General features: G+C 38.6%; 3 protein-coding genes across 3 annotated transcripts; 2 read left to right on the top strand and 1 right to left on the bottom strand.

Moving 5' to 3' along the window:
• The first annotated feature begins 2021 nt into the window (after nucleotides 1-2021).
• Nucleotides 2022-2831, top strand: or13c2 (olfactory receptor family 13 subfamily C member 2). The gene has a single exon (XM_002932759.2). The coding sequence runs from the start codon at nucleotides 2022-2024 to the stop codon at nucleotides 2829-2831; it is 810 nt and encodes a 269-aa protein (XP_002932805.2).
• A 174-nt stretch (nucleotides 2832-3005) lies between these two features.
• LOC733763 (uncharacterized) lies at nucleotides 3006-4487 on the top strand. The gene is given in 1 exon segment (NM_001044513.1): nucleotides 3006-4487. A coding segment is annotated over 1 exon segment (513 nt). The 5' UTR covers nucleotides 3006-3364; the 3' UTR covers nucleotides 3878-4487.
• Nucleotides 4488-54657: 50170 nt separating this feature from the next.
• Nucleotides 54658-67818, bottom strand: LOC101730880 (tubulin monoglycylase TTLL3). The gene is made up of 13 exons (XM_031898153.1): nucleotides 67750-67818; nucleotides 65467-65539; nucleotides 64922-65022; nucleotides 63775-63868; nucleotides 63131-63186; nucleotides 62130-62252; nucleotides 61025-61139; nucleotides 60404-60466; nucleotides 60015-60192; nucleotides 59031-59179; nucleotides 57998-58223; nucleotides 56489-56924; nucleotides 54658-55235 (listed from the first exon to the last, which is right to left on the bottom strand). The coding sequence occupies exons 1-13, from the start codon at nucleotides 67807-67809 to the stop codon at nucleotides 55200-55202; spliced, it is 1710 nt and encodes a 569-aa protein (XP_031754013.1). The 5' UTR covers nucleotides 67810-67818; the 3' UTR covers nucleotides 54658-55199.
• Between the last annotated feature and the right edge of the window lie 4271 nt (nucleotides 67819-72089).

Here is a 72089-nt window from a genome sequence, read left to right as displayed (position 1 = left end):
TGCAGTCAATAATTGGGTATCTAGATCTTAGAGTCTGGTAGCAGTTCCTGACAACATGCAACGGCCATTCCTGATATCAATCCTCATTCCTAGATAACAAATAGCTGCAATTATATACTGGTTCAACTACCTCAACTTGTTTTGAGGGCTTCTTTGAGGGATACTGGGGAATGGAGACATGGCATGAAGAATGGAGACAAGCAGGACTGACCAGAAACCTAGTATTGCTTGAATTCCCATCAATAGTAGTAGCAGTAAAGGTATGGGGTGATAGACAAGCAAATTAAACAATTACTTTTAATTGTGATAAAGGTTATCAAAAGCAAAGTGTAAATTCTCCACCTATTATTAGGCATGACTGGTATTGACAACAGACTAGTTGGTTCATTATCTTGCTTCCAGTTAAATAGTTTCAAAAGCTTGTAGGAGCCACTTGCAGCAGAGAAAGCGCCATGCCCACACCTGCTTGGCAAACAGACAACTACAGGATTATCAGAATTAACCAGAACCATCAATGTGACAACTTACTGCCATGTCAACCTGAAAACAGAAGACTCTTCTGCAGTGACAAGATGGGTTTACAATATTCCATAAAAAAGCTTTTACCATTTGGGGGAGAGCCAAGACATAACGCAAAGATCTTGGTGTGGAGAAACAAATATAAACCCTGAGGCTAGTGGTTAAGGAGCAGAGCCCAAGAGAAGTGGCTGAGGGTGCAACATCGGTGGCCTGGATTGTTTATGGTTCATTGTAAGTTCATTTTAACGATTGTATTACAAGGTTTTTCTTTACATTTGTAATTCAGTGGTTTAAGGTTAATAAGTTGCAGCAGCCAGCTGAAATACTATTGAGACACCCCATAAATCGTGCATAACAATTCATTAGCCCTCTTCATATCCCAGCAGATACAGTAGTACCACAGGGAACATGACATGGTGATTGTTAAGGTATAAAACCTTCCTGTTCAGCAAATACTTTTGTCTTCACTTCTACCTCCTACGTACACGGTCACTGTCAGGTAAGTTTAATTTAAAAAGCATATAACAGTTTTTGGGGTTTGTTTTTTTCTTACATTTTTTCAACATTAACACCTAGAATACTTGTGCAAGGTCCTATATTTAATTTTTCTACAATTATATATGTTGCCTTTTGTCAAATAAACCTTGCTGCACTGAACTCTGCATTTTAGGCTTCTAATGTATATGAAGCTCTGAGCCGAAAGCACAACCAAAACATATAGTGACAAATACCAACATAGTATGTGGGACCATATGCGGGTATCTGCTTTACCAAGCTGGATTATTAATACCATTATGTTTTAACAGTAAAGAATAAAGATTTTACACAAAATGGATAATAAAATTCAGATTGTAATTTGCTTCCTTAGATGTCCTTTTTTTTTTTTACTTTGCCTCCATTTTATAATTATCTCAGGGAATGATGTAGAATAAAGAAGCTGCAGATCATAGCCGAATGCCTACTGTTGCTTGAAACCCTTTATCAAAGTAAAGCTGATCACAGGTCACCCAAGGCATATTTCATTGCTCTCTTGTTCAGTATATTTATCATCAGGGCTCATATACTTGCTCTAAACACAGCTGCAAGCAATTCTGCACCCTTACTGGCCATGCACAAAGCACTTTAACCCAAGGCAATGGTTGTACTTTGCACCGTCCAGCAGATTAAAAATCCAGTGCAAAGGACAAAGCCCCATTTTGTTGGGCCCAAGGCAACCCTAATGTTGAACATAGACAGGTGGTTGGTATAGGGCTTGCAGCCACTGATGCTCCTTAGTTTTTTTAATAAATGAGTTCTATCTCACAGTAACTAGTATATAATTGCTCAATCTTTACCTTTTTCCATTGTTCCAGGTTTAGAAACATTCTTCAATTGCTAATATGTTTATAAGAAACAACACACAGTCTGAATTCCACATATTGGCTTTTAAAACATATGGAACTGCGAAAATCATGCTGTTTATTGGCGTCCTACTGATGTATCTCCTGGCTGTATTAGGAAATATGATAATTACTGGACTGGTATGTCTCGTGTCCCACCTTCACTCTCCCATGTACTTCTTCCTTTGCAACCTGGCAGTTCAGGACATTATCTATGTCTCCTCAATCCTCCCTAAACTGATGGCCATTACTATTACAGATGACACCAGTATTTCATTCAGTGGCTGCATCAGACAAATGTTTATGTTTATCATTTGTGTTACAACAGAATTTTTCTTGCTGACCTTCATGGCTTATGATCGCTATGTGGCCATTTGCATCCCGTTGCGCTATTTAATAATCATGAACAAAAGGAAATGCATTCAGTTTGCCTTCTTATCTTGGTTTTTTGGTTTAGTTAATTCCGCGTTTTATTCCATTGTAATGTGTACTTTGCCTTTTTGTACAATGAGAGAAATCAATCATTTCTACTGTGATCTGAAGGCTATGGCCAAGCTTTCCTGCAGTGATATTACACTCTTAGAGACCTTAATGTCTTTAGAAAGTGTATTTCTGGGATTATTTCCATTTGCTCTGATACTTGTTTCCTATGTGTGTATTATATGCACCATTGTAAAGATGCGCACTTCTACTGGCAGAGCCAAGACTTTCTCTAGCTGCTCTTCCCATCTAACGGTTGTGATCATATTCTGTGGAACCGTTACTAGCACATACATGAAGCAAGAGTCTGAGAATTCCCAAGAACTGGAGAAGCTGATGTCCTTGTTGTATTCTACTATCGTACCGGTGTTAAATCCACTCATTTATAGCTTGAGAAATAAGGATGTGTTAAAAGCAGTGATGAACATTATAAAATTAAAAAGCAATGTATAACAAAAGCACAAACGTGTAAAACAAAGTATTTCAGTTGACAACTCCCTGTACCCTTTGAACTGTATTCTGAAACAAAGTCCAGTTCATCTGCTGTGAGTAAAAATAAAAAGAAAAGGGGAGCACTCACCAGGATAGCCGACCACAAGAAGCTTTTCCGTGCTACCACGCTTGATGCCGCCCCCGATAAGGCCAAAAATTTCCAAAAAGAGTTTGTAAAAAAGTGTAGCACAGGATAGCTTGTAAAATCATACTTTTATTTCCATCAGTTAAAAATAGACCAGAGCATATTCACCCCTTGGCTTAACGCGTTTCGTGGTTGAAACACCACTTCCTCAGAAGCCCAAAATGTGACCCGCCCTTTTGGTTGTTTAAATAGGCATAACACACCGCCATTATCACTTAACAATCCACCATTAACCCCTAAGGTGCAAAAGAGTGTGTACAAAAAGGAAACTCTTGTACAAAATTTGTCAAAAAACAAATTTAGATCTAAAGAGACAACACAGTTAATATGTTTAAAAAAAAACAGAGAGATGGAATTGTCTCTGTTACATGAAAATCTAAGAACTTCATCTAAAAAACAAAGAGATAATCTCACTATTAAAGAAAAAAGAGCATTAGAAAAATTAAAAAACGATCATGATATTGTCATTCGAAGAGCAGATAAAGGTGGTCAAATAGTTGTACTAAATAGAACTGATTATGTCACAGAAGCCTATAGACAACTCTCAGATACAGAAACATTTATACCTTTAGAAAAAAACCCAGTCATTTCTTACACATCAGAACTTGATACCCTGCTACAAGAAGCCTTGAGTTTCAATATTATAGATGAAGCACTTATCTCCTTCATTAAAAATGATACTCCTAAATCAGCTATTTTTCATTACTTACCAAAAACCCACAAAAAAGAGAGACCACCAGTAGGAAGGCCAATCATAGGTATTGGCTCTCTTGGTGAAAATTTCTGTGAATACATCGATTACTTTTTGCAACCTTTAGTCTTAAGTATCTTAACTTTTAGTCCTCAACAAAAAAATGATTGAAAACATCATTAATAACAATTTGACTATTTTGAAAACTGATCCCATCCTGAGACAAATTTGGAATAATGGGTATCAATTTGTTACCAGGAAGACTGAAACATTAAGTAACCAACCTTCACCCAGCTTAACTCAAACTAATACAGCTACCAACACATGGCTCTCCATTAAAAAGGCTGTTTTAAATGTGGATCAAAGCAATGCATTACTTGCAACTTCATTGATAAAACCACTTCTTTCATTTCATCTACAACATCAAAGAAATACCATATAAAACACTTTATTACTACCCTGGAAAGAATATATTAACAAAAAGGTACAAATAGAGAATAGGTAAAATAAAAGGGATAATGGAACCATAAATAAAACAAATACCAAGACACAACCGAGATAGCACAAAAGAATAAAGATTTAAACAAAGGATTATTAAACAACTACTGAATTTATAAGTTCTTGTTGATATGTAAAAAACTGTGATGTTTAACTGAAACGATATAAACAACAAATGTATAGGTATAAACAGAAAGTACATGAAAACGATGGAAAAATCAATGTACAGAATGTATCTTTCTATGATGTTATTACCTAAATAAAGCTTTGAATAGAAAAAAAACATGTCATTTATCTTCTTACCTGTACAAAATGTATGAAATAGAACATGTACTAAATATTACAAATGTTAACTGTTATACAACAGTTGCCAAACACTTCTACGAATGTTCAAGCAGATCTTTATCATACCTTAAGGTTACAGGAATTGATAAAGTAATTCCTAATCCTAGAGGAGCCAACATTTCATCCATTTTAATAAGAAAATAAACTAAATGGATTTTTTCCATGAAAACTAGACAACCAAATGGTTTGAATTTTGATTATGATGTAACTTGCTATGTCTAATAATATATTTAGCCTATTTACCACACAGATATTTACTTTGTACTGTTTTCTCCAACTTATTCCTTTGTAAATCATTGACTTTTTTAACAACCCTTTCTTGGTAATTTGATCCCCATGTCTGTGATTGGCCAACTGTATAAACTTCCCCATTGGCCATTTTGCCTTTAAATAACTTGTCTTTTGCAAATTGCATTTAGCCTATGATTAAGTACCCTTTGGTACGAAACGCGTAAGGCTTGCCATGTTTTTACATATGGATTAAATAAAATTTATACGTTTTTATATTAACTTTCCTTTTTGGCTGCTCTTTTCTACATTTTTGGATATCCGGAGTGCCTGCCTGCTATTTTTGTTCTTATTTGGAATACCCTTGGTCACAAGTTGGGACAAGTAGCAATAAGAGGCTGGAAAAAGTTAATTTGAGCATAACCAAGAGCTGGAAGACCAAATAACACTAATTAGGTCAATTGGCAACACGTTTGGGTATTAAAAGAGCTTCTCAGAGTGGCAGTGTCTCTCAGAAGCCAAGATGGGTAGAGGATCACCAATTCCCACAATGTTGCGCAGAAAGATAGTGGAGCAATATCAGAAAGGTGTTACCCAGCGAAAAATTGCAAAGATTTTGCATCTATCATCATCAACATCATCCGAAGATTCAGAGAATCTGGAACAATCTCTGTGCGTAAGGGTCAAGGCCGTAAAACCATACTGGATGCCCGTGATCTCCGGGCCCTTAAACGACACTGCACCACAAACAGGAATGCTACTGTAAAGGAAATCACAGAATGGGCTCAGGAATACTTCCAGAAACCATTGTCAGTGAACACAATCCACCGTGCCATCCGCCGTTGCCAGCTGAAACTCTACAGTGCAAAGAAGCAGCCATTTCTAAGCAAGATCCACAAGCTCAGGCATTTTCACTGGGCCAGGAATCATTTAAAATGGAGTGTGGCAAAATGGAAGACTGTTCTGTGGTCAGATGAGTCACGATTCAAAGTTCTTTTTGGAAATCTGGGGGTTATCATATTCTGTGGTACCCTTATTAGCACATACATGAAGCAAGAGTCTGAGAATTCCATAGAATTGGAGCAGCTGATGTCCTTGTTGTATTCTACTATCGTACCGGTGTTAAATCCACTCATTTATAGCTTGAGAAATAAAGATGTGTTAAAAGCAGTGAAGAACATTATAAAAAATAAAAAGCAATGGCAGACCAAACAATAAATATTAAGGGACATTGTACTACAAGTGCATTGGGTAATAAATGGGTTTATTGCAACTTTAAAAACACAGACAAACAACAATGTAAAACATCAATCTTAAATAACACAAAATGAATAAATCAAAATAGTTACCGACAATCATAATAAAAATAATTTTATAAAGTGCAAAGCAGCTATTCGGGTAAGTTGCATATAACCATTAATCAGCCAAAGTAGATCTTATGATTTTAACCTGCCATGTTCTACATAATTTCTTATGTTATACTTATGGAACCATTTTTATGCCAAAAAACATAAAGGACAGAGAAGACTTACGATCAGAGCCACATGCAATGATATAACTATGATGTGAATAGAGCTCCTAGTATTTGTTTTCCCAACACTTCTATCAAGACCATTGCTGTGTTCTGCACCTTAAACAGGAGGATAATTTGGTGTGAGATGTAGGGGCACAATTACTTAGCAATTTAGAGATAAAGTCAGATTTTTTTTACTTCTACATAATTTTGAGATTTATGAATGGGTTTTCACCAGAACTCGATCTTTTTCGTTATTGTTCCCTGAAAAAAAAACGCCCATAATTCGTGATTTATTAATGTTTAGTTAACTTTTTTTTGTAAAAAAAAAAAAATTTGACAGGTTTGATCTGTCTAGCAACATTGAGTCCTATGGAGGCTTTAGTCAGTGACATTCTGTCTTTGAACTTTCAATGAGAACTTAATCCCCTCATTGTTTTCAGTTTTACCCAGCTTCAAGGGGAACTTAATCCCCACATTGTTTTCTATTTCACACATTTTCAAGGGAAAATTAATCCCGTCATTGTTTTCAGTTTCACCCACTTTGAAGTGAAACTTAAAACACATTATTGTTTTCCAAGAATGGGAGATATTCCTGTTTGAGAAAAATAAAGTGGATTCATGGAAACAAACTTGAATTTTTATACTTTCAACTCAAAAATTTTGGAAGATCAGCTTATGCTTGAACTACAACATACGCTTGGTGATAGTGTAAGTGACCCTTATTTCCAATATGAATCAGAATGAAGTGAGGAGGCTTTAGCAGCTAGACATTATACGCCTCCAGCTGAGGGAAATAGGTAATGGTGTAAATGTGGAAAATGTATTCCAATGACAATCAGGGATGGGTCCTGCTACTGTACTGAAATTCAGGATATAGTTCATTACTTTGATGGAAATATTGTTTGCATAACGGTGTTGCTCAGGGGGTTAATAGGTGCATTGAAGAAAATCGTCAGGATAAGATGGAGTCGCCGTTACTAAAGAGCAGCATACAGGTGGGAAGAAACCAGGTATTTAAATTAAATTTTGAAAAGGCTTCATTTGTACGGTATGCCTACATATATAACATCAATATCTAAAATGAAATTACACCCCTCAGTGTGTAAAATTACTAATAGTGTCTGTACTCCTGGCCCATGTATATATTCTTATTAAAACCATCTGGATCTTTAATTTGTTCCTGAGCACGGTGGCACAATTTGCCCTTGACTCCAAAGTGTCAGTGGAGTGATGTGTTGGCCTATACATGTAGGATACTACTGCCCTGCACCCCCCTATACATACCCAATGGCACTGCCCAGCTCCCAAGTAAAGTATCAAAGACAATTTATATTTTTATAAGAAGTGTCAGAGTAGCTGAAGTAGAAGTGTAGCAAACTGGACACTGATGGGTTTATCTTGGCTGCCCCTGGTTTTCCTTTTAAAAATGACCTTGCTTGTTTGTTGTTTTATTTATATTAATTTTTGAAAAATATTTTAAGATATATATCTAGGTGGTAGGGGAATATGGCGGGAGCCGGATTACTACCCTGGGTATTGTTTATAGAATAGAAGCACAGGCCCAAGGTCAGAGGTGAGCCATTAGAGTCCCTAAGGGTTTCTAACAAATTTAAAAAATCACAATTTAAAAAATTGGCAGTGTGAAACACAAATAACTTTTATTAGTTGCTTGAAAATAGTTTGAATTGTGCATAAACCTGTGAGCTGATAGGATGCAAAGGCAGGGGAAGGTGGCCCTGGGAAATCTGCTGCACAATTCTGCAGTTTTATAGCACCTCGGCACACATGGAACTTTCTGAATAGGGATGTAGCGAACCTCACAAAAAAAGTTCGAGAACCCGTTCGCGAACTTCTGCCAAAAAGTGCGAACTTTTGCGAACTTTGCGAACCCCATAGACTTCAATGGGAAGGCGAACTTTAAAAACTAGAAAAGCCATTTCTGGCCAGAAAACTGATTTTAAAGTTGTTTAAAGGGTGCCACGACCTGGACAGTGGCATGCAGGAGGGGGATCAAGCAAAAATTTCTCTGAAAAATACTTTGTTGACACAGCGTTGCGTTTTGTGCTGTAAAGGGCAGAAATCACACTACATGTCTAAACTTGTGTAATAAACTGCTTTAAAACGTCTGGCGTCTACATGCCAATCAAGTCGTGTAAAGGTTACAGCCGGTTCACACACAATTACAAAACGCCGCAGTAGTGGATACGGAATATATTATTGCTGGTGGAAAAACATCGCTCAGGTGATTTTATTGCAATGCAATGTCACTACTATGTGTAACGTGTTGGGTGCACTACTATGTGTAACGTGTTGGGTGCACTACTATGAATAACAGCAAACAGCACTGGACACGTTAAAGAACAGTAAGTTAAATAAAAAAAATTAAAAAAATTAATAAAAAAAAAAGTGATCTCTGGTTGGTGCTGGGGGTGAACTACTAGGAGCAGCACACCAGTCCCCCACAGCTAGACTAATAGCACTCGGCTCTATAAATTACAGTAAAAAAGTAAAAAAACACAAATAAAAAAAAATGATGTGAATGTGTGGTTGCTGCTTAGTGCACTACTATGAGCAGCACACCTGTCTCCAACACACACAGACGGAGCTGCAGTACACAATGAAAAGAAGAGTAACAGTAATCAGAAAATAAAAGCAGTCCTTACAAGGACTATTGGGTTACAGCAGATGAGATCAGCAGGACAGCTGCCCACAGCAGTTACATACAGAGCAGTAGAAAGTAGATTACTAGTCAGCAAAGCTACCTAAACTGTCCCTCAAACCCCTGCACAGCTCTCTCCCTATGCTAACTCTTCAAGCACACACAGGCAGAATGTAAAATGGCTGCTGGGCTTCGGTTTATATATGGAAGGGAGTGGTCCGGGGATGGTCCAGGAGGGAGAGCTGCCTGATTGGCTGCCATGTATCTGCTGGCTCTGGGGTGAGAGGTCAAAATTTGGCTCCAGCTAAGGCGAACCCAAAATTGCGAACATCGCTAAAAGTTCGCGAACTTGCGAACTTGCGAACACCCGATTTTCGTGCGAACTAGTTCTCCGGCGAACAGTTCGCTACATCTCTATTTCTGAATGGAAAAGATGTTGCGGGAAGGGAGGAGGCTGTAGATGTCTTATATATATGTTTGGTAAAGGAAGGGTATAGCTGAATAATATAACATACATAACATGATGGAATATTTTTTAGGCTCCTCAGAAAGGCAGCTTACCAGGCCTTTTCAACATGGGCACATGGTTATCTTGGACCAGGGAATAAAATCCCAAGGCCATCTTGTGCTGGGTTTAATAAGAAACCCTTGATAGTCAACAAAGGTACATCAGATTCTACTGAGCCAATGACTATCCTGCATTTATATGACTTTTGATTTCTAAATATTTGAAACATACAAAATATTAGTTTTACAGAGGGGTTAAATGAAACACAAAGCGGATTATCCACTTTCACATGTCTAGTAGCTCCATTGACAGGCCCTGCATCGGCCTCATGCGGAGATGCACTGAGCACGTTTTAGCAGGTAAACGCAAATGTATGGATGAAGAGGCATGTAAAAACTAGGAATTATGGACTTACAGTAACCTAGGTTTTTCAGTTAAGGATGTTAAAATTCAGTGGCTGGGCTTAAGGGGAGCTCTACGGATAAACATAATACCCATAATGTCACAATTGATATCTCAATTTGGTCACCCTAAACTATATCTGTAAGTCAGTATATTAGCCCTTTTAGAAAACTTGACAATGATGACTATGGGGCAGATTTATAAAAACATGAGTTCGAATCCCGAATGGGAAAAATTCGGATTGGAAACGAAAATTTCTGAAGTTGGCAAATATCACGAAAATGCTTTCAAAAAAATCGTATTAGTCACAATAATATCATATTGGCAATCCGAAAGTCACAAAATTTTCGTACCAAATGATTGTAAACATCGGCAAAACCAATCCGATTTTTTTGCGCGAAAAAAACTAATAAGTCACGCAAGCAAACGAAAATTTCTGAAGTTGGCAAATATCCCGAAAATGCTTACGAAAAAAACGTTTTAGTCACGATAATATCATATTGGCGATCCGAAAGTCACAACATTTTCGTACCAAACGATTGTAAACAGTGGCAAAACTGATCCGAATTTTTTGTACTAAAAATACGAAAAAGTAACGCAAGCATCGAAAAAGTCACTGAAAATACGACTGGACCGATCGAACGAAGGCTCAGAGCATTCATGGATAAGTAAATGTTCCCCTAAGTGTCAAGGGCACAAATCTGAGGATGATATAGCTAGTTGTGGAGGTGCAACTGGTAAGCCACGGGTAAAGGTTAATTAAAGTAGCTGTTACGTTTCTGGCCAAGGATAGAGGAATGCATGGTTCTACAGGCGGCCTGGAAAAAAGGTCACTGGGCCGGGCAGTGTAATAAGATGACTGACAGAGTGCCTGGTTACATGCTGAATGCAGTTTTATCTGTCTCAGGTTTCTGAAAGAATGGTTCTGGGCCATGTAGTCAAGCAAGATTTGTCTTTTGGCACAGGCTAATTAAACAGCCTCTCCCAGTCTGTATGCAAACTCGTTATTTGCTCCTCTATGAGCTGTAGAATAGAGACACTACCTTGTGTGACTACACAGAGAAAGGTCTTTGCTAAGGAACTGGCTTCAACAAAGCTGTATCAGAGATTATCAGAGGGCTATAGGATTTTGTCTCTATTCATTGACGCAGGACTACTATTCCCTTTGTTGAAGACCATTTGCTGAACCTCTCATGTTATGCATTACTAAAAGCCAGCAAAGTTGTATTCAACTTTAAAATGTTGCTATAGGACTTGTGTGTGCTCACATTGTACCCAGTTAACTTGAACCATACATAGGGTTAAAAATCCATTGTTATTTATGGTAATAAAATCAAACTGCTGCCCTTCTCCAAATACTTCTGGGTCAGAGGGTTTTGTTGAGTAAGTGGAGTGACAAAACAATAGGGCAACAAACCTTCCGTGCAATCATAGAACATAAGCTTAGTAAAGATAAAATAATGCTGAAAAAATGATATTATGTGAAATGGCACAGCCATATTTCAGAGCTACATGGGCAATGGGCTTGCAGATTATAATTCCCATACATATATTTTGAGGTCAGTGTTTAAGGGCACCAACAATGAAGACACTATTCAGAGACAAACTTTTAACTTTGGAAAGCTTTGTTTCTTTCAAACTTTTACTTATAAATACAGTCCTAAAATAAAATTTTTAACTTGTATGGGCCTCCCATTCTTTCCGTTGGCTTAATTTTCAAGGTAGAATATATTTTCCTTTGGGTTTTTTTTCTATTTGTGCTAATTAGTTCTCCAAAGAGTTCCTTCTGTGGGTTTTAGAAGTGATTAATAAGCAGTGAATCTCTGACAAGCCCATAAAAGAAGGAGTCTATGGTGGAAGAAGTCTAAAATCCATTACGAAATATATGTGTGAACTGTCCACTTTACTTGAACATCTGAAAAATGAAATTTACATTTTTGAAAAAAGAATTCAGATTATAAGACAATGGATCATTTGGAAGACTGCACATTTTAGCAGATGTTTTTTTTAAAAATAACCGTAGAAGACATTTTCTTCCCTCTACCCTTCAAGGTTTTTGGACAAATATACTTTCTCCGTTGACAAGAGAGATGCAGAATAAAAGGAAGCATACAAAACTTTTGGAAAACTATGGGGATATATCTATACTCAAAGGTCTCTGATCTGACAATGTTACTGAATGTGTTACTAGAAATAATGCTCTTCTGAGATACTTACTAGCACTTGGTGTGCCACAGTCTGTTTTCCATTAAGAGCTACCAGTCAGAGGTAAAAGTGAGCCCCTAAGTACTCCCTGAAATATTGACTGTGTCACTGGCTGCAAATAGTTGGATACTTAGGGGCACATTGGAAAAATTCCGATTGGAAAACGAACATTTTGCGACTTTTTCGTATTTTTTGCGATTTTTTCGGAAATTGTCGCGACTTTTTCGTTACCAATACAATTTGCGCGGAAAAACGCGAGTTTTTCGTAGCCATTACGATGCGCTCGTATCTTGTCACGACTTTTTCGTATTGAGCGCTCGTAAGCGGCGGGCGAAACTTTCAGACTTAGCATGATTTTGGAAGCCTCCCATAGGACTCAATGGCACCCTGCAGCTCCAACCTGGCCAAAGAAAAGTCACCATACTGAAGCTTGAATGAATCCGAATCTTTCATACTCGGCGCGAAGGCTACGAAAAAGTCGCAACTTTTCGCGCAAGTAGTAACGCTACGAAAAAAAAACCGCCAAATTTTGCGCAACATTCAGAATGGCAACGAAAAAGTCGCGACAATTTTCCGAAAAATCGCCAAATACCGATCATTGCGAAAAAAACGCAATCGGACGCATTCGGCCCGTTCGTGGGTAAGTAAATGTGCCCCTTAGACAGTGTGCAGACCTGTATAGGTGGGTGAGACCACTGGCATTTTCCCTCTCTCATTAGCTGCCTTTATTAATAGCTACAACAAAATGCCACAAGATATATTTCCCAGAGCTATGCAAAGATCCTTTCACTGCAGGTCTTAATGCATTTAAACATTTTGGGGCAGAAAGAATGTTACAACTCTGAATATTGTTTGGGAGTCACTGCAAAAGTGTTAATGATCAATATTCTGCTTTGGTAAAGAACAATTATAGTACCCAGAACAGATTGTTTCCATTCTGGTCATCATATTTCTTTCTCTATTCAAATATACTTGCCCTTTGGCTATGTGTCTGGCTGAGTGTTTGAGTTTAATGAGTACGATGCTAATCAGAAATTTGTACTCCTATGTTTTTAACCCAAAATTACAGATTTTTTCCACAAGTTTAGATTTAAAGACTTTTCTGCACCAACTAAATGTGTAGTTTAGACTGCAAAGGTTTCTCGATCTGAGCCAAAAGAGATACTAACTTTCTTAGTATGCAGAGTTTGGCCCCAACAGAAATAATTGTTTTCCTATTTGCAGGCTTTGAAATAAACACAGTTTACCGAAAATGAGCATATTAGTAAATAACAACACACTTTTTGAATTTTACATCTTGGCCTTTAGAATATATGGACCTTTCCAAACGCTGCTGTTTATGGGCATTTTAGTGATGTACCTCCTGGCAATATTAGGGAATATGATGATTATTGTGCTTGTATGCCTGGTGTCCCACCTACAGACACCAATGTATTTCTTCTTATGCAACCTGGCAGCCCAGGACATTGTCTTTGTCTCCTCCACTCTCCCTAAGCTCATGGCTATTACGGCTACCGGTGACACCAGCATTTCCTTTGGAGGTTGCATTACACAAATGTGTATTTTTACGTTTTGCGTTACAACTGAATTTTTCCTGCTGACCTCCATGGCTTACGATCGCTATGTGGCCATTTGTATTCCTTTGCGCTATTTTATAATCATGAGCAAAAGGGCATGCACTCTCTTTTCTACCTTGTCCTGGCTACTTGGAGGCTTCAATTCTATATTTTATTTCTGTATAATGTATAATTTATGTTATAGCCAAGAAATCAATCACTTCTACTGTGACCTCAAAGCAATGATAAAGATCTCCTGCGGGGACATCACCCACTTACAGACTTTAATGTCCTTTGAAAGCGTCTTTCTCGGATTGCTTCCATTTGCACTAATACTTGTTTCCTACACATACATTATATACAATATCCTAAATATACGTACCTCTGCGGGGAGGGCCAAGACCTTCTCTAGGTGCTCATCCCACCTTACCATTGTTATCATATTCTGTGGGACACTTATTAGCACCTACCTAAAGCCAGAGTCGGAGACATCTGAAGAACTGGAGAAGCTGATGTCATTGTTGTACACTGCCGTTGTACCGATGCTAAATCCACTGATATACAGTTTGAGAAATAAGGACGTTTTAAAAGCCATGAAAAACATTCTTCAATCGTTAAATACTTTCTCTATTAATATACCCACCAGGAATTTATGCTCAAAAAATCTTAAGAAGAAATAATATTATAACCAGCTGCCTAAGGGCTCAAAAGTATAACATGGTATCATTATTCTAATATTAGATGTTCAATAAATAACCTGTCCTGGTGTAAGGACCACTGGCATCCAATCTCTTCCTTATCATACTACTGCTGCATATGGGAATTACAGAACAGCTACGAAACCCTTTCTCTACCACTTTAGCAAGGGCAAGGGTCACATGAAGCTCTAAAAGGTGGCACCACCCCTTCACTTATCAAGTTACCGATTGGCTTCGTTTTGACAGGTTCCCCAACTAAGCCCATCCATTGGCAATGTTTATAAGGAGCAATTTGATTTACAATAGTTTTTTTTTATTTTTGTTCCTTTTCTCCCAGAAAACTGGGAAAATAAATATATATAACGTTGGTAAAGACTTCTCTACAACCTTGGCAGCTGTTACTTGCTGAGTTTTTTTTGGTGAATTTTTGTTTTTTTTCTTTAATAAATGTGCCCCTTAGTCTTTAATGAAAACAGCAGTTTCCCACAATCCAGCTGAATCCAGGAAAGAATCTACAATTGCATTATAGGGGTTGTCTTTTTGTCTAATCAAGACATGAAATGTAACGTAATCATGTACCACCAAATGGCATCTCTTTATTCCTCTAAAATGATCAGAGAGATTTTTCAGTTTAACATATAAAAAGATATCCTGCTCCACTAAGGGTTTAACATGTAGTTGCGGAATGCAGTATTGGTCAAACCAAAATGAGACTCAAAACTAGATTTAGGGAACACAGACTGAAGGTTCTCAAAAATAATGGTTCCTTTGGCTGCTTTAAACATATGAGGGATACTCATAATGGGGATTTTAGGAGGGTGATGGTCATAGGGATTCAATAAGTTATTATTCTCCTTCCTACCAACATGGGTTGGTTAAACTTATTACGGATAACATTTTTGGACTTATAAGTTACAATATTGTCTTCATTTGGTCTTAATGAAATGTCTGATTTTATGATCGTCTGAACTTGATCGTGATTTTTCCGATAAACAGGTAATGGAACTCTAAGGTGACTTCTAATCCTTTACAATTTTTAACATGGGTACTTTATTTATTTTAATATAAAATTTCCAGAAATAATGTGACAAAAATGATGTCACTAAGCACCAATTATAACTTCACTAAACACCATTTTATAAGTGCAGCTTGATAAACGGTAACATTTGGCCTGAAACGTTGCTACAATGCCCTACAAAATCCAATAAAGGCATTTTATTTGAACCATGATGTATCTGTAGTCAATTTAACTGGACTTGCTGTGTTTTTCTTAAACACAGCAAGAATTCAGAATTTAAAAACACAGCAAATTGAGTTTAATTGAGTAATTACGCACATATACCATGATCTGGATGAATGAGAATATTGACATACATTCAACATGATGCTCTTTCAGTTTGCAGCAGTAGCTGAGTGTCAGTGTAAACAGTGATCCCCAACCAGTAGCTCAGGGGCAACATGTTGCTCTCAGTGCCCCCAAACCAGGTAGTTATTTTTGAATTCCTGACTTGGGGGCAAGTTTTGGTTGAATAAAAACAAGATTTCCTACCAAATAAAGCCCCTGTAAGCTGATAGTATGCATAGAGGCCCCTGTAAGCTGATAGTATGCATAGAGGCCCCTGTAAGCTGATAGTATGCATAGAGGCCCCTAATAGCCAATCTTAGCCCTTATTTGTCTCCTCCATTAACTTTTATGATGCTTGTGTTGCTCCCCAAGTCTTTTTATATTTGACTGTGGCTCACTTGTTAGAAAGGTTGAGGATCCCTGGTGGAAAATGTGTCCTTTATAGAACATTCACTACTTGTAAAAAGTAAACAAACATTGTGCTGGCTACTTGAACCCAAACCTAGAATAGTCACTATTCAATTAGGGGGCAATGGTTTGATATCAAATTAGATCTGACCCACATGATCTGCAGTGACCTAGCTCAATTGCAATATTATTTTCCAAAGACTTTGTGTGGTTAAAGGGAACCTGTCACGCAAGACATTTACAAATCCCAGCTGTCAATCATATATTGCATTTCCTACTCCAATACCTCAGGAATAGAGGCAGGGCAGACATTTACCTTCACTTTTCATTCAGCACTCACTTTCCCCTCTTCCTCTTCACCATCTAAATATGTAGCCAGTGGGAATGGGCATCATTCTGGCACATAAACAAGATTTTGGGGTTGTCAATGCTTGTCTTACAGTTCCCACAAAATGGCGCCTGCCTGCTTGCTGTGAAGTACAAATTATTTTGCTTGGTAAACACAATAGAAAAGAATTTGGAATTATTTTTTAGGGTGATGGTTCCCTTTAAAATGGAAGTATCAGTTCTGGTCAGAAAACACTAAAACGTTAGATAGAAACTGGTAAAAGGTGAACTTTGCCACTGTAAAATTTGCAAAATGGCAAATATACTGACTTACAGAGGGGAGGGGAGGGACTGTGCTCACATGTGTGAAATAGGAATAGATATTATTTAACCTCAGGATGTAAAATGCTTTAGATAGGGCAATAACATATTGGTCAATATAAGGGTCAAAAGCTGATTAAGCATAATACAACTTTGGTGTGGAGGTGCAGTTGATAAGCCAAGGGTAATTAAATCAGCTGTTACATTCCTGGCCAATAAGGTGAAATACAGATTCAATTGGAGCTGGAGACCAAAGACACTACCTGGTCTGACTGCACAAAATAAGTGCTGGTCTGTAAGCCAAAGCAGGAGTGCTGCTCCTTTAGCTGAAGCACATTTGCTGAACCTCTTATTACTTATGTCGCTCTAGGCCTTTGTGTGCTCACATTGTGCCGAAGCTATGCTCCCCGGTAACCTAAACCTTACACAAAGTAGCACTAAATGTTCCATTGTTCAAATGTACTTTGAATGCAGGAGATTTCTAGTATTTTCTTCCCACTAAAAGATGACAAAAACCGATGCAGCAACAAATCTTTTGTAAGAATAATGAACCTCACTGGCACACCCTTGCCTTTCCACCTATATTCAGTCTGCTGGGCAGTGTCGGATGAGGGATCGGCACCCTCCAAACCAGACTAGAACAAACTCAACACTGGCAAAACAAGGCAATTACAAGCAAAATAGAAGAGGGATAAACGCTGTGTTTCACTGCCTTGTTGTGTCAGTGTTTACGTTTGCTCCAACAAATCTTTTGTGCCATTACTCTTAGGCATTGATCATGGAGAAGATGGTACTTTCTCCTTTCCCACAGCTGATATAGCACCCAATAATGTCCATTCAAGCTCGTTTAAATTGGCAAATGTAAAACTTTTCATGTGGTAATCCTGTATAATTGCACAAAACTCCATTTTTCCATGGCGATAAAGTGCCCTGTCTGCAAGGACCCTCAGTTTAGTTTAGGAAAACGATACCCCCACAATGAATACTTAACCAACAGTTTATATTATGTTAAGTGACCAATTAAAGAATCTTGCCAAACTGGAATACATATATATCAGTAAATATTGCCCTACTACATCCTTTCCCTGGAGCCGCCATTTAGTGATGGGCTGTGTGCTCCCTCAGAGATCAGCTGACAGGAAATAATGCAGCTCTAACTGTAACAGGAAGTAGTGTGGGAGTAAAAGGCAGAACTCTATCCATTCATTGGCTGATGGGGCCTAGCATGTATGTGTGCACCGTGAATCCTATGATCCCAAGGGGCGGCCCTAAATTCTTAAAATGGCAATTCTTTATTTAGGACTTCCCAATAGTACATACAGTACTAATAAAAAAGTATATTTTTATGAAAATGGTTTATTTAGATGAAGCAGGGTTTTATATATGAGCTGTTTATGCAATATATTGTTATAGAGACCTACATTGTTTGAGGGTATAGAAATTACCTGGTTAAAAAAAAGCATATTATGACAATGGCACAACCATATTTAAGAGCTTTTTGAATACCAGGTTTCCAGATAACAATTCCCATACATATACTTGTTAACGTGGACTCAATGTGCAACTTTAAATGAAGGAATGTGATAAGGATACACAAGCCAGAGCCTCCATTTCAGAGGCAAACTTCTGACTTGTAAGCTTTGCCATTGCATGCCATTTTTAAATTGGATTTTTGAAGGGATAGGAGTTTGTATGAGCCCCCTAACCTTTATTTTGGCTTAATTTTCTGGTTTAAATTAAACTTAGTTTTCAAGTAATAATTTATTTCCCTTATGGTTGTTTTCTATTTGTGCTAATTAGTTCTCCGCAGATTTCATTCCATGGGAGTGATTAATAAGCAGCTCCTCTCTGAGAAGCCCATAAAAGAAGAAGAGCAATATGGAGGAAGTCTAAAATACAGTATAAAATAGATGTGTAACCTTTCCACTTTGTTAGTACTGCCGGAATAGGAGAAAATGAAATTCTTTTAAAAAATTATTTCACATAATGTAACAACGGATCGTTTTGAAGACTGCACATTTTAGCAGATGTTTTGTTTAAAGGTAATCGCTGGATGATATCTGCATTATCGCCATAGGGTTCTTGGCTTTTTGTTCAATATATTTCAATACTGGAAGGGAGATATATATAAATATTCTGAGTACAAACACTATAGTTGCTGAATGTATAACTGTAACATGGAAAGCAATGCTACTGATGGATAACATTTCTCCATAAAATGGTTGTGTGATATTTTAACAAGTAATCATTTTACTAAGAACTTTCCTACAGAACTGATCATCAAACAGCTTCTTCCTCCGGTCTTGGCCCTTCTCATTGTTCATGATCCTAAACCTTGAACCTCTATCAACTGTATTTGTCTATGTCAAAATCCATAAATATATCTGCAGGTAAATAGAAAATCCTATACGTTATTATACATACACACACTGACATACTGAGTGGGATATGTTTAAATGAAACAATGACACAGGTCTATGTTTTATATATTATCTGAATAACCATTTTGCTCACAAGGTAATAACATTCATATTAGGTGCAACCATTTTCTTCCCTCAGGCCATTGAGGGTGTTGGCCAATTATACATGCTCTGTTTACATTTATGTGGGGATATATGTTATTTCTATGGTCACTCTACCATAACCTAAGTAGAAATGTGAGTTTTCTCGTTACATTCTTCTTAGTGGGGGATGTAAGCTTCATGGGAGATGTTACAAAACAGAGAATGCTTTCTCTGTTTAATGGACCAAACCAAAAAATAAATCCCCCCCCCAAAAAAGCCAAAACTAATAAGTTAGTTAATAAATAATGAGGCAGCGCTAAAATCTATTGAATCAAGTATAAAGGTTCGTCGTACCCAAGTGATCAAATGGCCCAGGTGTACAAACCCCGGGCCTGCCACCAATGAATACACAATCTCAATAAAGATAAGTACATCAATCAATTCTCACCAAAGCCGATGTATGGTCCGGGTGCTTAGGCCCCGAACCCGTAGCCCAAGGGAGCAATCCAATTCAAACGAAAACACAGCCTTCTAGTTAGCACGCCGGACAGCCACAGTCTCTAAAACTTTAGTCTTTATTCATTTCCTTAAAAGCATTTTGCCTGACGCGTTTCGTGCGCATGGGCACTTAGTCATAGGCATGCCTGTTTTCGTTTGAATCTGTTTAATGGACTTTGAGGTCTGGTCTGAGAACCCAGGAATCCCCAACCTTTTATACGTGTGAGTCACATTCAAATGGAAAAAGTGTTGGGGAGAAACACAAGCATGGAAAATGTTCATGGGGTGCAAATAAGGGCTATAATTGGCTATTCAGTAGCCCCTATGTGGACTGGTAGCCCATAGAAGGCTCTGTTTGGCTTTACATTGAGTATTATGCAACCAAAACTTACTTTGAGGCCACTGGGAGCAAAATCCAAGGGGTTGGAGAGCAGCATGTTGCTCACAAACCACTGGTTGGGGATCACTGACCTAGAGTGTTCTGGAAGGAACAGGCAAACCAGATGATCCATTCCACTGACCAGCTCACATACTGGAGCTTACTTTGTACAGGAAGGCTGTCCTGTGAAACGGTATGTAATTGTATGGAAAATGTGTGGAAGGTCTTTCAGAGCAGGAAGGCTACCGGTCTGTGTTTAGAACTCCCAGAGGGGCTGGGGGTGCTGCCGCCACTGTAAGGAGCAAAGGGAGCCATGGTAAAGCAACTGAGAGTCACTGAGGCTAAGAAATTCCCCCAAAGAAGTATTGTGAGTACAGGGGTGACCCCCAACCATTGGTGTGTTTTTAATGCTAGTCCATAAGGGGCCCAGTTTAGTGAGGGAACTCATCAAATGTGTGAAGGTAGCGCCAAGAGGGCAGGATTTATTTTTTTTTTATTTATGTTTTCTATACTGAATTGGTCACCCCAGTGTTAAAGCTAAGAAGTGTCTGTCGTGGATCCCGCTAGTTTATATTGTGTACTCAAAGGTCTCTGATCTGAAGATGTAGGAGAATGTTTTAACTCATACGAAAGATGCTAATAATAATAATAATATTCTTAGGAGATGACTGGCACTTGTCATAAGGCACTCTGCTTTTTAACTCATGCCTGGCAGCCTTGTCTTTTCTGCTGGATGGAAACAATCACTTAGGTACCCCCTGAAATCCTGACCATTAAAGCTACCAACTCCCATTTGTTGACGGCTTCAAATTGCTGCATACTTGCACAGCGGGCAAGGCGTTTTGTCACGGTGAGAGCAATGGCTTTGTTCCTCTCTCATTACCTGACTTCATTAATAACTACAAAAAATATCACATATATATATATTTCCCAGTGTTGGGCAGTGTTTATTGTTCTTTATTTTTTGGGAGTCCCTGGGCCATTGTGTGACATTCACTTTTTGGTTCTTGAGCAGCTCCAAAGTGTTCATCAATCAATATTTCACTTTAGCAGCTAGGAACAATTATGATACCCGTAACAGATTGTTTTCATACTGGTCACCATATTTGTAATTCAAACATACCTGTCTGGTATATTTAATGAATACAAATGAGTACTTATGAGATATCCAGCATGAAAGTATAGAAATTCCCTATTTGTTTCACAAGTTTAGATTAGATTTAAGAGTATGGAACCTTTACATAATATTCTGCACCACATTAATTATTAAATATAATTAAGCTTTTGTGATAAATCTGAGCCAAAAGAAATACTTATTTTTTAGGATGCACAGTTTGGACCTTAATAAACCCTGCGCTACACTGATGAGCCCCAAGAAAGGCGAAACCGGTCTGTAGTTGGGAATCTGATCAGCTATTACCCTAGCTGCTGCTTTACACCCAGTGGGTAAGCTTTAGCCCATAAGAGCCTTGAGGAATTTGTTCCCAGAATCCCTTTGACTTATTTGCATACGTATGAGGCAGTCTCCTCAACCATTTTGACTTGACCTTAACAAAAAAATTCTTTCCTACTTGCTCTGAAAGATAAATCTACTTAAAATGAACATATTAGTAAATAACACAGTGTCTGATTTTTACATCTCGGCCTTTAGAATATCTGGAAGTTTAAAAATTTTGCTGTTTATTAGCATTTTAGTGATGTACCTCCTGGCAATATTAGGGAATATGATGATTATTGTGCTTGTATGCCTGGTGTCCCACCTACAGACGCCAATGTATTTCTTCTTATGCAACCTGGCAGCCCAGGACATTGTCTTTGTCTCCTCCACTCTCCCTAAGCTCATGGCTATTACGGCTACCGGTGACACCAGCATTTCCTTTGGAGGCTGCTTTACACAAATGTGTAGTTTTACATTTTGTGTTATAATTGAATTTTCGCTGCTGACCTTCATGGCTTACGATCGCTATGTGGCCATTTGTATTCCTTTGCGCTATTTTATAATCATGAGCAAAAGGGCATGCACTCTCTTTGCCGCCTTGTCCTGGCTACTTGGAGTCTTCAATTCTGTTTTTTATTTCTGTATAATGTATAATTTGCCATTCTGTTACACCCAAGAAATCAATCACTTCTACTGTGACCTCAAAGCAATGATAAAGATCTCCTGCGGGGACATCACACACTTATACACTTTAATGTCCTTTGAAAGTGTCTTTCTCGGATTGCTTCCATTTGCACTAATACTTGTTTCCTACACATACATTATATACAATATCCTAAATATACGTACCTCTGCGGGGAGGGCCAAGACCTTCTCTAGGTGCTCATCCCACCTTACTATTGTTATCATATTCTATGGGACACTTATTAGCACCTACCTAAAGCCACAGTCGGAGACATCTGAAGAACTGGAGAAGCTGATGTCATTGTTGTACACTGCCGTTGTACCGATGCTAAATCCACTGATATACAGTTTGAGAAATAAGGACGTTTTAAAAGCCATGAAAAACATTCTTCAATCGTTAAATACTTTCTCTATTAATATACCCACCAAGCATTTATGCTCAAAAAATCTTAAGAAGAAATAATATTATAACCAGCTGCCTAAGGGCTCAAAAGTATAACATGGTATCATTATTTTATGATTAGACGTTCAATAAATAACCTGTCCTGATGTAAGGACCACTGGCATCCAATCTCTTCCTTATCATACTACTGCTGCATATGAGAATATCAGAACAGCTAAAAAACCCTTCCTCTACCACTTTGCAAAGGGCTAAGGGTCACAAGAATCTCTAAAAGGTGGCACCACCCCTTCACTTATCAAGTTACCGATTGGCTTAGGTTTGACAGGTGCCCCAACTAAGCCTATCCATTGGCCACGTTTATAAAGAGCAGATTGATTTAAAGTCGTTTTTTTTTTTATTTTCGTTCATTTTCTCCCAAAAAATTGGGAAAATAAATATATGAAGTTGGGTAAAGACTTCTCTACACCCTTGGCAGCTGTTACTTGCTGAGTTTTTTTTCCTGGTGAATTTTTTTTTTTCTTTAATAAATCCTGACTATTTGAGGTTTCAGAAAATACTTTTTTTTCAGTGTTTTATGGCTGCATTTTTCTCAAATTGAGAACAAACCACCAACTCAATTGTTGATAAATGTGCCCCTTAGTCTTAAATGAAAACAGCAGTTTTCCACAATCCAGCTGAATCCAGGAAAGAATCTACAATTGCATTATAGGGGTTAACAAGACATGAACTACACCTTTTGCACAGGAGGACCCAAAAAAGAACTGAGCAAAGCTACTTTTGCAATTGGATTCACCTTTAGGGGGTGCAAGCCCAAAGAACTACCCTACCTGGGGCTCCATTTAGTCTTAATCCAGCCCAGAGGGGTGCCGGCAATGTCTAATTATACAGGGGAAGTTGCACACTGTGCACATTCCGTTCAAAATCAACCTGAGAAGATCTCTTACCTGTAATCATGTACCACCGAATGGCATCTCTTTATTCCTCTAAAATGATCAGAGAGATTTTTCAGTTTAACATATAAAAAGATATCCTGCTCCACTAAGGGTTTAACATGCAATTGCGGAATGCAGTATTGGCCAAACCAAAATGAGACTCAAAACTAGATTAATGGAACACAGACTGGTAACATATGGCCTACAATAAAGGCATTTTATTTGAAACATGATGTATCTGTAGTCAATTTAACTGGATTTGCTGTGTTTAAACACAGCAAGAATTCAGAATTTAAAAACACAGCAAATTGAGTTTAATTGAGTAATTACGCACATATACCATAATCTGGATGAATGAGAATATTGACATACATTCAACATGATGCTATTTCAGTTTGCAGCAGTAGCTGAGTGTCAGTGTAAACAGTGATCCCCAACCATTGGCTCTGGGGCAACATGTTGCTCCCCAACCCCTTGGATGTTGCTCTCAGTGCCCCCAAACCAGGGAGTTATTTTTGAATTACTGACTTGGGGGCAAGTTTTGGTTGAATAAAAACAAGAGTTACTACCAAATAAAGCCCCTGTAAGCTGATAGTGTGCATAGAGGCCCCTAATAGCCAATCACAGCCCTTATTTGGCACCTCCATGAACTTTTATGATGCTTGTGTTGCTCCCCAAGTCTTTTCACATTTGACTGTGGCTCACGTGTTAGAAAGGTTGGGGATCCCTGGTAGAAAATGTGTCCTTTATAGAACATTTACTACTTGTAAAAAGTAAACAAACATTGTGCTGGCTACTTGAACCCAAACCTAGAATAGTCAGTATTCATTTAGAGGGCAATGGTTTGATATCAAATTAGATCTGAACCACATGATCTACAGTGACCTAGCACAATTGCAATTTTATTTTCCAATGACTTTATTTGTGTGGTTAAAGGGAACCTGTCACGCAGACATAAAAAAACCCAATAAAAACACATCCATACCCATTATAAAGACATTTACAAATCCCAGCTGTCAATCATATTTTGCATTTCCTACCCCAATACGTTAGGAATAGAGGCAGGGCAGACATTTACCTTCACTTTTCATTCAGCACTCACTTTTCCCTCTTCCTCTTCACCATCTAAATGTGTAGCCAGTGGGAATGGGCATCATTCTGGCACATAAACAAGATGGGTTTTCGGGTTGTCAATGCTTGTCTTACAGTTCCCACAAAATAGCGCCTGCCTGCTTGCTGTGAAGTATAAATTATTTTGCTTGGTAAACACAATAGAAAAGAATTTGGAATTATTTCTTAGGGTGATGGTTCCCTTTAAAATGGAAGTATCAGTTTTGGTCAGAAAACACTAAAACGTTAGATAGAAACTGGTAAAAGGTGAACTTTGCCACTGTAAAGTTTGCAAAATGGCTAATATAATGACTTATAGAGAGGAGGGGAGGGATTGTGCCCAAAAAAGCTGATTAAGCATAATACAACTTTGGTGTGGAGGTGCAGTTGGTAAGCCAAGGGTAAAGGATAATTAAAGGATAAATCAGCTGTTAAGTTACTGGCCAATAAGGTGAAATACAGATGCAATTGGAGCTGGAGACCAAAGACACTGCCTGGTCTGACTGCACAAAATAAGTGCTGGTCTGTAAGCCAAAGCAGGAGTGCTGCTCCTTTAGCTGAAGTACATTTGCTGAACCTCTTGTGCTCACATTGTGCCGAAGCTATGCTCCCCGGCTAACCTAAACCTTACACACAGTAACACTAGTTGTTCTATATGTGTTCAAATGTACTTTGAAATGTACTTTGAATGCACATATGAATCCCCCTGGCACACCCTTGCCTTTCCACCTATATTCAGCCTGCTGGGCAGTGACCAGACTGGAACAAACACAACACTGGCAAAACAAGGCAATTACAAGCGGAATAAACACAGCCTTTTTGTGTCAGTGTTTACGTTTGCTCCAACAAATCTTTTGTGCCATTATCCTTAGGCATAGATCATGGAGAAGAAGGTACTTTCTCCTCTCCCACAGCTGATAAAGCACCCAATAATTCAAGCTCGTTTAAACTGGCAAATGTAAAACTTTTAATGTGGTAGTCCCATATAATTGCACAAAACTCCATTTTCCGGTGGCGATAAAGTGTCCTGTCTGCCAGGACTCTTAGGATAAAGGAAAACTATACTCACAGAATGAATACTTAACCAACAGATTCTATCATGTTAAGTGGCCTATTAAAGAATGTCTCAAAACTAGAATATATATATCAGTAAATATTGCGCCCTTTTAAATCCTTCCCCTTGAGCCACCATTTAGTGATGGGCTGTGTGCTCCCTCAGAGATCAGCTGACAGGATATAATGCAGCTCTGACTGTAAAAGTCCTGGAGGTGGTCACCTTGGCAAGAGTACCGGGGAGAGCCCTATGAGAGGGTCTCTTGGCGTGAGTACCGGGGGGGATACCTAAAAGGGATCACCTTGGCGGGAGTACCGTGGCATACCCAACAGGGGTAAGGCACTCTTAAGGTTGTGGAAGGAGTATATGCCCTGTATCACTGTATGCTGCTCCTGGAGAGGTATGACCCAAATAAAAGCTCATTTATTTCATCACACGGCTTGTGTTCATCTATTGCCTGCTGCAAGGATCACCTACCTGCCTGTCAGTGAATATCCCCGGGGCGGTTGTGTGGAGTCCTGTGCAGAGCTACACTATACTATCAAGTCCCAGGGTGGGAGTTACAGCTATCCCATATCAACCCTGGGTGGAGGCACGCCATATAGATACAGAACTCCTGTCCCCATAGAGAGGTTCTCTGTGCTATGGGATAAATGGTGGATGTGCCTTGATCTGCATGTAACACACTCCTGGAGAGGTCTGCCCAATAAAGATTCATCTGTTTCATCATATACCTCGGTGTTAAGCGTTTTCATATCCAGGATCACCTACCCGCTGGTAAGAAACTACCCTAGGGAGGGGCAATACAACCAGGGTGTAGAGTGGATCCCCTGAGGGGTTGAACTACAACACTAAGTTCCCAGGGTGGGAGTTGTAGTCCCACAGAATCATCCCTTGGTGGAGGCACGCCATTGCTGGGAAACAACTGTCCCCCATAGTAAGCGGGGCTCAGGACTCCTGTTGCGCCAAATGAAAAGCTGTATTATGACAATGGCACAACCATATTTCAGAGCTTTTTGAATACCAGGTTTCCAGATAACAATTCCCATACGTATACTTGTTAATGTGAACTCAATGTGCAACTTTAAATGAAGGAATGTGAATAAGGATACACAAGCCAGAGACTCCATTTCAGAGGCAAGCTTCTGATTTTTGTAAGCTTTGCTTCTTTAAGGCTTTTCTAATAACTAGAGTCCAAAAGTAATGTGTTTGCCTCTCCTTCTCCTTCTGCCATTGCATGTCATTTTTAAATTGCATTTTTGTGGGGATAGGAGTTTGTATGAGCCCCCTAACTATTGATGGGCGAAATATTTCGCCAGGCATGGATTCGCGGCAAATTTTTGCATCCGTTTCGCGAAACAATCCGCCAATGGCGAAACGGATGCAAAAATTTGCCGCGGAAAAATTTGCCGCACGTCAAAAAAGAATAGTCGCGGGCGACGAAACAATAGCCGCGGGCGATGAAACAATAGCCGTGCGACAAAATAATAGCCGCGGGCGACAAAATAATAGCGTGCGACAAAATAATAGCATGCGACAAAATAATAGCATGCGACAAAATAATAGCATGCGACAAAACAATAGCCGCGGGCGGCGAAATAATAGCGTGCGACAAAATAATAGCCGTGGGCGACAATTTTTTTTTGTCACACGACATTTTCGCCGTTTCGCGAATTTTTCGCCGTTTCGCGGATCTTTTCAAAGATTCGCGAATTTTTCGGCGAAGCGAAACGGAACAGATTTGCTCATCACTACCCCTAACCTTTATTTTGGCTTAATTTTCTGGTTTAAATTAAACTTAGTTTTCAAGTAATAATTTATTTCCCTTATGGTTGTTTTTTATTTGTGCTAATGAGTTCTCTGCAGATTTCATTCCATGGGAGTGATTAATAAGCAGCTCCTCTCTGAGAAGCCCATAAAAGAAGAAGAGCATTATGGAAGAAGTCTAAAATACAGTATCAAATAGATGTGTAACCTTTCCACTTTGCTAGTACTGCCGGAATAGGAGAAAATGAAATTCTTTTAAAAAAATATTTCACATAATGTAACAACGGATCGTTTTGAAGACTGCACATTTTAGCAGATGTTTTGTTTAAAGGTAAACGCTGGAAGATGTTTGCATTATCGCCATAGGGTTCTTGGCTTTTTGTTCAATATATTTCAATACTGGAAGGGAGATATATATAAATATTCTGAGTACAAACACTATAGTTGCTGAATGTATGACTGTAACATGGAAAGCAATGCTACTGATGGATAACATTTCTCCATAAAATGGTTGTGTGATATTTTAATAAGTGATCATTTTACTAGGAATTTTCCTACAGAACTGATCATCAAACAGCTTCTTCCTCTGGTCTTGGTCCTTCTCATTGTTCATGATCCTAAACCTTGAACCTCTATCAACTGTATGTGTCTATGTCAAAATCCATATATATATATATATATCTGCAGGTAAACAGAAAATCCTATACGTTATTATACATACACACACTGACATACTGAGTGGGGTATGTTTAAATGAAACAATGACACAGGTCTATGTTTTATATATTATCTGAATAACCATTTTGCTCACAAGGTAATAACACTCATATTAGGTGCAACCATTTTCTTCCCTCAGGCCATTGAGGGTGTTGGCCAATTATACTTGCTCTGTTTACATTTATGTGGGGATATATGTTAGGTTATGGTAGAGTGACCATAGAAATAAGTAGAAATGTGAGTTTTCTCGTTACATTCTTCTTAGTGGGAGATGTAAGCTTCATGGGAGATGTTACAAAACAGAGAATGCTTTCTCTGTTTAATGGACTTTGAGGTCTGGTCTGAGAACCCAGGGATCCCCAACCTTTTATACGTGTGAGTCACATTCAAATGGAAAAAGTGTTGGGGAGAAACACAAGCATGGAAAATGTTCATGGGGTGCAAATAAGAGCTATAATTGGCTATTCAGTAGCCCCTAAGTGGACTGGCAGCCCATAGAAGGCTCTGTTTGGCTTTACATTGAGTTTTATTGCCCCCAAGCCAGGAAACTGAGCACCTACTTTGAGGCCACTGGGAGCAAAATCCAAGAGGTTGGGGAGCAGCATGTTGCTCACAAACCACTGGTTGGGGATCACTGACCTAGAGTGTTCTGGAAGGAACAGGCAAACCAGATGATCCATTCCACTAACCAGCTCACATACTGGAGCTTACTTTGTACAGGAAGGCTGTCCTGTGAAACGGTATTTAATTGTATGGAAAATTACTTTCAGAGCAGGAAGGCTACCGGTCTGTGTTTAGAACTCCCAGAGGGGCTGGGGGTGCTGCCGCCACTGCAAGGAGCAAAGGGAGCCGTGATAAAGCGACTGAGAGTCACTGAGGCTAAGAAATTCCCCCAAAGAAGTATTGTGAGTACAGGGGTCACCCCAACCATTGGTGTGTTTTTAATGCTAGTCATCAAGAGGCCCAGTTTAGTGAGGTAACTCATCAAATGTGTGAAGGTAGCGCCAAGAGGGCAGGATTTATTTTTTATGTTTTCTATACTGAATTGGTCACCCCAGTGTTAAAGCTAAGAAAGTGTCTGTCGTGGATCCCGCTAGTTTATATTGTGTACTCAAAGGTCTCTGATCTGAAGATGTAGGAGAATGTTTTAACTCATAAGAAAGATGCTAATAATAATAATATTCTTATGAGATGACTGGCACTTGTCATAAGGCACTCTGCTTTTTAACTCATGCCTGGCAGCCTTGTCTTTTCTGCTGGATGGAAACAATCACTTAGGTACCCCCTGAAATCCTGACCATTAAAGCTACCAGCTCCCATTTGTTGATGGCTTCAAATTGCTGCATACTTGCACAGCGGGCAAGCCGTTTTGTCACGGTGAGAGCAATGGCTGTGTTCCTCTCTCATTACCTGACTTCATTAATAACTACAAAAAATATCACAATATATATTTCCCAGTGTTAGGCAGTGTTTATTGTTCTTTATTTCTTGGGAGTCACTGGGCCATTGTGTAACATTCACTTTTTGGTTCTTGAGCAGCTCCAAAGTGTTCATCAATCAATATTATCACTTTAGCAGCTAAGAACAATTTTGACTTGACCTTAAGAAAAAAATTATTTCCTACTTGCAGGCTCTGAAAGATAAATCTACTTAAAATGAACATATTAGTAAATAACACAGTGTCTGATTTTTACATCTTGGCCTTTAGAGTATCTGGAAGTTTCCAAATTTTGCTGTTTATTAGCATTTTAGTGATGTACCTCCTGGCAATATTAGGGAATATGATGATTATTGTGCTTGTATGCCTGGTGTCCCACCTACAGACGCCAATGTATTTCTTCTTATGCAACCTGGCAGCCCAGGACATTGTCTTTGTCTCCTCCACTCTCCCTAAGCTCATGGCTATTACGGCTACCGGTGACACAAGCATTTCCTTTGGAGGCTGCTTTACACAAATGTCTAGTTTTACATTTTGTGTTATAACTGAATTTTCGCTGCTGACCTTCATGGCTTACGATCGCTATGTGGCCATTTGTATTCCTTTGCGCTATTTTATAATCATGAGCAAAAGGGCATGCACTCTCTTTGCCGCCTTGTCCTGGCTACTTGGAGGCTTCAATTCTGTTTTTTATTTCTGTATAATGTATAATTTGCCATTCTGTTACACCCAAGAAATCAATCACTTCTACTGTGACCTCAAAGCAATGATAAAGATCTCCTGCGGGGACATCACACACTTACACACTTTAATGTCCTTTGAAAGTGTCTTTCTCGGATTGCTTCCATTTGCACTAATACTTGTTTCCTACACATACATTATATATAATATCCTAAATATACGTACCTCTGCGGGGAGGGCCAAGACCTTCTCTAGGTGCTCATCCCACCTTACCATTGTTTTCATATTCTATGGGACACTTATTAGCACCTACCTAAAGCCACAGTCGGAGACATCTGAAGAACTGGAGAAGCTGATGTCATTGTTGTACACTGCCGTTGTACCGATGCTAAATCCACTGATATACAGTTTGAGAAATAAGGATGTTTTAAAAGCCATGAAAAATATACTATCTCTATTAATATACCCACCAAGCATTTATTCTAGAAGACCTCCTACGAAGAAGAAAGAACAATGTGACCCAATCAGCTGCATCTCTAAAGGATAACATGTCATCATTACTTTATGTTTGGATGTTCAATACATAACCTGTTCCTGTTTAACAACCACTGGCATCCAAACTTTTCTTTATTTTTACTATTAATGTATTTGACAATTACAGAAAAGCTACAACACCCTTCCTCCACCACTTCAGCAAGGGCTAAGAGTCACGTGTAAGCATGTTGGACATGGAGTAGCCCCTTGTGGTGTGCAATTTGCTTAGGACAAAAGAATAGTGTCAGAAATTGCTAGTTTTGGTGAAATACCTGAAAATCACATCAAATCTTCCACTTTCAAGCACCATATCTCCCACATAACATTAGGTACCAAGAAAACACACCCTAAATATGAAAGCCAAGGGTCCGCTGAACAGTTTGATGCCCATTGTGCATAGGATCAGCACTGTATCTGGCATTTAGAGACCCCATAAGGACATTAGTGCATAGAGATTGCCCCAGAGGTCTCTTTAGCTACTGAAAATTCAATACGTTTACTGCATGTTCTGTGGGGTAAAAACACAAAAAAAAAACATTGACCCCCCAAAACCATATATTTTTGGAAAGTACACATTCGGGCGAATTCAAAATTGGTACCCATGTCTTTCTACTCCAAACTACAGAGCTGCAGTGCTTTCCCAAAATTGCTAGTTTTGCCTTTCTCGGATTGCTTCTATTTGCACTAATACTTGTTTCCTACACATACATTATATACAATATCCTAAATATACGTACCTCTGCGGGGAGGGCCAAGACCTTCTCTAGGTGCTCATCCCACCTTACTATTGTTATCATATTCTGTGGGACACTTATTAGCACCTACCTAAAGCCACAGTCGGAGACATCTGAAGAACTGGAGAAGCTGATGTCATTGTTGTACACTGTTGTTGTACCGATGCTAAATCCACTGATATACAGTTTGAGAAATAAGGACGTTTTAAAAGCCATGAAAAACATTCTTCAATCGTTAAATACTTTCTCTATTAATATACCCACCAAGCATTTATGCTCAAAAAATCTTAAGAAGAAATAATATTATAACCAGCTGCCTAAGGGCTCAAAAGTATAACAAGGTATCATTATTTTATGATTAGACGTTCAATAAATAACCTGTCCTGATGTAAGGACCACTGGCATCCAATCTCTTCCTTATCATACTATTGCTGCATATGAGAATATCAGAACAGCTAAAAAACCCTTCCTCTACCACTTTGCAAAGGGCTAAGAGTCACAAGAATCTCTAAAAGGTGGCACCACCCCTTCACTTATCAAGTTACCGATTGGCTTAGGTTTGACAGGTGCCCCAACTAAGCCTATCCATTGGCCACGTTTATAAAGAGCAGATTGATTTATAGTAGGTTTTTTTTTTTATTTTCGTTCATTTTCTCCCAAAAAACTGGGAAAATAAATATATGAAGTTGGGTACAGACTTCTCTACACCCTTGGCAGCTGTTACTTGCTGAGTTTTTTTTCCTGGTGAATTTTTTTTTTTCTTTAATAAATCCTGACTATTTGAGGTTTCAGAAAATACTTTTTTTTCAGTGTTTTATGGCTGCATTTTTCTCAAATTGAGAAAAAAAACTCCAACTCAATTGTTGATAAATGTGCCCCTTAGTCTTAAATGAAAACAGCAGTTTCCCACAATCCAGCTGAATCCAGGAAAGAATCTACAATTGCATTATAGGGGTTGACAAGACATGAACTACACCTTTTGCACAGGAGGACCCAAAAAAGAACTGAGCAAAGCTACTTTTGCAATTGGATTCACTTTTAGGGGGTGCAAGCCCAAAGAACTACCCTACCTGGGGCTCCATTTAGTCTTAATCCAGCCCAGAGGGGTGCCGGCAATGTCTAATTATACAGGGGAAGTTGCACACTGTGCACATTCCTTTCAAAATCAACCTGAGAAGATCTCTTACCTGTAATCATGTACCACCGAATGGCATCTCTTTATTCCTCTAAAATGATCAGAGAGACTTTTCAGTTTAACATATAAAAAGATATCCTGCTCCACTAAGAGTTTAACATGCAATTGCGGAATGCAGTATTGGTCAAACCAAAATCAGACTCAAAACTAGATTAATGGAACACAGACTGGTAACATATGGCCTACAATAAAGGCATTTTATTTGAAACATGATGTATCTGTAGTCAATTTAACTGGATTTGCTGTGTTTAAACACAGCAAGAATTCAGAATTTAAAAACACAGCAAATTGAGTTTAATTGAGTAATTACGCACATATACCATGATCTGGATGAATGAGAATATTGACAGACATTCAACATGATGCTATTTCAGTTTGCAGCAGTAGCTGAGTGTCAGTGTAAACAGTGATCCCCAACCATTGACTCTGGGGCAACATGTTGCTCCCCAACCCCTTGGATGTTGCTCTCAGTGCCCCCAAACCAGGGAGTTATTTTTGAATTACTGACTTGGGGGCAAGTTTTGGTTGAATAAAAACAAGAGTTACTGCCAAAGCCCCTGTAAGCTGATAGTGTGCATAGAGGCCCCTAATAGCCAATCTTAGCCCTTATTTGGCTCCTCCATGAACTTTTATGGTGCTTGTGTTGCTCCCCAAGTCTTTTCACATTTGACTGTGGCTCACGTGTTAGAAAGGTTGGGGATCCCTGGTAGAAAATGTGTCCTTTATAGAACATTTACTACTTGTAAAAAGTAAACAAACATTGTGCTGGCTACTTGAACCCAAACCTAGAATAGTCAGTATTCATTTAGAGGGCAATGGTTTGATATCAAATTAGATCTGAACCACATGATCTGCAGTGACCTAGCTCAATTGCAATTTTATTTTCCAATGACTTTATTTGTGTGGTTAAAGGGAACCTGTCACGCAGACATAAAAAAAACCAATAAAAACACATCCATACCCATTATAAAGACATTTACAAATCCCAGCTGTCAATCATATATTGCATTTCCTACCCCAATACGTTAGGAATAGAGGCAGGGCAGACATTTACCTTCACTTTTCATTCAGCACTCACTTTTCCCTCTTCCTCTTCACCATCTAAATGTGTAGCCAGTGGGAATGGGCATCATTCTGGCACATAAACAAGATGGGTTTTGGGGTTGTCAATGCTTGTCTTACAGTTCCCACAAAATAGCGCCTGCCTGCTTGCTGTGAAGTATAAATAATTTTGCTTGGTAAACACAATAGAAAAGAATTTGGAATGATTTCTTAGGGTGATGGTTCCCTTTAAAATGGAAGTATCAGTTCTGGTCAGAAAACACTAAAACATTAGATAGAAACTGGTAAAAGGTGAACTTTGCCACTGTAAAGTTTGCAAAATGGCTAATATAATGACTTAGAGAGGAGGGGAGGGATTGTGCCCAAAAAAGCTGATTAAGCATAATACAACTTTGGTGTGGAGGTGCAGTTGGTAAGCCAAGGGTAAAGGGTAATTAAATCAGCTGTTACGTTACTGGCCAATAAGGTGAAATACAGATGCAATTGGAGCTGGAGACCAAAGACACTACCTGGTCTGACTGCACAAAATAAGTGCTGGTCTGTAAGCCAAAGCAGGAGTGCTGCTCCTTTAGCTGAAGTACATTTGCTGAACCTCTTGTTACTTATGTCGCTCTAGGCCTTTGTGTGCTCACATTGTGCCGAAGTTATGCTCCCCAGTAACCTAAACCTTACACAAAGTAGCACTAAATGTTCCATTGTTCAAATGTACTTTGAATGCAGGAGATTTCTAGTATTTTCTTCCCACTAAAAGATGACAAAAACCGATGCAGCAACAAATCTTTTGTAAGAATAATGAACCTCACTGGCACACCCTTGCCTTTCCACCTATATTCAGCCTGCTGGGCAGTGTCGGATGAGGGATCGGCACCCTCCAAACCAGACTAGAACAAACGCAACACTGGCAAAACAAGGCAATTACAAGCAAAATAGAAGAGGGATAAACACTGTGTTTAACTGCCTTGTTGTGTCAGTGTTTACTCCAACAAATCTTTTGTGCCATTACTCTTAGGCATTGATCATGGAGAAGATGGTACTTTCTCCTCTCCCACAGCTGATAAAGCACCCAATAATGACCATTCAAGCTCGTTTAAATTGGCAAATGTAAAACTTTTCATGTGGTAAGCCTGTATAATTGCACAAAACTCAATTTTTCCATGGCGATAAAGTGCCCTGTCTGCAAAGACCCTCAGTTTAGTTAAAGGAAAACGATACCCCCAGAATGAATACTTAACCAACAGTTTATATTATGTTAAGTGACCTATTAAAGAATCTTGCCAAACTGGAATACATATATATCAGTAAATATTGCCCTATTACATCCTTTCCCTGGAGCCGCCATTTAGTGATGGGCTGTGTGCCCCCTCAGGGATCAGCTGACAGGAAATAATGCAGCTCTAACTGTAACAGGAAGTAGTGTGGGAGTAAAAGGCAGAACTCTGTCCATTCATTGGCTGATGGGGCCTAGCATGTATGTGTGCCTTGGCTTGTTTGTGTGCACCGTGAATCCTATGATCCCAAGGGGCGGCCCTAAATTCTTAAAATGGTAATTCTTTATTTAGGACTTCCCAATAGTACATACAGTACTAATAAAAAAGTATATTTTTATGAAAATGGTTTATTTAGATGAAGCAGGGTTTTACATATGAGGTATTTATGCAATATATTGTTATAGAGACCTACATTGTTTGAGGGTATAGAAATTACCTGGTTAAAAAAAAGCATATTATGACAACGGCACAACCATATTTCAGAGCTTTTTGAATACCAGGTTTCCAGATAACAATTCCCATACGTATACTTGTTAACTTGGACTCAATGTGCAACTTTAAATGAAGGAATGTGATAAGGATACACAAGCCAGAGACTCCATTTCAGAGGCAAACTTCTGACTTGTAAGCTTTGCCATTGCATGCCATTTTTAAATTGGATTTTTGAAGGGATAGGAGTTTGTATGAGCCCCCAAACCTTTATTTTGGCTTAATTTTCTGGTTTAAATTAAACTTAGTTTTCAAGTAATAATTTATTTCCCTTATGGTTGTTTTCTATTTGTGCTAATTAGTTCTCCGCAGATTTCATTCCATGGGAGTGATTAATAAGCAGCTCCTCTCTGAGAAGCCCATAAAAGAAGAAGAGCAATATGGAGGAAGTCTAAAATACAGTATAAAATAGATGTGTAACCTTTCCACTTTGCTAGTACTGCCGGAAAAGGAGAAAATGAAATTCTTTTAAAAAATTATTTCACATAATGTAACAATGGATCGTTTTGAAGACTGCACATTTTAGCAGATGTTTTGTTTAAAGGTAAATGCTGGATGATATCTGCATTATCGCCATAGGGTTCTTGGCTTTTTGTTCAATATATTTCAATACTGGAAGGGAGATATATATATAAATATTCTGAGTACAAACACTATAGTTGTTGAATGTATGACTGTAACATGGAAAGCAATGCTACTGATGGATAACATTTCTCCATAAAATGGTTGTGTGATATTTTAACAAGTAATCATTTTACTAAGAACTTTCCTACAGAACTGATCATCAAACAGCTTCTTCCTCCGGTCTTGGCCCTTCTCATTGTTCATGATCCTAAACCTTGAACCTCTATCAACTGTATTTGTCTATGTCAAAATCCATAAATATATCTGCAGGTAAATAGAAAATCCTATACGTTATTATACATACACACACTGACATACTGAGTGGGATATGTTTAAATGAAACAATGACACAGGTCTATGTTTTATATATTATCTGAATAACCATTTTGCTCACAAGGTAATAACATTCATATTAGGTGCAACCATTTTCTTCCCTCAGGCCATTTGAGGGTGTTGGCCAATTATACTTGCTCTGTTTACATTTATGTGGGGATATATGTTATTTCTATGGTCACTCTACCATAACCTAAGTAGAAATGTGAGTTTTCTAATTACATTCTTCTTAGTGGGAGATGTAAGCTTCATGGGAGATGTTACAAAACAGAGAATGCTTTCTCTGTTTAATGGACCAAACCAAAAAATAAATCCCCCCCCCAAAAAAGCCAAAACTAATAAGTTAGTTAATAAATAATGAGGCAGCGCTAAAATCTATTGAATCAAGTATAAAGGTTAGTCGTACCCAAGTGATCAAATGGCCCGGGTGTACAAACCCCGGGCCTGCCACCAATGAATACACAATCTCAATAAAGATAAGTACATCAATCAATTCTCACCAAAGCCGATGTATGGTCCGGGTGCTTAGGCCCCGAACCCGTAGCCCAAGGGAGCAATCCAATTCAAACGAAAACACAGCCTTCTAGTTAGCACGCCGGACAGCCAGTCTCTAAAACTTTAGTCTTTATTCATTTCCTTAAAAGCATTTTGCCTGACGCGTTTCGTGCGCATGGGCACTTAGTCATAGGCATGCCTGTTTTCGTTTGAATCTGTTTAATGGACTTTGAGGTCTGGTCTGAGAACCCAGGAATCCCCAACCTTTTATACGTGTGAGTCACATTCAAATGGAAAAAGTGTTGGGGAGCAACACAAGCATGGAAAATGTTCATGGGGTGCAAATAAGAGCTATAATTGGCTATTCAGTAGCCCCTATGTGGACTGGTAGCCCATAGAAGGCTCTGTTTGGCTTTACATTGAGTTTTATGCAACCAAAACTTACTTTGAGGCCACTGGGAGCAACATCCAAGGGGTTGGAGAGAAGCATGTTGCTCACAAACCACTGGTTGGGGATCACTGACCTAGAGTGTTCTGGAAGGAACAGGCAAACCAGATGATCCATTCCACTGACCAGCTCACATACTGGAGCTTACTTTGTACAGGAAGGCTGTCCTGTGAAACGGTATGTAATTGTATGGAAAATGTGTGGAAGGTCTTTCAGAGCAGGAAGGCTACCGGTCTGTGTTTAGAACTCCCAGAGGGGCTTGGGATGCTGCCGCCACTGTAAGGAGCAAAGGGAGCCATGGTAAAGCAACTGAGAGTCACTGAGGCAGAAATTCCCCCAAAGAAGTATTGTGAGTACAGGGGTGACCCCCAACCATTGGTGTGTTTTTAATGCTAGTCCATAAGGGGCCCAGTTTAGTGAGGGAACTCATCAAATGTGTGAAGGTAGCGCCAAGAGGGCAGGATTTTTTTTTTTTTTTTATTTATGTTTTCTATACTGAATTGGTCACCCCAGTGTTAAAGCTAAGAAAGTGTCTGTCGTGGATCCCGCTAGTTTATATTGTGTACTCAAAGGTCTCTGATCTGAAGATGTAGGAGAATGTTTTAACTCATACAAAAGATGCTAATAATAATAATATTCTTAGGAGATGACTGGCACTTGCCATAAGGCACTCTGCTTTTTAACTCATGCCTGGCAGCCTTGTCTTTTCTGCTGGATGGAAACAATCACTTAGGTACCCCCTGAAATCCTGACCATTAAAGCTACCAACTCCCATTTGTTGATGGCTTCAAATTGCTGCATACTTGCACAGCGGGCAAGGCGTTTTGTCACGGTGAGAGCAATGGCTGTGTTCCTCTCTCATTACCTGGCAGTGTTTATTGTTCTTTATTTTTTGGGAGTCCCTGGGCCATTGTGTGACATTCACTTTTTGGTTCTTGAGCAGCTCCAAAGTGTTCATCAATCAATATTTCACTTTAGCAGCTAGGAACAATTATGATACCCGTAACCGATTGTTTTCATACTGGTCCCCATATTTGTAATTCAAACATACCTGTCTGGTATATTTAATGAATCCAAATGAGTACAAATGAGATAACCAGCATGAAAGTATAGAGAATCTTACAAAAAAGTGCAAATATCCCTGCAATTCCCTATTTGTTTCACAAGTTTAGATTAGATTTTAGAGTATGGGACCTTTATATAATATTCTGCACCACATTAATTATTAAATATAATTAAGCTTTTGTGATAAATCTGAGCCAAAAGAAATACTTATTTTTTAGGATGCACAGTTTGGACCTTAATAAACCCTGCGCTACACTGATGAGCCCAAAGAAAGGCGAAACCGGTCTGTAGTTGGGAATCTGATCAGCTATTACCCTAGCTGCTGCTTTACACCCAGTGGGTGAGCTTTAGCCTATAAGAGCCTTGAGGAATTTGTTCCCAGAATCCCTTTGACTTATTTGCATACGTATGAGGCAGTCTCCTCAACCATTTTGACTTGACCTTAACAAAAAAATTCTTTCCTACTTGCTCTGAAAGATAAATCTACTTAAAATGAACATATTAGTAAATAACACAGTGTCTGATTTTTACATCTTGGCCTTTAGAGTATCTGGAAGTTTCCAAATTTTGCTGTTTATTAGCATTTTAGTGATGTACCTCCTGGCAATATTAGGGAATATGATGATTATTGTGCTTGTATGCCTGGTGTCCCACCTACAGACGCCAATGTATTTCTTCTTATGCAACCTGGCAGCCCAGGACATTGTCTTTGTCTCCTCCACTCTCCCTAAGCTCATGGCTATTACGGCTACCGGTGACACCAGCATTTCCTTTGGAGGCTGCTTTACACAAATGTCTAGTTTTACATTTTGTGTTATAACTGAAATTTTGCTGTTGACCTTCATGGCTTACGATCGCTATGTGGCCATTTGTATTCCTTTGCGCTATTTTATAATCATGAGCAAAAGGGCATGCACTCTCTTTGCCGCCTTGTCATGGCTACTTGGAGGCTTCAATTCTGTTTTTTATTTCTGTATAATGTATAATTTGCCATTCTGTTACACCCAAGAAATCAATCACTTCTACTGTGACCTCAAAGCAATGATAAAGATCTCCTGCGGTGACATCACACACTTACACACTTTAATGTCCTTTGAAAGTGTCTTTCTCGGATTGCTTCCATTTGCACTAATACTTGTTTCCTACACATACATTATATATAATATCCTAAATATACGTACCTCTGCGGGGAGGGCCAAGACCTTCTCTAGGTGCTCATCCCACCTTACCATTGTTATCATATTCTGTACGACACTTATTAGCACCTACCTAAAACCACAGTCGGAGACATCTGAAGAACTGGAGAAGCTGATGTCATTGTTGTACACTGCCGTTGTACCGATGCTAAATCCACTGATATACAGTTTGAGAAATAAGGATGTTTTAAAAGCCATGAAAAATATACTCTCTCTATTAATATACCCACCAAGCATTTATTCTAGAAGACCTCCTACGAAGAAGAAAGAACAATGTGACCCAATCAGCTGCATCTCTAAAGGATAACATGTCATCATTACTTTACGTTTGGAGTAGCCCCTTGTGGTGTGCAATTTGCTTAGGACAAAAGAATAGTGTCAGAAATTGCTAGTTTTGGTGAAATACCTGAAAATCACATCAAATCTCCCACTTTTTTAAGCACCATATCTCCCACATAACATTAGGTACCAAGAAAACACACCCTAAATATGAAAGCCAAGGGTCCGCTGAACAGTTTGATGCCCATGTGGTGTACAGGGGCACCCAAGTAAAAATAGTTTTCACATAAGACACTCCGGCTCATGCAGTTTTTGCACCCGGTATGTGTATTATGTGCCTTACGACCCCCTAACAGTAAGGAGACCCTAGAAAACCATATATTTTCCGAAAGTACATATTCTGACAAAACAAAAATGGGCAAATACCACTTTCTACTGCAAACTACCAAACTACAAAGCTATGCTAAACATAACGGTTTATGTGACATTTCTGAAAATCGTTACAAAGCTTGCATGTTGCCCCATTATGTACCCCCACATTTAGTAACGCACCAACATAAAACACTCTAAATATGAACGCCAGGGGTCTACTGAACAGTTTGATGCCCAATATGCATAGATTTACCAAACTATGTGGGGTACACAGGATGCCAAATTGAAATACAGCAGACAAAATATCCATGTGCAAAGACAAGCAATAAAGAACAATGTGAAACGCAGTAAAATTGATAAAAATAAAGAAAAATCACTACAATCATTTTTTTTTGTTGCCTAATAATATCTGAGGTCAGAATAACAGTTTGAGTATTTTGGTTTGGACAAATAAGTTTTACAGACAAAGTCAAGCGAACAACAACTATACATAACTGAAAATGCAATAACATGGCTAAACATGCAGTAAAATACCCCAAAAAGCACCAAAATCACAGAAAATGTAGTAGAAACACCAAAATAATACACAAAAGGTATTGCGCAGTACGGTTAGTGAATACACTATCCACAATGGCAATAAAACATTTTTTTCAGGCAAGAATAAAAACGATGCGATAAAAAAAAAAAAAATTACATAAGTGTGTAAGTGTGTGTGTACACATGGTAAAATGTGTTTTGTGTGCATGTGTGCAAGTGTGAGTGCTATATATATATATATATATATATAGATAATTCCTGTGAATGTGTGAAAACACACACACACATGCATTTTTGGGTAAGTGTGAGTATAAGTGTGTATTGGTGTAATAAGTGTGTGATTGTGTTAGTGTGTATTTGGCACCTACCTGGGCAGAAGTAGCCTGAAGATTGAAGACACACACTGGAGAGGCAAGCTGCAGCCAATCGTGAGTAGGAAGTGAAGAGGAGGGGGACCAGAGTAGAGGGGGAGTGGAGGGAGGGAGAGAAACTGCAGGGAAAGCCCAGCACGTAGATTACACGTGCTAGGCTTTCCCTATGGGGCCCCTGGGCGATCGCGACCCAGGGGCCACTCGTTCCCCACCTCTGACTATTGTCTGGAGGCTGGGGAACGAGCAGGGAGCGAAGAAGCGGCTTGAAAAGCCGCTTCTCCGCTCTCAAACCCGGAAGTGCACCAGGAGGTAGAATCTACGTTCTGTGGCACTTAGGTACTTTAGTACCCAGGACGTAGAATCTACGTCCTGTGGCACTAAAAGGGTTAATTATATCTTAGTTGGGATCAAGTACAGGTACTGTTTTATTATTACAGAGAAAAGGGAATCATTTAACCATTAAATAAACCCAATAGGGCTGTTCTGCCCCCAATAAGGGGTAATTATATCTTAGTTGGGATCAAGTACAGGTACTGTTTTATTATTACAGAGAAAAAGGAAATCAGTTTTAAAATTCTAAATTATTTGATTAAAATGGAGTCTATGGGAGATGGGCTTTCCATAATTCGGAGCTTTCGGGATAACGGGTTTCCGGATAAGGGATCCCCCCATACCTGTATATGTGAAAACACCAAGACAAGTTCTTGTGATCCATGAGTGCACTTTGACAGACTTACATTTTGGATTAGTCTTTAGTACTTTGAATTCTGAACTCATATGCAAGGCAGAATGTTTGGACCCAGTATATTGGCAAATCTTTTCTTTAAGCTGTCATTATGCTTCTACGCTGGCATTTTTTATAGTGGGTAAGTGTAACTAAAGTTTATTTTGCTCTACTAACGTGATAAAAAAGGATTTGGAATTATTTGTTAGGGTGACAGGTCTTTAAATGGAGGGTGAGTGATAAACATGGGGCTCTATATTCTGTGTGCCAAATAGTTATATTTAAAGGGGTAGTTCACCAGCATTCCTGCCTTCAAAGGAACAGTAACAACAAAAACTCAAAGTGTTTTAAAGTAATTAAACTTTAATGTAATGTTGCCCTGCACTAGTAAAACTGGGGTGTTTGCTTCAGAAACCCTAATATAGTTTGTTACATAGAAGATAAGAGATAAGCTCTGTAGAATATAATGGGGTTTTATTATTGCAACAGTATATTCCCCTTGTAAGCTTTATATGTTACTCTGTATGTCCAATGTATGAAACCCACTTATTGTACAGCGCTGCGGAATATGTTGGCGCTTTATAAATAAATGTTAATAATAATAAGCAAGGAGAGGCGAAACAGAACGGGACAGATTCGCTCATCACTCGTTACAGCCCCTATTCTGAAAGCAACAGCTTTGATTTTAGATACATTTTTCAATATATGTGCTAAGTATTTGCAGCCCGACAAACCAGATTTCCAAAAACACTATTAACAAGCCTACTATTAATACTAATTTTGCATTTCAGATTTAAATGCCCACCATTTGGCTCTTTTGCTATAACTATCGTGAAAAAGAATAGGGCTTTGCATTACCCAGAAGTGGGGCAAGTCTGTCTGAAAAGCTGATTTTAAATACGTCAGCAACAGTATTCTTAATTCTGAGAAATGCCTGACTTTTTAGCCATATACAGGTATGGGATCCCTTATCCGGAAACCCGTTATCCAGAAAGCTCCAAATTACAGAATGCCTGTCTCCCATAGACTCCATTTTAATCAAATTATTCAGAATTTTAAAACTGATTTCCTTTTTCTCTGTAATAATAAAACAGTTCCATGTAATTGATCCCAACTAAGATATAAATAATGCTTATTGGATGCAAAACAATCCTATTGGGGTTAATTAATGTTTTATTGATTCTTTAGTAGACTTAAGGTATGTAGATCCAAATTACAGAAAGACCCCTTATCCAGAATACCCTTGGTCCTGAGCATTCTGGATAACGGGTCCTATACCTGTATTGCATTTAAGTGTTACTGGAACAAACATTATTATAATATTTGATTAAAATTTGTCTGTAAAGACAGCAGGGTCTCTATGTATTCAGTAGTCCCAGAACTGGAAATATCTCTAACAGGACAGAATTTTTAGTTAACCCTTCGTCATGCCATCTTCTGGTTCAAGCTGTAATTGTACATCTTCTTCAAAAGATGTGTAAGACACCGAGGAAAGCTCAAGATTGACCCCAGCAATTGAAATGGGGATGGGCTAAAGAAGTTGTCAATTTTATGCAAGTTACATTTTTCTATACAGTATTGGCATGCTTACATACTGGCTTGAAGTTATAAATAATAAATGAAACTGATCATTAGGTGGAACCCAAAAGCTAGAATGAACACCCTCAAATATTAGGTTGGCTTTCAATTGATTTGGAAAGACCTTTAGGTCTGGTTGTGTTTCTGGCAAATTCACAACAGATGTCACTTATGTTGGAAGGTTCTTTTGCTATGAAACCTGGGCATTAATCTTTATATGCACCGAAAGTCAGATTTTGCCTTGTGCGTATACTGCATTCCCTTTTAAACTTGCAGCTTGCGGAAACCTGAGCTCTCTGTACTCCATGAAATCTGAGTACTCTACTACTTGGGATCAAATCAGGCAACATTATGTTCACTAGAAAATTATGGACTTATTTATTAATTTTCGAGTTTGTGAATTTGAGAGTTTTTCTTGACTAATACAGCGTCGAGCCTGTTGCCCCCTTTCCCTCCCCCGTTCTACAATAAAACAACAGACACTTAATTGGGGAGAGAAGGCCGCAGTTGTTTATTGCAAATTATTTAATATAAATCAGCAATTGTATATATATAAAACAACCATAACTAGTATTGAACCGTTTGTAAATCCAAACATTAACAGCAAACAACTTATATCCTCCAAAGAGGTCTGACCCTGAGCCCAGGCCCGGAACCTGTGTCCTGTCTACTACCCAAGTCCCATTGTGGGATTATCCACCTCCCTGGGGACCCCAGGCCTACCCGGTTACCCACTCACTGCACCTTTTTAATATCCTCTAGGGCTCAAAGTCGACCCCACCCCCCGCCACCGAGTGGCTGCTTGACTCCTCTCTTTCTGCCCCGCACCACAGGGTGATAGCTTTGAGCTAGAAAAAGACCTTAACCTTTTCTGTCAAAAAATTCTTTTAAAAAAACTTTTTAAGAATGAAACTGAGGAAATGCAGTTTGATTCTTTGGAGGAAAGGCAAACCTGGATGATACTAAAAGACTTAGCACAAGAGAATGAGACCAATAGTGAGAAATGTACTGCCTCGAAATTAAAGAAAAAATCAGATTTTATTCCGTCACATACACTTAGTCAATCTATACAAGTATTTAAAGAGATGGCCTCTAGGGAATTTTTGAATATTCAATTTAGAACCCATGTGGACAATCTGACCAGGTTGGAAAGGCAAGCTCTAAAGGAGCTGCAGTCATGGGAAGACGTTCAAATCAAGCCCTCTGATAAAGGGGGCAATGTAGTCATCTGGTCGAATGAGTTATATGTAGCAGAAGCCAAACGACAGCTACATACAGGAACATATAAAAAAACTCCTCTTTAATCCAACAGAGACATATGTCAGTAAATACAATACACTGATAAACGATGCATTTAAAGATTTACTAATTTCAGAAGCGGAAAGGACTTTTCTCTTAGCAGAATCCCCCAGAATCGCAACTTTTTATTTACTGCCTAAAATTCATAAGAATAGTCACAAATAGTGATGGGTGAATGGATTCACAGGCATGGATTCGCAGTGAATTTCCACGTTTCGCCATTGGCAGATTCTTTTGCGAAACGGATGAAAAAATTTGCCGCACGTCCAAAAATTTTCAGCGGCATCAAAAAAGAATAGTCTCGGGAGATGAAATAATAGTCGTGGGCGACAAAATAATAGTCGTGGGCGACAAAATAATAGCTGTGCGACAAAACAATAGCCGCGGGCGACAAAATAATAGCTGTGCGACAAAATAATAGCCGCGGGCGACGAAATAATAGCCACGGGCGACAAAATAATAGCTGTGTGACAAAATAATACCTGCGGGCGACAAATTTTTTGCCGCACGACATTTTCCCCGTTTCGCGGATTTTTTGAAGCGAAACGGAACAGATTCACTCATCACTAGTCACAAACCCCCAGGCCGTCCTATAGTGTCTGGGAATGGGAATCTGACAGAAAAGGCAAGTAAATTCCTGGACCAGCACTTAAGAAAATATGTGCTATCACTGCCCTCGTATGTCAAGGACACAATGGAGGTCCTAGCAAGACTTGAGGGCACACATGTGGTTGAGAATATGTGGTTAGTGACTTTGGATGTGTAGGTTCTATACACCTCTATTAAACATACAGATGGAATTGAGGCAACCCAATTTTTCCTAGAAAATGATCACGCTAGATCAAGATTTGGGGTACTTTTTGATGAGACTTTTGGGTTTTGTCTTACGACATTACTATTCTGTCTTTGAAAATACCTTCTTTTTACAAATGCAAGGGACGGCCATGGGTACAGCATGTGCACCTACTTATGCAAATATCTTTTTAGGTAAGTGGGAACAAGACCAAGTCTCCTGCGATGATTTGAGCTTTTACACAAACTTTATTCCTATGCGGATACGATACATAGATGATATCTTCTTTTTGTGGGAGGGACCTAGGAATTTATTAGATGATTTCTGTGATATTTTGAATTCAAATAAATTGAACATTAAAATTAACGAAAACCACTTCTCAGGAATCAATCGCATTCTTAGACCTCACCATAGGCATAGATAATAAAGGAAACATTATAACAGACTTCTTCCGTAAAAGTACGGCTACCAACACAGTATTACACTATGAAAGTTTCCACAAAAATACTGTAAAGAGATCACTACCTACCGGGAAATTTCTAAAACTACGGCGCAACTGCACCACAGGTGAAATGTTTCGGACAAGAGCTCGACAACTGACAGATTAAAATTAAGAGGGTATCCAAATAGAATACTGAAGCAAGCTTATCATAGGGCTCTAAAAACAGATCGACAAAAACTATTGAAAGCCAATCCCAAATCGACTATCCAACAAGATCAAGAAATAAGATTTCTTACTACTTTTGGTCCTCATGTACCCCAAGTTCAGTGTATCATCCAAAAACTTAGGCCAATAGTGAGACAGGATCCAGAATTGAGATCATTGGTACCCACAAAGGTACAATTCTGCTATAAAAGATGTCAAACTCTAAAAGACAAACTCACTAGAAGCCATTTTGTAAATAAAAAACGACAGCCCTTGGTAAAAGGATCCTTTAAATGTGGTAGCTGCATTTCCTGCCAAATGATGAAAATCCAGACGAAAATTACAGATAGATTTGGTAACTCATATAATATCAATGATTACATCAACTGTAAAACCACAAATGTGGTCTACTGCATTCAATGACCATGTAACAAAAAATATGTAGGAATGACAACTCAACCACTTAACAAAAGAATACAAAAACACGTGAGTACGATCAATAAAAAAGTCAGTTCGGTGGCTAATCCCTTCTTCAGGTACCATAATGCCAATCCCTCAAGACTGAGATTCTGGGGAATGGAACATGTTTCCCTAGGGATAAGAGGAGGGAACATTACTGAACACCTCCTCAAAAGGGAGAGTCGATGGACATTCCTGATGGATGCACTATCCCCAAGTGGATTAAACGAAAAAATCGATTTTGGCACATTTTTAAGAGACTAGATTAATAAATGCATCCTACTTAGGATACAATCACCCAATAATGTATATATCATAGGACCCAAGTCACTGTTTTCCAATTCACTTTTATGGAGTTTTATGTGTTTTTTCTTCATTATTATGCACCGGGACTTATCATTTATTTCACGTATACTATAATCAATTTAATTCTAAATACAATAATTTTATGAACCCACAAATATTCACTGACCAAAAAATAATTGAAGGGTTAATTAATATTAATGATTCACCTAAATCAGTGTATCCGGATAGGATAGAATTATAGTAATATGTTTACACATTATAGATTTAAGCACTATATTTATTTCTACTTTATGTATTTTCGCTTACAATGCACAGGGATTTATTTAATCACTTGCATACACTTTAATTTAACTAAACTATAACTAATGTTAAGGAACCATAAACACTCACTGATGAATTTGGATAGAATAAATTGATGTGTTAAATAATAATGATTCATTTATTTACACTTCATTGCCTATGATCACGTTATAAATCCATTCTAGAACAGATATAATATCCAGGGGTGACATGGACTGATTAAATTAGAAAAAAAGGCATTCTTTTGTGTTAAGTGAATATGGCATTAATAGGTTAAATAGGCGGAACCAGCGAAATCCTCAGCGATTGGTTGAGAAGGGTTTAAAAGCAACCCCTAAAACGAGCCTTGATAAAGCTGTCTATGCGAAACGCGCGTCGGCGTTACTATTAGAAACAAATCTCTATAGAATGCTCAGTGCCGAGGTATGAAAATGAGTAGTAGGCACTGAGATAGGGCTGTATCTATCAGTATAATCTCGCTACTATAATCTTGGGAGGAGGGGAGTTTTATACATCAAGAAGGTCTACATAAAGCTTAGAGCGGTATTTGAAATTTAACTAGATTGAGATCCATAGTATGAAATTGCAGACTGTGCAGCTGGCACAGCTAGTACTATAGGGAATCCAAACTAATAGCGGATTGGGCCGAATCATGAATCCATTAGGATAAGGCATATTTAATTTAATTGTGTAGACTGTGCAGCTGGCACAGCTAGTGTCCCAACGAGCTTAGGGAACACATGGTTTGTCTGAATGCGGGTGGCTAAGTTATATGTAATATTTTGCAGACTGTGCAAGTGGCACAGCTAGTACTATAGGTACCCCATAAGACTGACGGCCCCTCCGCAACTTAAGCGCTTCCAATTGGCGCCTATACATTCGTGGCGGTGTAGCGGGTGTGGACTACGGGAGTGGCTCCACTAACATCGATGGGAGATGTAGTGAGTAGCGGCTTTTTAGCCGATTAAATGATCAGGTGCCTGAACATTTGTTAAAGCCAGGTAATCCTGGAAGTGTAAAATTGCAGACTGTGCAGCTGGCACAGCTAATAATATAAGGAATCTAAGCTAACAGCAGATTGGGCCGAATCATGAATCCGTTAGGATAAGGCATATTTAATCTAATCATACAGACTGTGCAGCTGGCACAGGTAGTGTCCCAATGAGCTTAGGGAACAGGGAATGCACGGTTAGTTTGAATGCGGGTGGCTAAGTGATATGTAAAAAATTTTTGCAGACTGTGCAAGTGGCACAGCTAGTACTGTAGGTACCCCATAAGACTGACGGCCCCTATGTAATCTAAGCGCTTCCAATTGACGCCTACACATTCGTGGCGGTGCAGCGGGCGTGAACTACGGTTCTGGTGAGTTCACATCTGGGGAGGGACCTTCTTTTATTCCCTCCCTGGCCTGTAACACTGGTATATCCAGAGAGGGAAGGGGCAAAGGGGGGGGGGTTGCCTCCTTTCTTAGTCATGCCCTTCTTCCCTTTTGCTTCACTCGGGTCATTGGGCTTCCTTATACTTCTTATACGTATACTTTTTATACTATCGAATGTTTGCTTATTTATTAAAAAAGCTGAATATGAAAAACTTGCCGAAGTTATACATTAGAAAATGCCGAAGTTTTACATTAGATTAAAATTTGAACTTTAATAAATCACTCCCTTAATGCAATTAGAAACGTCTGGCAATGTTTAATGACAAAGATATAAAACCATAATATAACCCCTATACAGATATATCCTATTTATGTGTTAAATATAAAGTACTGAACACTTAACTTTTGGGTAAACATGTCCCATTAATTAAAGTCTAATTGTGATGACTTTTCTGTCCCTGAGCCAGAAAACAACAAATCTGCTATTTAAACAAAAATGTAAGAGAATACGCCCCTATAAGAATCTAAGGCTATATATACACAACCTGTTTAACCCTTCCAGAATTGTGTGTGTGCAACACAGAGCAGTCACTTTCAGGAAGCTTTATTTGACACGAGGGATAAAATAGCTTGGATGGTTGTCAGAACTTGTTTGTTCCTCAGACTGTATACTAAAGGAATTAACATTGGTACCAGAGCTGTATACACTTAAGATGGCCATACACCAGCTGATGGTCCTTTAGACAGATTTCGGCAGCTTATCGGTCCGTGTAGGGGCAAAAAAAAAATTGTATTTTTTCTAAAGTTTACAACTTTTGTGTATTTTCTGCGATATTTTCGTACATTTGTGCAGCTTTTTCATACTTTGCGACAAAATGCGCAACAATTTGTGCAACAAAATCGGATTATGTTTTACTAATATTTTGCTCGCTATACTGTCTTTAGACCATTTCGCTGAATAGTAAACCTGGAGTTTAGCTTTATTTTAAGCAATAACTGGCGATTACATATTTTAACCCCAGAAAATCCACAAATTTATATTTTTATCCATTTAGTAAACTAACAACAACATATATAGCCATAATGTTGTCTATAATTTATGTGCATAATTTGAATGCAGTTTAGTCAATGGACGCCTATATACCCATAAGACCCCTGCAGAACGCTAGTATATTCAATGCTTAGCATTTTTTCTCTTGATTTTGTACAAATCAGAGATATTAAACAAGAGCAATTTTACTGCAATAATAATTTGCACAATGGGAATTGTAGCTATTCCCTTTGGAGTACACTTGTCAAAAGTAAGAGCTACGTGTACATATATATATATATATATACAGCTTCTTCTAATGTGCCTAACAAAACTAATACATAGAAGGAAGAAGTACACAGATACCTTTATTGGATAAGAATGCATTTCAGGAAGAAGGAATGATTGATATGTAAGTGCACATTAAACTTGCTGTGTAGCGAATAACATTTTGTCATATGCCAGGGAGAACTAGGATCCATACTTACATTACACAAAGCTTTTATGATCTAAACAAAATATCTTACTTGTCAGAATCCTTAGCCAAAAATATATATTTCAAAACACCAACCCATTCTTGCTTTGTTTTATAATGCACAGAGTCATACCCAGCATAAATTCTGCATGTGTTACTACTGCTGCATATTATTGTTAGTATTGCATGCACAGCAACACATTTACACACACCTTTCCACTTCACTTACCTTTTAAAGCTGAAATGCTCAACATGCCCCAGCCAAATACAGTTAAGGGTAGTTTGGTAATCTGTACAAAATAGGTATTGTCCCTTTATATAATTGTCCCTTATAATAATATTGGTATCGGTGTGTAGCCATACTCCAGCCATAGTCACACCACCCAGACTTGGTAAAATTATCTGCCTAACTAAGCTCACATCAGACCTTTTTTGGCTCAAGACAAGTGATTGAAATTTACTTGAAACAATCTGACATGTAGGTAAATCACTTGGTCATTGGATGAAGAATATGAAAAGGGTCCCCTAACTGCCTTATACACTCTTAAAAGCCAAAAGAGTAATTAAAAATCCCCCCCGGAAGGGTGCAAGAGCATTAAATGGGCATTTTTTATGAAAATAGGTGAGAGCAAGAACATTTTTGTTACCAAATGTATTTCATGTAGTATTGTTGGTTTGTAAGCTGCTTACATTACTTAACATACAATATGCACAGTATTTATGGCCAATGGAAGCTCTTCAAACTGTCCCTGTAATCTAAATGGACTATAGCATTAGGCTACTGTCGCTTGGGGCAGATTCTATGGCTGTGGATAAGCGCAGGCCAAGATCTTGCAACTATGCTTTGAAAATCTGTTTTGCAATGCTTCGGCCAAGATGGAGGCACACTTAGGGGCCCATTTATTATGCTGTGTAAAATGAAATTCGCTGAAAAAATGGTGTAAAAAGCTGTGTAAAATAAATGGGGAGTTTCGCTGTCCGAACGCCCATAGCATATTTTAGCCAGAAACTGCTCGAGTATGCACAACTTGCTTTGTGATATCTCCCTGAAGTTATATAGACCGGACCCAAAATCTATATGTGAAATCAATTAATACAATTATGTGCAAATGTTTCTTATAGAAATTGCTACTGGACATAGCACAAACATAAGTTAAAAAAAACAAATCTCTCTCACTAGATAAAATGAATGAAAACATCAGAAACAGATCACTGAATGAATTCTACCTAAGGGCATTTTCAGCATCTGGAGGGACCCAAATCCTACTCTTCGTTGGAGTCCTAGTGATGTACCTACTGGCTGCATTTGGAAACATCATGATTAATATCGTTATATGTTTGGAATCAAACTTGCATAAACCTATGTACTTCTTCTTGTGCAACCTGGGACTTCTGGACCTTATCTATGTCTCCTCCACTCTCCCTAAGCTGATGGCTGTTACTGTTACAGGTGGCAGCAGCATTTCATTCTATGGTTGTATCACCCAGATGTTTATCTTTGCAACTTGTGTTACGGCAGAGTTTTTCCTGCTGACCTTCATGGCTTATGATCGCTATGTTGCAATCTGCATTCCGCTGCGCTACTCCGTAATAATGAACAAAAGATCATGCAGACTATTTGCCACATTGTCTTGGCTTGGTAGTTCATTCAATTCACTGCTTTATTGTTTTCTAATACGTGATTTGCCATTCTGTAACATCCATGAAATCCAAAATTTCTACTGCAGCCCTAAAACCATGATTAAGCTCTCCTGCAGCGACATCACATACATAGAGACCTTAATGTCAATAGAAACTACATTTATGGCTCTGCTTCCGCTATTGTTAATACTTGCTTCCTATGTATTTATCATATGCGCCATTATAAAAATTCCCATCTCTACTGGAAGATCAAAGACCTTCAGCAGTTGCTCCTCCCATCTCACTATTGTAATTATATTCTGTGGGACTGGGCTTAGCATTTATATAAAGCCAGAATCGGAATACTCTCCAGAGCAAGAGATGCTGCTTTCCTTGTTGTACGCTGGAGTAGTACCAATGCTAAATCCGCTAGTTTATAGTTTCAGAAACACTGATGTTTTAAAGGCTATTAGGAAAATAATTACAATCGCAGGGGTGAAATTTAACACTACAGTTCACAATTTCTTCACATGTAAACTTGGCAACAACAATTCTTAATATATCGCGCTGCGTAATTTATTGCTTGAAAATATGTTATCGCGAGATAAATAACACAAAGAACATCGCTTCTTAATTATGACAAGTGTCCTTTTAGTGAATCGAGCGTTGTCGCAAAAAATAAGAAGGGATAACATTTTTAACGCATGCTATAAATATCACTCGTTTTATCAACCCCCCATTATATTCTACAGAGCTTATCTGTTATCTGCTATGCAACCTGTGCCTTGAATGGCCCCCGGGGCTACACAGCAGCTTTATTTAGATAAACTATAGTAGGGTTTCTGAGAAACACACCAGTTGCACCAGGGCAGGGCAACATTACATTAACATTTAATTTACTTTACAACACTTTGATTTTTTGTTGTTACTGTTCCTTCAGGGCTGTGACAGACGGGGAGATTAGTTGTGGGCGACTAGTTTCCCCGAAATGGCATCCCACCGGCTAGAAAGTAAATCGCTGGTGGGATGGCATACGTGGCGCCGTGATTTGCCAAAGTCGTGGAAGTTGCCTTGAGAGGAATGGAAATGACATGAAATGGCAATGGATTACAATTAGGACAGGTATTGACAGAATGATTCTGTTGGCACAAAACTAATGATGTTTCTGACAAAACTCTCAAGACAATAAAATGCAAGATCATCATTGCATCCTATTAAAATAACTGAAATTAAAAACAGGGCATGTTCAGGCCAAGTGTGAACTTCATTTATTCAAATAACAGGTCTACAAAAATCCCACAAGGCACTTTCTGTTGCCTTTTTAGAGCCTCTGGGCTTTCAAATGATCACTTGTGAGCAGGGCCCTCCCGCCATTGTCTCCTAACAATATCTTTTAGTAACTCTGCATTTATTTAGGTCTTGTATTTGTATGTCCTGTAAAAAGCTACAGGAGATGATGGCTCTATATAAATGATAATAATAATTAATTAGGCCATTCAATACACAAAGGGAATGTATGACCTTTATTAGCCACAGCTGGTCAGTCGTTAAGTGTGAGTGCACAAATACCGACCAAGTGGCAACCAGGTTCGAACTGGCATTCAAAATGGGCCCTGGCATCTCAAGTACATAGAGACCCAAACAGCCCCCCCACCAGCCCAATAAATAGTGACTGTCTATGGCATCTTACAGCAGCCTCTCTGGCATTTGCCAGAACCCACAGATTACCAGTCTTGGCCTGGTAACATTCAGCAGCACACAATTCTCTCTTACTAAAAAAATGTAATAATGGTCTTAACTTTATTCATTTCATATCATCTTTATTTATATATAACAATTACAAAGAAATGGGGATCATAGGGAAAGACAAAATTCCCTACTATTGGCCCCAGGTATCCCATGTCCAGTGCTGGAATGGTTTAAGGACCTGGGATGACAAAAAAAAACCCCAGTTCCTTGAATGTCTTTTTCTTTGCTCCTCACTAGTCCTCTGTCCTGGTCCCACCTCCAACACCCTAGGTAGTCAATTATTGCTCCTCACTAGTCCTCTGTCCTGGTCCCATCTCCGAAATCCTAGGTAGTCGATTTTTGCTCCTCACTAGTCCTCTGTCCTAGCCCCACCTCCGAAACCGTAGGTAGTCCATTTTTGCTCCTCACTAGTCCTCTGTCCTGGTCCCACCTCCGACACCCTAGGTAGTCGATTTTTTCTCCTCACTAGTCCTCTGTCCTGGTCCCACCTCCGACACCCTAGGTAGTCGATTTTTGCTCCTCACTAGTCCTCTGTCCTGGTCCCACCTCCGACACCCTAGGTAGTCGATTTTTGCTCCTCCTAGTCCCACCTACAAAACTGTAGGCAGGGAAAAGAACCCACCAATCCAGTGTTTCTTCATTGTCAATAAGCAAATCACGTATTTTCCAGTATATTCAGCCTAGAATTTAAAAATAGCAGAAACTAGAATTAATAAATCTTATAGTGTTATACCACGCTCACCAGTAATGTGTCTCAGTGGCAAGAAATGGGTCAAACCTCCCCCTCATGCAAATAACTCCCCAGTGCCTGGTACTTACTAAGAAAAGCACCCCATCAGGTAAATTATAAAAAAGAGAGAGACCCTGCCTAAAAAGGCGGGTTTTAGTTTCAAATCAGGCAGAGTGAATCTTTATGGCCATACTTTTTCTTTTGCAAAATAGGTTCATATAATTATGATCTTGCACCTGCTTTGATTACCTTTAGGCTTTGACATCGTAGTGGTGCTCCCCTTTGCAGTAATTGTATAATCAGCTTATTAGATGCCCTGCGTTGTCCTTATTGGCTTGCCCATCACAAAGGCTTTTTAATTAGGACTCTCTTCGCTTTCACCTTTTTCCTTGTGTATTTAGGGATTTTTTTTTTCAGCCTGGAATTGAAAAAAGCAGAAAACCTTTAGAATTAAAATATACCAGTAGGTAGGGTTGCCACCTGACCCAAAACTGCCTGCCCGCCAATTTGGAAAACCAGACAGGAGATTGACATGGCGATTGACCAATTGCTAAACACCACGTTACAGCCCTGTGACATTAATGCCACACGACATCACAGCCCCACCCACATGCCATCACCGTTCCACACAAGATATCACGCCCTCCTCCCCCCGCCTGGTGCTAGCGGCCGCTAAAGGTGGCAACCCTACTTATAGGATTAAAAAGCATTGGTATTAGGTTCTCAAGATAATTGGCTTGTCAATCCCGCAGGCTTTTTAATTGGGACTCTCTTCATCTGCAGTTATCTTCTAGTACGTTTAGGAGTTTCAGTTTCTGTCTAGAATTGAAAAAAGCAGAAAAACTTTCAGAACTGAAATATACCAGTCTAATGGGAGTTACAAAACATGGCTATTACATACACAAATGGCATCTCCTATCCTCAGAGAATACAGTACCAAAAGATAGCTTTTTAATAACACTAAATGGACTGCATTTGCTACTTATTGTTATACAGCCTTATTAATTATATCCTGTGCTATACTGATACAATCAATTGGTACCCTGAAAGACTTTGGGGCTGATTCACTAAAGGTCGATAAGGCTTATCGCATGGTTTTTTGCGTTAAAATTGACGCGATAAATAAGTACCAATTCATCAAAGTCTTTTCGCATGCGTTAAGATGCATATCGCATGCGCTAAATAATGCATCATCGCAAGGCTTTAATTTTAATGCATTGCATTAATTAGCGAATAGAAATAATACTAACGCATGATTCACAAACACATAAGAAGGGTTAGATGCGCTGAATATCGCATTAGTCTGTGCGAATATTAAAACCTACTTGGGGCAGGCGGTACTTAAAGAAAATTGTGGTTCATGAGCTTTTGGCAACACAATACGGACTTTGCAGTGGGATTTATTCAAGTCTGTGTTGGCCCCAGAGTGATGCAGCCGCCAGTTTGCAGGGAAATGGGAATATTCAGAACAGTAGTTTTACGAACGTAATGGTTACGTGCGTTAAATCGTGCGTTAATATAGCACACGGCAAAATATATCGCGTTCAGCGGGAATTAACGTACGCGGTGGTAAATAACACAAGAAAAACGCTTATCGCGAGTTAAATAATGCAAACAACATCGCGCATCAAGTATCCTTTTAGTTAATCGCAAAAAAAAAGAAGCGATAACATTTTTAACGCACGCTATAAAAAGTGCTCGTTTTATCGACCTTTAGTGAATTGGTCCCTTTGTGTTCTCATCTTCCCTTACTATAATTAAGGATGTATGGCTGAATATTTATTTGCTGTGCTAAATATTGTTGGAATGTATTGCTTTTAAATGTATCTGCAGTGAGTAAGGATAAACCTTAGTAAGCACAAACATAGGGTAATTGTGATTGGGTGAGTTTCCCAGGGTCTTAGCTGTGCCCCTAGGGCAAAGGGAGCTTGCTGTAAATGCTCTCTTCAACATGGCCAACCAAGGGCACATATCTAAGAATGATTACACATTATCCCCTTCATGTGTCGGTGGTTGTAGATTTTTCTTTACATGTACCCGTATGAAAGATTCTGCCCTTGACTTGCACTTACCTGTTTATATATAAGTTCAAATCCTCCCACGTCGCAGTCAGGGTCAGTCTTGCGGTCGATCAAGACACATAGCAAGCTCTCTATCATGGGCGGAATAAGAACCGTCATCACGGACGTGTCTTTATTTATATCTGGTTTAAAATTGACCTCCAGTAACCAAGGCTGGAAGTTTTTATCAAACATAAAATCTGCCCCATAAAGGTCGAAGCTGTTTTTTCTGGGGCGTATTGTATCCTGGGCAACCTGCACAGCATGGATAAGAGCTCTCTTCATCCCTGGTATGATGATTGAATCCCAGACATGCTCTTTTCCGATAGAGCGAAGGTAATACTGGAATTCATCACTGTGCCACATGTTTTCTTCAGGCAAGTGAGGGTTCCGATATGATGCATTCTTTAGATGTCTCTGTATAGCGTTATTGCACACATGGATGGAGCTGAAAGAACAAGAACAATACAGTTGTTTGGTTTATCTGCCTGCAACCAGGTTCACTATTAATGCAATACTACTGCCCACTGAGATCAGGGATGCCCAGTGCTATACTACATTAACATGGAGGGTGTTCTTTAAAAAGGCCAAGTATGCAAAGATACTTTACAACACTGAGTATATTGGTCTCTGGCTGCCTGCCATAGTTAGAGCAAACTTGCAGGGCCCTGAAAGTACTGCAGCTACTATTAGGGTGAGACTGGGCCACAGTGTAAAACCTTAGTGGGTTGCCACCTCTTTTTCTTCTTCTATTACTGGCCTAGGTTGGGGAGAGGTCAGTGACATCACTTGGGAGGTGGGAAAATGGGCAGGCTACAAGGGGATTGGGAGGACGGAGTGGGGAAATGGGCAGATAGGTGGGGCAGAAGCTGGCATTTATAAAAAAAAAAAGAATGTATCCGTTGCAGAGAGAGTCAGGGAAGGGAGGGATTATAGGTAGGGTTGCCTCAATTACAAACTTCCAGGCTATACTATATTACTCTACTGCCAGTAAATTTGTAATACTCGCACCGACCCTAGCTGGCAATTTACTGGCTAGGCTGTTCAAATATGGTCTGGGTGGCAACACTAGGTGGGCCCTGCCATTAAATCTGTTTCCTTATGGCAAAGATACGGGGTGAGGGGGAAAGTTACAGACAAGAAGCACAGTGCTGGAGAAGGAACAACCCTATTCCAACCCCATTGTTTCTATATCACAGACTGATATAGAAACAAAGTGACATAAGTTACAAAACAAAATCATACAAACTAGGGATTAATCACTCCATTATCCTTTTTTCAGCCCCTATGGAGTATGGCATCACTTTTTATAATGTCATTCGAATTTGTTAAGCAAAAATAGTTATTCTTGTTATTCCTAAATAGCTGTAATGCAGGATATTCTAGTTAGTGATATGCCAAAATAAAGCAGAGAGAGGGTAAGTTCTGCCTATGGAGGAGCCTAAGGTAATAGTAACATATACAAATGCCATTATTACATAAAAAAGAAGTTGTACTTGAGATATTACTCCATCTACATACCGGTCTAAACACTCCACCGTGAAGGGCTGTGACGAGAAACGGATGAAACTGTCCTTGTAGAACCAGATGGTTAAGGGGTTCCAGTCCGTTATAAGGAAATGCTGACGGAGATCGATTTTGGTTCCGTATACAAGAAGTGGCCTCTCAATGTACTTTTGTGCCACCCATTCGAAATCAGGTTCCGCTACCCGAAGTATCCTGTCCAGGCGATTTCTGCAATGTATGCCTGTAATAACATGTAAAGATAGCATCAGTGTTTGTGGAAATAATTATAGACACCTAAAGACTCTAGTACCTCAGTCTGTAATGTATGGACTCTTACAAACAATCTAGAATACATGAAACCAGTGAACACCAACCAGTGGCTCGCAAGCAACACGTTGCTCTCAAACCCTTTGTTGTTGCTCCCCGTGGCCTCAAAGCAGGTGCTTATTTTTGAATTTTTGACTGGGGGCAAGTTTTGGAGGCATAAGTAGATGTGTTCTGCCAAACAGAGCCTCCTCAAGGCTGCCAATCCACATGTGGCTACTGTATAGCCAATCACAACCCATATTTGGCACTACTGGGAATTTTTTTATGCTTGTGTTACTCCCCAACTCTTTTTACAATTGAATGTGGTTCATGGGTGAAAAAGGTTGGGGACCCCTGCATTAGTCTAACAAGGTTACCACTTAACTGCCTAAACACCAGACCCATATTGATCCTAACCCCACAGGGCTAAGTAGAAACTCATTTAGACACATTCTGGCACAGAAAAATATGCAAACTAGCCATTAAGGATTTGGATTTGTTACATATTTAGTTTTAACTTATGAGATGACAACCCTCTATGGTCTGCCCTTGTACCATTTCCTATGTTTAAAAACTAGACCCGGGCTGAAGCAAGGGCAGGCACCATCCCATTTACAAACACTGGGGCAAAAGATTAATGTTTTGGATGACTGTTATAAGCATAACAAATCAGCGCCCACCAGTAATTTGAGTTTTTTTCCCCCATAAATATCATATGCCCCCATTTTGCAGATTTCCTTACCTCTGCCTCTAGATAGATATCCTGGTTTTAATATCCATATGTTTTTTTCTCCGTCTATATTGAGCTGTGGCATCAGTGGCTCCAGCCTTTGTAACATACGGCGGCACTGTTCCACATACTTCTGAGAATTTTGTATGTGTGCTCCGTGACTGTAACAATACATGGACAGGGATGAGAGGGAGGCATAATAAATACTGGTCATATTATTGTTTATAATAAATTGTTTATGGAGTACTATAATATATACCAATGCATCTGTTATCTACAACAAATCTCTCTTCTACATGATCTAAATTTGACCTAATAAGCTACATAAGCTAGGGGTAATGTAATAAAAGGCACTAAGTTTGCCCAGGAGCAGTAACCCATAGCAACCAATCGGCAGGTAGCATTCACTTGTCACCCGCTTAAAAACAAACATCTTATTGGTTGCTGTAGGTTACTGCTACTGGGCAAACGTAGTGCCTTTTATTACATATAGGGCACTCCATCTAGTTTGTCCCCTGATACAATGCCCTGCAGTTCAGCGAGGAACCAGTATTTTGGATCACATCTTACTGGCATTATCTGCCTTTTCAATACTTAATTATTGTTAGGAAATGATTTGCTCTCATTGTGTTCACTGTCACTGTTCTCCAATGAGCAAGGCGATTTCCAATACAGCTATAGGATCTATTATCCAGAATGCTTGGGAACTGGGGATCTTCCCATAATTTGGATCACCAGACCTTTAGTCTTCTAAATATCATTAAAACATGAAACAAACCTAATAGGATTGTTTTGCCACCAATATGGATTAATGGAGCTTTGTTGGAATCAAGTACAAGGCACTGTTTTATTATTACAGAAATAAAATTATTTTTTAAATGAAAATGGAAGAAGGCCTTCTTGTAATTTGGAACTTTTTGGATAAAGGTTTTTAACAAATCGTATAACTGTAATAATAAATAACTATTTTCCAAATTTCTATGAATGGTTACTTACTGCATGACCTGATAGTAGTCACGAAGGAGTATTTTCCAATGAGCAGCCACCTTGGCTTTGGTTAAGCGATCAATGTCTCTGTGTTCCAAGGTGTTAAGGTGCAGCTTGCAAGCCACAAGGGCCGCCCATATAACAGCTTCTGGAACAACATTTCTACCACGGTAGATCCTTCTTGTTTCTGCAGATAAGAACGAACAGGAGATGATGAATAAGAAGTGAGAATAATAAACAAATATATATAATTGGAAATCAGTTGATTGCAGTTTTATATTGCTTTAGTCTAATCTTACAGTATGAAATGTGCAAGGTGTTACTGTACTATGGCAGTAGCTATAATGGTGGGGTCCAAATCCTACAAGTAACCATACATTTCTGTGACGCAGACTTACCTGGTTCATTGGTTCTCACAACCCATTTAAGAATGCTACGGGCAGCAGTCATCCTGAAGTCATCTAAATAAATGCAAGATCTTTGTTAGAATATATTCAGCCATGAGAATGAGAAACTAAGAAATGACACAGTGTATTGTATTTCTAAGCAGGCAAAACATTGGATTTATCTTCTTTTACATAAAACAGCGTTCCCTATTAGAAGGTGTGTCCCGCTGCCTTTAGCCCTATAAAACATGATTATTTTTGAGTGTAAGCTGAGTCTCTGACAACCCAGTTTTAAGAAGGGCTGTCCGGACAGGACTCTCCTTGATTGACATGTTGCGATTGCTTGGGCAATCACCATCATAGTCCCACCCACTGATGGCATGGCCCTGCCCCCAATGTCAGTGCCCTCCCCTATAACATCAGTGCCCACCCCCCTGCCCAAAGTTGCAGCAACCCAAAGATGGCAACCCCAAATATGCGCCATAATAACTATTCAATAAAAAAAGGGCAACTTAGAAAAATAACCATAGAGATAAATAATACTTTAGTTATAAAAAGTAAAAAGCCCAAAATCCACACGTGACATAATAATATGCCCAGAATATACTGCCATCACATTCTAGTCACTCTTACCAATGAATGCTTGCCTCTCTTCTCTCTTCTCCAAGACGTAGCATCGAGGGTAGAATGTATACGGATCTGCACCAGCAAACCGATACAGTTTCTTTAAACTGGTGCACATCCCAACCTGGCATGTAGAGAACACATTTAGTTATACATTTTCAGTACATTTAAAGAGCATGTCCTAAACAATTATAGCAAATGACTGAGTGGTTGGAACAAGGATGAGCAAAAACAGTCATGAAGTTGATACAGTATAATCTGCCATTGAAATTTTATGAATTGCCCAAATTTCTGGCTTCTATAGCTATGGCAACTGGGTCACTGTGTACCATGTTATCCAACGTCAAATGTCGGAAGTGTCTATGTGTGACCAGTCATGTCTATGCCAATCCCATTTAGTCAGGTTAAAATATTTACTGCAAAATACTCACTTCTGCCAGCCCTCTGCTACCATGGGCGAATATCCCCGAAATGCTTTCCCACTGGCAATAAAGTAAATCGCCAGTGGGAAGGCACACACAGTGCTTCATTTTCTGAAGTCGCCTAAAGTTTTTTGCTCAGGAAACTTTGGATAAAATATTACTGCGTATGCCTTTTAACTGGCGATTTACATTATTGCCCATGGGAAAGCATTTTGGGTAGACTAATATTGTTTGCCACTACCCTTAGAGATGGGTGAGTGGGGGCTGTCAGCAGCAGGGAGGGATGGGGTTAGGATTCCAGCAGGGAGGGAGGTTGGTGCAACTGTAAGGGGTGATTGCCTTGGGCAAGCTAATGAATGCCAAAGGTGCTGCTATGAGTGGCCATACCCCAGTGCTTTATAATGGGCCAGCATAGAGCTATTTGTGCTTTAATACAAATTATATATATATTCATAATTGAATCACAATTTATACCCAAATGGCAGCATTTAAATCAAGCTGCATGTGAGTTTCTGTTATATTGTTTAAATTAAAGGCAAACTTGCAAAGCTGCATGAGAATTTTGGGCTGTATTTATAAGTAGCCACAAATAAGCAATCTGTTTTGTCTACCCTACTACAAGACAGAAATTAAAAGCAGATATCTGATTGGTTGCTGTGGGTGATTGTAAGTAACTTTAGAAGATGGCTCACCTTGGATACGAAGCATGGATGATCCATAAAATCACTTAACATCTGGTCATTATTTAGATTCCTTGGGGAAATATCATCGTACGTCCAGACGAAGTTGGGCTGTACATTATAATGCACTCTCGACTGGAACATAAATACACAAGGTGTTATTAATGGAAACCATGTATAATAAAATGGGATAGCAAATGATAACTTGTCCTATTTTTTAATTCTGTAACCTTTGTTAAATGCTAAATAATGGTAAATAAATAGGGTTTCCACCTTCCTAAATAACTTTTACTGGTAAACAAGAAAAGGATGGGCAATATTGTAAAAGGGGTGGGGTAATGCTATAAAAGGGGTGGGACTATAAAGTGCCACAGCCGGAGAGAGGGATGCACTCCAGGAAGAAAATAAATATAAGTTTGGGGGCAGATCAAGGGTGGGTCAGGGCCTAATCTTTAGGGTATTACAAGAACTACATTGCCGGTAAATTTGGCAGTTTTACCAGAGAGGCCAGTAAAATACCACCCAGGTGGCATATATATTTATGCTATTTTTAAATATATAGTGATAAAGCTCCATGCAGTAATAGGCACCGTAGGAAGTGCCTGCCCCATAGAGCTTACAGTCTACGTGGGTGCATGTAATTCTATGTGAATTCATATGAAGAGCTGCTTAATTTGCTGCTGCTCTATAAATAAATTGATGATTATGATAATGGCGTATCATATTATTTCCTCTACACAAGGGGAATAACAACTGGCCAAGTAACTAAAGGCCTGGGACCTGTTATCCAGAATTCTCGGGACTTGGGCTTTTCTGGATAAGGGATCATTCTGTAATTTGGATCTCCATACCTTAACTCTACTAAAAAAATCTTTTAAACATATATTTAAACACAATTGGATTGTTTTCCCGCCAATATGGATTAATCATATCTTAGTTGGGTCCAACATACACACTGGTTATATCCACAGGTTGTTATTTAGGATCTTGTACTAACACAGATATGGATTTACCTGATAGTAATCGGTTCTGCATGGAACAGAGAATAGGGTTGCCATGGCATTGTCACCTGTCAAGGGAAAAACATTGTGTCAGTATCATTACAGCAGTTTTATTACCTTTTGTGGTGTCTGTAGAAAAGTACCCCAGGCTGCTTGGAGCCGGAAATGTATATGTATATTAAGGATATCATTGGTGACGTTGTTCATAGCAACCAATCAGTTCTTTCCTTTGGTTTTCTGACTTGTAGGTGACTGTTCAAACCTTATTGATGATTGGTTGTTATGGGCAACATTACCGGTGATGTTTGTATCCAGTGTTAATAAATACGCCCCAAAGAGCTGCAACCCAGCAGCACACTAAAATAGGTGAGAAATTATTAATTTGTGGTTTTATTGGCTCAGGTTTATCACCAGTAGCAGATTAAATGTCTGCTGGCCTATTAATGTGTTAACATGAGAGCCTTTTGGATCAGACAGTGACTGGAAGATAAAGCTGCGTGCAACTTTAGTGCCATATTATAGGAAGTTGTATGCAACTCTACTTTATCTACTTTTTGCTAATGAAACTGCAGGGCCAATACTCATATCCTAAAATGTGCCGAGCTCCCTATAAACCTTATATGTGCTATAGTTTGGCTTTTTCTAAGCAGACTTACTGAAGGTGGGGGATAGTTTTTGTGTCCATCCCCTTCTGAGCAGGCCTCTTCTGATGTCGGGTACTATAGAATCAGCCCAGAAAATCTTCTTTTCCTGAATAGTATTAAATCAGAAATGCGTTAATGAGAGATTTCTTAATAACCGCAGCTCATACAGAATATATTGCTTGCAGGGTATCACACGTCTTCTCTATGATATTTAGGACATAGAGGTATATAAGGGGAATTAATAAGTATGTTTTGGGATTTGTAGTTGAACAGTATTTGGCTGCTTCTAGAATACTACAATAGGGGCTATACAGAGAAAAACTAGCGGTGCCCATCTTTCTCTCCATATTTGGAGCTTAAAGTGAATATAATGGATTGGGTTGCCACTGGTGATGAGCAAATCTTTCCCGTTTGCCAGGGGGAAATGCGGCAATTCGCTGCGAAATTTGCTCATCTCTAGTTGCCACTAAGGTGCCAACTTTTGTAAAAATAAATACCAGCCTGATTATGGGGGGGTAGGCCAATGATGCGGGTGGGTGTGTCAATGAAAGGGGGGGTGGGCCAATGAAAGGCCTCCAAAGGGCGGAGCTATAGAGTTGACTGCCAGTGTGATACTGTTAAAGGGAGGTTCTTGGTGGATCAGTCCAGAATGGGGGTAGATGAGGAATAGAACAAGAGGTCATTACACATTTACTAGTTGCCACCAAGCCGGCTAGCTTACAAATCAACAGGTAGGGCCGGTAATATAGGGCTAGTAAATTTGTAAGGGTGGAAACCCAACCCAGAACCCCCATTCCCTGACCCTCTCTATGGCTGATAGCCCCTGCATTGCCCATTCCCCTGCCCCATTACATCATAACAGCACCCAAATAATGTCACTGTCTGTCCCCAACCTGAAGGCTTAAAAGTGGCAAATGTAACAGTGGAAGAACATAAACTGGTAGAAAATAAATAAAGTAAATAAGTAAATAAAATACATTTCTAAAACAGATTTTCTGCATGGCTCGGAAACCAACCCTGATGCAGGGCAGGATGTGGGGTCAGATCAGTGGCTGATATTGATATTTGACATTACAGATTTGTGAAAATTATTATGTTTTTATTGTTATACTTAAATTCACAGAATGGGATTAACTCACGGAGTTGGTACATTACTTACCACAACTGCGGCTCTAACCCGAGCTTTGAAGTATCTCCGGCGTGTTGCTTTTGTGCATTTGTTCCTTACGACAGAGGAACAATTCTTGCACTCAGGAGAATCTGCACAAAAGGCATTGTAGTTTAGTTACTGAGTTGCAACTGTGTTACTACTTAATGGGGTTATTCACATTAAATTGCAATTGGTCTATATTTTTTCATTTGACTTTTTATCCTGTCTCTGTCTATCCGGTTTTTGCCAGAAGAGCACGTTTATGCTATGGCTGGATTTTATTATAAGAACAGATATGGGGGCAGATTTATTTAAACACTTTACTGCAGCTTGGGAAAAGAATTCTGGACAGCTGGGAAAAAACTAATGAATTGAGAGACATTTTTAAACCATGTGATGGCGTCAAATCATCTATATGTTGTGAACACATTCATTTTTATTAGGTGTTAGTGCTCAGCAGGATTTTAACCTTTACTTCCCCTTTAAAAGCACTGGCCCCTTGGGCAGTACAACATTGTCCTATTCAGCCTAGATATTGATAAATATTTGCTCACCATTAGGTTTATTTGCAGCTTCTGTGTTTTCTTGAACATTACTAGCTGTAACTACTAGTGATTCTTCGTTCTCCTGTTGAGAGAAATAATTTGCAGAAATGAGACCCTTAGAAAATGTAATGTAAATAATATATTTCCAGTGTCTGACTGTCCCACACGTCTGGTTTTCTGGTGGGCCCCGGCTAACCCCGTCCGACACTGTCCCCAGACATTCACATTAATATAAACCCTTGCTACTGTATGGACATTTGTCTTTTTAGGGAAAACCCACAAAAGAACTTGCTAATGAGCAGCTTTTGTTACCACATGTACAAATTTGTATATTTCTAATGCTAAGCTATTGCCATACATGCTGCCGTAGTAATAGTAAATACATACTAATAGTACAGGTATAGGACCCATTATCCAGCTCAGGACCAATGGTATTACAGATAAAGGGTCTTTCCATAATTTTGATCTCCATGCCTTAAGCCTACTAAATAGCCAATGAAACATTAATTAAACCCAATAGGACTGTTTTCCTTCAGTAATGATTCATTATTTCTTTGTTGGGATCAAAAACAAGGTACTGTTTTATTATTACAGAGAAAAAGGAAATACATTAAAGATATCTGAATTATTTGATTAAAATGGAGTCTATGGGAGAAATGCTTTCCGTAATTTGGGGCTTTCTGGATAATGAGTTTCCATATAAGGGATCCCATACCTGTAAATGCATAATAGTAAATAGTAAAAAAAAAAAAAAAAAAAAGTGAATAAAAAATAGTGAAAAAATATTAAAAACCAAAATGGTAAATACATTTTATAAAAAATATTGTTCCAAAATACAGTGCCGGACCAAGCCGCCTGGGGCAACCTCATCCTATTAAGCGCATTTGTAAATGAGAGTAAATGGAAGTGAATCTATGGGGGAAACAACGGCCAAAACTAGGGGTAGATGACAGGAAAGGTAAATGCCTAGCACCCCCCCACCCACTAATACTTGTACTAATGCAATAGTATTAATGCAGCCCCCCAATTTTATCAGAGTGACAAGGGCTGTCATTAAAATTGTCTTTCTATCAATAGTACAACAGAAGAAAACTTAAAATTATTCAAATTTCCAAGGCCCAAATACCTAACAAGGATGTAGTTGAACTACAACAAGATACATGAACACCCTATAATTGATTCACATATCTTAAAATAATGTACAGGTAAAAGACCCCTTATCTGAAAACCCATTATGGCCATCTCCCATAGATTCCACTTTAATCAAATAATTCACATTTTTAAAGATGGTTTCCTTTTTCTCTGTAATAATAAAACAGTACCTGTACTTGATCCCAACTAAGATATAATTACCCCTTATTGGGGGCAGAACAGTCCTATTGGGTTTATTTAATGGTTAAATGATTCCCTTTTCTCTGTAATAATAAAACAGTACCTGTACTTGATCCCAACTAAGATATAATTACCCCTTATTGGGGGCAGAACAGTCCTATTGGGTTTATTTAATGGTTAAATGATTCCCTTTTCTCTGTAATAATAAAACAGTACCTTGTACTTGGTCCCAACTAAGATATAATTACCCCTTATTGGGGGCAGAACAGCCCTATTGGGTTTATTTAATGGTTAAATGATTCCCTTTTCTCTGTAATAATAAAACAGTACCTGTACTTGATCCCAACTAAGATATAATTACCCCTTATTGGAGGCAAAACAATCCTATTGGGTTTAATTACTGTTTAAATAATTTTTTAGTAGCCTTAAGGTAGGAGATCCGAATTATGGAAAGACCCCTTATCCAAAATACCCCAGGTCCCGAGCATTCTGGATAACAGGTCCCATACCTGTAATTGTGCAAATTGTACCAAATTCTACTTATTACACACTCCCAATATCCTTAAAGTGACACGTGAGTGATTATTATTATCACACTCCCCTTCTCATTAAAGTAACAAGTGCTGCAGATGAAGTTGTATATATATATATATATATATATATATATATATATATATATATATATAGAAGCTTTTAACTTATGCAAAATGATGTGTCTATTCACATGTATACTGTATACACACACACACACGTGTGTGTGTATATATATATATATATATATATATGTGTGTGTTTAGATTATGTAGTTATGTGATTATGTATATTAAGCCATCATCTCTATATAAACTGAAGATGAAAAAAAAACCGATGTCACGGGTATTGGGATAGAACACTTGGAACTCAGTATTGGAGCCCTGACACCTTAAAAACAACCCAATAGCATAGTACTAGAAGATTTACCTTGATATTAGATGGTATACAACAAAAGAATTTTAAAAAAAACTTTCTTATTTTGTCCATTGTTGAAATCACTTGATTCTCTATGAAGACAGAAAAACAGATATATAAATAACTGTATATGTATATTTTCTTAATATCAGTGTTTTACTTATTATTGTTTGTGATGTTTACCTCAGCAAGCTGAAAAATCAAATGATGGTTTGGCTTCTGTTTTCTGCGCTACATGCAGGGAAAGCCAAAGTTCCACTATGACATCACAATGGTAACCATGGCAACCAAAGTTTGTGGTTTCAAATCAAAGGAGCAGTAGATAGTTGGTGCATACTCTATTGGGCACATTTTCTAAAGGGCAAATTGTCTTTTTCTGGTGAAAATTCGCAGCACATTTGCCTATTTATTGACAAGCGCTATTGACAGATTCTTTTTGTGCCTCTTCACTGAGCAAATTTAAACGGCAACTTTTCCCTCCCCTTTTTTGCTAAAATCCATTTCGGCAGCTTCTAGCTGGCAAAGTGATTAAACTAGATCTGCAAAGCAAAAGTAATTAACGTGTTACTGTTGTCATATCAAATAAGTCTCCCAAACTTAATAAGTATTATTTGATATGGATGTTTGATCCCATTAACTTTGGTTTTTTTTGACTGGCCATTTGAGACCTTTAATATGAATAAATTGTATACAGGTAATAATGCACTCAGAAATTTCAACCCCTGTAACAATAATATTTTTTTCTGCGTCTGACTGTGTTCTTACTGCAGCTGCTAAAAGAGTTGGTCTTCCTTTTGGTTCCATGGAGATTTAAAAACATAATTGGCACTTTCACCAAGTTCAGCAACATCATTAATAATCACACATCTGTTCTGTATAGCGGTATGGGATCCGTTAGTTGGAGACCCGTTATCCAGAAAGCTCCCAATTACAGAAAGCCTGTCTCCTATAGACTCCATTTTAATGGAATAATTGATATTTTTAAAATTGATTTTCATTTTTTCTGTAATAATAAAACTGTACCTTGTACTTGATCCCAACTAAGATATAATTACCCCTTATTGGGGGCAGAACAATCCTATTGGGTTTATTTAATGGTTAAATGATTCCCTTTTCTCTGTAATAATAAAACAGTAGCTTGTAGTTGATCCCAACTAAGATATAATTACCCCTTATTGGGGGCAGAACAGCCCTATTGGGTTTATTTAATGGTTAAATGATTCCCTTTTCTCTGTAATAATAAAACAGTAGCTTGTAGTTGATCCCAACTAAGATATAATTAATCCTTGGAGGCAAAACAAGCGTACTGGGGTTATTCAATATTTAAATGTTTTTAGCAGACTTAAGTTATGGAGATCCAACTTATGGAAAGATTTCTTATCTGGAAAACCCCAGGTCCTGAGCATTCTGGATAACACAGTTGGATAATACAGTTTGTAAATCTTCTTCTGCAAGGTAATTAATGATGCAACAATGCATTGTGGGAACAACCCAAACTCTTAACTTCAGTTGCTACTTTGCTTTTGAAATATATTGTGTTGATCCAAACACTTCACCCAGCTAAGTTAGAGCATAATACATAAAAAGTCACCCCTGTCCTATTCATTCCTATGGGATTTTTAGCTTGTGTATATATATGTATTTATCAAATGGTGAACTCTAGCATGTACCCATTGATAAATAAGATTTTAAAAATCAATAGAACAGGGGTGAGTTTTTATGAATTCAGCTCTAAACTCATAAAACAGAAAGGTTATTCTATGCACTAAGATTCTATCAAACTTTTCCTTGTGCTTTGGTGCTAATATAAGGGGCTCTGTGTACTTCTCCAATCTTAAACCAACCTTAAAATAAAAATGTAACCTCCCACTGGTGACAAATGTGTACCTTAGTAAGTAAAAGCATGCATATCCTTGTCACATGTACTCTGTAAACTCCTTATGTTAAATGTGTGCTAAACTCTCTACACAACGGGCACAGTAATCCCTTAATAAGGGTTCAAGTTAATCCAGGTGTGTGTTGGGAAGGGCTAGAAATGTTTTATATGGCTACTATACATGGGAAATACAATATAGTGAGCTTGTTGCTATAAGCCCTGAAGCTCTGCATATTATTTCTATATAAATACTCAGCAGGTGTTGTTTTTCTTAAACAGAGATCTGTATGTTATAAAAGATTTTCCCATTCCTGTAGAATTACTTTATATTAGGGGGCAGATTTATCAAAATGTGAGTTTAGAGCACTTTTTATTTCAAAATACAGTATATAGAAAAATAATTAAAAATGAAAAAAATCTATTTATATAGAAAATAATTTACTCTACCATTTAAAATGTTAATCTTCAACCAACAAATGTATTTGTAGCTGTAATATTGGTGTGTAGGCGCCATCTCAGTGCATTGTGCCTGAGTCTGAGCTTTCAGCCAGCGCTACTCATTAGAACTGCTTTCAGCTAACCTATTGTTTCTCCTACTCCCATGTAACTGGAGGAGTCCCAAGCCGGACTTGGATTTCTTACTATTGAGTGCTATTCTGATACCTACTGGGAGCTGCTATCTTGCTCCCTTTCCATTGGACATTGACGAAACCTTTAACAGATCTTTTTATATTTTTGCAGTTTTTGATTCATCTTTATATTCTACTTCTCTCTCTCCCGATAAATTCAAAGCATATTTTCTATTGCTATTATTTTGCATTAATTATCTTTACATTCGGGACTTCCTTTATGCATCTTTTACTCTGTCAGTCAAACCAAGGTGTCATTGCTAAGATAAATTAAGCAGTGCAAAAACTACCAACTGCATCATACCATAAGTTAATTTGGCTAAACATTTCCTTTAAAGGGCTCTTTGCAAGTTGAGGTCTATAACACATAGTTTAAACTATCTCGCATACTCATTCCCTGCACGTATTTGTTCAGTAAGATTGATAGATCCTCATTTTATTGGAATTTATTTTGATTATTGAAACTTAGCAGTAGCGGCTGCATTTCCCACAGTAGGCTTATACTCGAGTCAATACGTTTATCCCGTTAGGTAAAATTAGGTACCTCGGCTTATATTTGGATCGGCTTATACTCGAGTATATACGGTAATGCAACTGTTTGAACTAGCTGCCATTGTTAGTTTAAGCCAGTTGAAATGACTTACATCATTTGTACACTGTACTTTATTTGTGAGAAAATTATAGTGTGAAACATTTATATCTTTTAAAAATGATTGCTGCAGACAAGTCTATTTATGTTGCTATGTAATATTATTTAGGATGTGAAAAGCTGTGCAAAATAAGTGAGAAATGTTCACCTGTGCAATGAGGAATTGTATGATTCTGGTTGGTATCAGTCATTAGAATGAGGAGTCACGGATAAAATAAAGACTACCTGTTATGGTTCACATTTGGTAGTCGTGGCTATTGGCAAAACTGCCACAAAAATTCAGTGAGTGAGGAAGAACTTGTGGTTGCGACAAAAAGGTGGTGGTCGCTTCAAAAAGTTGCACAGCGAAGCCTGGCGAATTCTGTCACCGTTTTTTACACAGCATAATAAAGCTGCGCCTAAATGTGCTCTTCTGAAAAAATATTTTAAAAAACAAAAACACGATATACAAATACAATCAGATCAAGAAGTAGAAACTATAGAAATTACGTATCAGTATATCAGTTAAAGATATGGTTTCGAATGGCTTTTTAAATGTTCAGAATAGTAGATCTGATAATCTCACCAAATCCGAAAGGCGAGCCCTAAGAGAATTAAAAGCATGGGATGATGTTCAAATAAAGCCATCAGATAAAGGTGGTAGCGTGGTAATCTGGGACAATGACATGTACCTTTCATTTTTTTTTTAACAATTCTTTTATTAAGCATTTCAAAGCATTACATACAGTTGTGTTACATGCATTGTTAAGGTTACATTTGCATTTTTTCTTTTATTTACTTGTAATAGAGCAAAGTAATAGTATTATACATGCCATGTTTAATACTGAAAATAAAGAATAATAAACAAAAAGTATAAAAATAAAATTTTTAACCAATTTAACCTTGATGGTGTCTTTTTTCTTACTATTTCTCTTAATGTCTATACTCAGGGGGAGGTACCGTTCAGTGTATGTTTTGTTTCATTCTGTTTAGTTGTGTCGTATAGGGGTTTAATCTACTGTTGGGTCTACATCTAACCAGGGTTCCCATACTTTATAAAAATTTGTCTGGGCAACCTCTTCTCATATAGGTGAGTTTGTAGAGCGGAATAGCCTTTTCTATTAACTGTTTCCAGGAGTGAATAGATGGGGCATTACTGGATTTCCAGTTGATTGCTATTGATTTTTTTGCGTACATACATAGTATTGACACTAACGTT

This window comes from Xenopus tropicalis, chromosome 3, assembly GCF_000004195.4.
Source record: "Xenopus tropicalis strain Nigerian chromosome 3, UCB_Xtro_10.0, whole genome shotgun sequence".
In the NCBI taxonomy this organism is placed as follows: Eukaryota; Metazoa; Chordata; class Amphibia; order Anura; family Pipidae; genus Xenopus; species Xenopus tropicalis.
Note: the sequence above shows the minus strand (reverse complement) of the source record. Positions and strands in the feature narration are given on the sequence as shown.

Excerpts from the sequence above, each read along its gene's own strand:
- LOC101730880 (XM_031898153.1), bottom strand. The coding sequence starts at position 67,809 with ATGGACAAAATAAGAAAGTTTTTTTTAAAATTCTTTTGTTGTATACCA. Across the intron at positions 62,253-63,130 it reads GCAGAACCGATTACTATCAG|TCGAGAGTGCATTATAATGT; the intron begins GTAAATCCATAT and ends TTTATGTTCCAG. Across the intron at positions 55,236-56,488 it reads TTGAACTTATATATAAACAG|ACAGAAACTGAAACTCCTAA; the intron begins GTAAGTGCAAGT and ends TTTCAATTCTAG.
- or13c2 (XM_002932759.2), top strand. The coding sequence starts at position 2,022 with ATGATAATTACTGGACTGGTATGTCTCGTGTCCCACCTTCACTCTCCC.